We start from the raw sequence: 71,786 nt of genomic DNA, 5'->3' as shown, positions 1-71,786 counted from the left end.
CTTCGTGTCATTATGCCCCCAGGTCATGAGTCCCCTCAACAGTAACTGTGTCTGGTATATCATGTTTTTTTTTTTGTCAATATCTGCATAGTACTGGTGCACAGGTATTAATTTCTGTGGAATTGAATGAGATGTAGGAAATTGATAATGTGACAAAACAATGTCTGTAATACATTTTCTTTATTATTCTTTTAAAGAGTCTCAGGTCATCAGTCAGTGAAGGAATTCGGGCAGTAGATGAACGAATGTGTAAACAAGAGGACATAAGGAAGAAAAAGGTACCCTCCAGTAGATTTCTTATGCTGCATGCCAGTTGAAGCCCTCTCCTCTTGTCTTCGCAAACTTGTCAGCACTATTCAGCTTTTTTTCTTTTTTTTTTAATTTAGCTTTTTTTCAAAGCTCTCACGCATGTGCATTTTATGCATTATGTCACGTTATCTACCTGAAATAAGAAGACAGAATTTCAGAGGTACCCACACGATCTCAAGATCACCCACTTTTTCCAGAACAAGAAACAGTGATAACTGTTGTCAGTGCAGCGCTTGACAGTTAATGACTGTATAAATTGTCAGCGGCCCTGTAAAGAAAATAGGCCTATATTAGAGACTAGGGGAGAAGTGGGCTTTCCAAAGCAAACTCAGGATTCTGCCATAGGTTTGCTGTTATTTTCTGATCCTGTGTTCTTTATGTTCTGGTGTTCACTTTAATTTTTTCAATTCCCAGTAGTTAGCATGCGGTGTTGGCTTAGTTTCAGGTGTGTGAGACAGGCAATGGCTCTGTACATCTGAGGGCTCACCCCGGGAGTGTGCCCCTTAGTGCTATCTCCAGTTCCAAGTGTCCCCGATATCATTCATGAGCATAACGATGTAGGGGCACAGCGGGCATAGGGAGTCTGGGCTTCTGACTCTCGCCTGCTGCTCTGTACAATGTTTTCTATGTGTATTATTAGCATATTTGTTAAAATCTCAGTGGGGAGAAGCCTGTTTGAGGGACCTTCTGTTTAATTCACCTCTGGATCTCCTCACAGCTTTTGTCCAAAGAATGCTTGTCGTGCGCTTCCAGACAAAACAGTAAGCTTTGTGAGAGCAGGGTGTATTTCTTGCTTTATTTTCTCGTGCCCCCTCCCACCCCCCGTCGGAATGAATATCGAGCTCCCAGGGGTGTTCATTATTATTATTATTTATTGAATGGATGACTTTGTATTTTTTTGTTCTTTAAGGATGACAGTTTTCATAATGTCCCTCAACCTCTTTGATAATATTTGTAGTGTAAAAGGTCTTTAATGATTTGGTGCTTGGGCATATAGGTATATGCACATGTAAACTGAGAGGGCCAGTACAATCGGAAGCCAAAGTTAAAACATGAATAAAGGGCCATAAGAAAACAAATGGAGGGGCGCCTGGTGGCTCAGTTGGTTAAACGTCCGACTCTTGATTTTGGCTCAGGTCATGATCTCAGGATCATGAGATTGAGCCCCGCATTGAGCTCTGTGCTCAGCAGGATGTCTGCTCGAGATTCTCTCTCTCCCTCTGCCCCTCCCCTGCACGCGCACATGCAGTCTCTCTCTCTCTCAAATAAACAAATCTTTTTTAAGAAAATAGGAAAGAAATGCCCATAGAAAGATTCAGGATGGGGAAAAAAAGAAATAAGAGTATAGAATATGAGAAAGCAAAGTCTAGGGTTTTTTTTTTTTTCCTCTATAAACTTGCAATAGAATATGGAAGTATGCTTATTCTAGAACTAAGATTTGCATTCTTGAGAATTCTGTGTTTCATAGAAATATTCAAAATATAGCATGCCCTATATATTTGAAGTTAACTTTTGGTCTTATATTTTCCTGCATTTAGCATGGGAAATAAAGATGATTAAGAGTAAAGATGGTGACGTTTTTTGTTTGCTTAATTTTTATTTTTATAGATGTGTGTGTTGAGGCTTATACAAGTTATTTGATCAGTGGAAAAGATTGAAAAAATCTTAAATTCACAAAGTTCGAAAGAAACCTCTGCACTAGAAGCAAGCAGGTAAGCATTTTTTTTTTAACTAAGTAGCACATAAATTAATACTTCACATCCAATCTAATTAGGCGGGGACGGCTTAGTTAGAATTCATTTCTGAACAAGAAGAAAATCCAGGTTTGTGGCTAGAATGTAGCTCCAGGAGAGTGGAGAGCATGAAATGGTAAAATCTATAACACGTTCCTATAAACGCTTTGGTTATAGACCACAGTTCCAACACGTCATTATGCTTGCAGTGTAAAAGTATATTTGGAATCACCTTCCCTGAGGACTAGCAAAGTCCTGTTGATCTTTAAGGCATACCTACCATTCATCTTGGTTTTTCTCCATCTCATTTTTTTTCCTAGACATGCCCAGAGTATTACCATTGATGTATTTTGCACCAGCATTATATTATTATGAAACAGTATAGGACATATCCAGTTGAAATTTACAAACAGGAAAGGAAAAACTTATGAAATAGGAAAAAGATGATGGCTCTCTTTGTTGCACTGTGATTGTCTTGTTCCCTTCCTGGTGTGAATTTTCAATCATCCAGGGTAGATGAGTGACTCAGAAAATGAGTAGTTAGGTCCTGTCAGCACTGTGAGACGCACAGTGGTGCAGTGGGAGTAGCCGGGGCTGGTCCTACACATACCAGCTGGGCTGCCTGCGTCAAGGTCGCCTGGTGCCCTGAGTGCTCTGTTGTGTGACGCTAACAGTCCCTCCCCTTGCAGGCGGAGTTAGGTTTCTAAATTTTAGGAATTAAGGTTTTAGATTTGGAAGGAACTTGAGAGACCATATGCTCCGCATGTCTCATGATGGAGATTAAGAACGGACACATCCCAAAGGAAGCGATTCTCTGGTCCTAGGTCTCTGTCCCCTTTCACATCAAGGCATTCAACTAAGTGGTCAGCCTCCACTGTGCTTGTGTCTCTAGCCCGTTGCACTCGTGCTTCTGCCCCGTTCGTCCACACATGAGATACCAGACACTTTATTGTGAAATAGGCTTTGTGTTAGAGGATTTTGCCCAACTGTGCAATACTGTAAGTGTTCTCAAGACATTTAAGTTTGGCGAGGCTAAGCTCTGATGTTCAGTCGCTTAGGTGTTTTCCATGCATTTTCAACTAAAGAGATTTCCAGCTGAACAATGGGTTTATTAGAAGCCGAGGCCGTCATAAGCCGAGGAACATCTGTCTATACTGTGCGCCTCTGTGTTTTCCTTCATTGCTTCCTGTCTCTTATTCCTTTGTCTTTCTGTTGATCTGTCACTCCACATGAAGCTCCAGTCAAATACAACTTCTTTTTTTTTTTAGGTTATTCATTTATTTACTTATTAGAGAAAGCATAAGCAGAGGGGGAGGCAAAGAGTAAAGCAGGCTCCCCACTGAGCAGGGAGCCCGATGTGGGACTCAATCCCAGGACCCTGAGATCATGACCTGAGCCACCCAAGCGCCCCCAGGCTATGGTTATTTCAAGAAAAAGTCCTATTTGTGAATTCTTCATCTAGTGAAGATGAATTAAAATCAGAAAGTCAACTCTGCCACCTTTAAAAACCCAGGAACAGAAAAAAATTCCACGAGCAGGTATAACCCTATCCACAATAAATCACTTTCAATCCAGTCCTGAAAACTAATACAGAGTAGGAAGAAAGCATTACAGAAAATTTTTGTTTTCATTAATCAAGCTGGAAAATAACGGGCCTTACATGAATGCCCTTTAGGAAGACAGTTCTTATAGTTTTATGTTGATAGAAACTCACATTACATTCGAAATGCATGTTAAAACCATGACTGTAGATTAACTACCACTTTCAGTCGTCAGAAGATGAAAAATGGTCAAGAGTCACCCAAACTGAATCCTGGTTCCTCCTGGAAAATGTGTTCCTAAATATTTTCCCCCTGAACTACTGTGCTCTTTCTGTATCTTACACAGCAGACACTGCGATGCACAAACACATCCAGAAGGCCTTTGAGGGCTGACAGCCTGCTGGAACAATGAGGAATTCACCTGGGTTTCTGCCTTTCTGCCGGGCCCAGAAAGTTCTGGGTAACCCAGGTGACGTGTCATGAGAATACATGTGTAGCTCACACCATATGTATTATCTCCTCAGGGTAGACACCAAAATCCATGTTCATATATGAAAATCCGAGATGCGTACAGAAATCAAGAGTGATTCTGTCATATTGAAAGAAAAACACACTGTTGTGCTGTCACATGCCTCGTTTCTCCTTGAGTGACTGCAGGAAGTATCGATTGCAGTCAGAAATCTCAGAAAGAAAAATTAGAGTAAGGGCAACACCTGAAGTTTATTCCTGAAAATACTTGGAGAACGACTGTGACCAATAAACCAGGGCTTAGTTCATGAGACTGTCAATGAGCTTATAACATCCCATGTCCTGGTCAAACCCTCATGTCTGGGAGATGGAGGGACGTCTTCATCTTCCAGAGCTACTATTAGGGAAAAAGGTGGAGACAATGCTGACTGAGTCCCTACCTCAGCAGGAGAGCCAAAAACACCTTGCCCCTCCATAATCCCAAATGAAAATAAACATCTTGGGGCGCCTGGGTGGTTTAAGCTTCTGCCTTTGGCTGGGATCAAGCCCCACGTCGGGTTCTTTGCTCAGCGGGGAGCCCACTTCCCTCCTTCTCTCTCTGCCTGCCTCTCTGCCTACTTGTAATCTCTGCCTGTCAAATAAATAAAATAAATAAAATCTTTAAAAAAGAAAAGAAAAGAAACATCTCATTTTACTAGTGTGCAGCAGTGACTATGCAGGAGAAATTATTATTATTTTATTATTAGATGATATATTATTATTATTATTATTATTATTGTACTATATTGTTAACCTTTTGAATTCGGACACCTAAAATTTTTAATAAAATATGAAGGCCTTTTTTTTTTAAGATTTTATTTATTTGAAAGACAGAGATCACAAGTAGGCAGAGAGGCAGGCAGAGAGGGGGAAGCAGGCTCCCCACTGAACAGAGAATCCGATGCAGGACTTGATCCCAGGACCCTGGGATCATGACCTGGGCTGAAGGCAAGAGGCTTTAGCCCACTGAGCCACCCAGGCGCCCCATGAAGGCTTTTTTTTTTTTTTTTATAAGATTTTACCTATTTATTTGACAGAGAGATCACAAGTAGGCAGAGAGGCAGGCAGAGAGAGAGAGAGGAGGAAGCAGGCTCCCCGCTGAGCAGAGAGCCCGACATGGGACTTGATCCCAGGACCCTGAGATCATGACCTGAGCCGAAGGCAGCGGCTTAACCCACTGAGCCACCCAGGCGCCCCATGAAGGCTTTTTTTAAAGAACAAAAACTTCAGACTATATCTTTATCCTATCAGTTCCCACTACAACTGGCTTCTGTCTTGGCCAACATTTAGCCATTCAGATAAAGTCTGTATTTAGTGCTTCATGTGTATGCATGTGTAAAATAAGCGGACAGTCATAAATCTTTAAGATTGTGTATAATAACCGTGAAATAAGGATTCTTGATACACAAGGTCTCGTCTGGGGAAAACAGCTGGAGAACAGTATGCAGTTTTCAAATGACGAAGGGGAAATACGCATTCGGTTATGAGAAAGGGAAGGAGAACAAGACCAAATATTAATAAAAGGGAAAAAAGCTTTTTCTGCCATCTTTCCGTGCCGCAGTAACAGTGTGAACAAATGTCCCACAGATGCCCTCAAGAACATTAACACTGCTGAAAGGGGGGGCGAAGGTCAGGTTCTTAGGAGGCCCTGCACCAAAGTCATCGTCCCGTTTCCTCACTGTGATGACGAAGCATGAGTACATTGGCAAATTTGAAATTATTGATGACCACAGAGCTGGGAAAACTGCTGTGAACCTCACGGGCAAGTTAAACAAGTGTGGCATGACCAGCCCTAGACTTGTATAACTGAAAGATCTAGAAAAGTGGCAGAATATTTCCATCCCCTCAGTTTGGTTTCACTGCATGGAAAAATTCTTCTGGCATCATGCACCATGAAGAAGGAAGAATCCAGGCAGGAGGGAAAATCCTGGGATTCCTTTTTCCTAGAAATATAATATACATGGCACGTGAAATGCCTCAATGGGGAAAAAAAAGGAAAATAAATTACAGTCAACTAATGTTTGACAAGGGTGCCAAACAATTCAATGGGGGTAAGAACAGTATTTTACTCCCAAGCAGCCACATGCAAATAATGAAACAGGAGTCCTGCCTCACACAATACAGAGAAAATAACCCCAAATGCATCAAAGACATAAGTGTAAGCATTAAAATGATAAAGTTCGGGATGCCTGGGTAGCTCAGTTGGTTGGACGGCTGCCTTCTGCTCAGGTCATGATCCCGGAGATCCCGGATTGAGTCCTGCATTAGGCTCCAAGCTCCACAGAGCTTGCTTCTCCCTCTGACCTTCTCCTCGCTCATGCTCTCTCTCATTGTCTCTTTCTCAAATAAATAAAATCTTTTAAAAAATAAAAATAAAGTAAAATGATAAAGTTTTCAGAAGAAAACACAAAGGTAAATGTTAGTGGTCTTGAATCTAACAACGGCTCCTCAGCCAAACACCAAAGTACAAGCAACTTAAAAAAAATAATAAACAAATAAATGCGACTCAACCAAAATATCCCAGTTTTGTGCTTCCAAGGACCCCATTGACAAAGTCAAAAGACAAGCCACTAAATGGGAGAAAATATTTGCAGGTCATATATAAGGAACATGCATTCAGACTCTGTGAAGAATTCTTTTTTTTTTTTTTTAGATTTTTTTTTTATATTTATTTGACAGAGAGAAATCACAAGTAGATGGAGAGGCAGGCAGAGAGAGAGAGAGGGAAGCAGGCTCCCTGCTGAGCAGAGAGCCCGATGCGGGCCTCGATCCCAGGACCCTGAAATCATGACCCGAGCCGAAGGCAGCGGCTTAACCCACTGAGCCACCCAGGCACCCAAGAATTCTTACAACTTAAATAAAAAGACAACCAAGTTAAGAAATGAGCAAAGAGGGGCGCCTGGGTGGCTCAGCGGGTTAAGCTGCTGCCTTCCGCTCAGGTCTTGAACTCAGAGTCCTGGGATCGAGCCCTGTGCTTTCTGCTCAGCAGGGAGCCTGCTTCTTCCTCTCTCTCTGCCTGCCTCTCTGCCTGCTTGTGATCTCTCTCAATAAATCTCTCTCAAATAAATAAATAAAATCTCTTAAAAAATGAGCAAAGAACTTGAATATACATTTCTCTAATATTCAAATGTATACATTAATATATAAATGTATATATAAATATATTTTACATGATCATATATTTATATAAACATATTTATGTAAATATATTTACATTCTTAAATATGTATTTAAATATAAATAAAATATGAAATATATAATATATATTTAAAGATACATATAAGGTATATATAAAATATAGGGGTCAATAAGCACGTGTAAATATGCTCAACATCACTAATCATTCGGGAAATGCAAATCAAAACCATGGTGAGATACCACCTCCCACCCACGTGGATGGCTACTATCAAAAACCCCAAAAGCAGGTGTTGGAAGGATGTGAAGAGCTGGAACCTGTAAATTGCTGGTGGGCTTGGAAAATGGCACAGCCACATTAGAAATGGTTTAGTAGCTCCTCAAAATGCAGAACACAGAGTTGCCATATGACACACCAATATCACTCCTGTGTATAGAGCCAAGAAAAAAACTATGCCCACACAAAAACTTGTGCATGAAGGTTTAGGATTTATTCGTAATAGCGAAAAGGTGAGAACAACCCTGATGTTCATCAACTGATGAAGAGATAAATAAAATGTGATCCATCCAGCCTGGGGAATATTATTCAGCCTTGAAAAGGAATAGAATTTTGATATGTGCCACGACACAGAGGAGCCTTGAAAACATTCTGCTGATTGAGAGAAGTCAGTCACAGAAGACCACGTATTGCATAATTTGATTTATATGGAATTTCCAGAATAGCTAAATCTACAGAGACCGAAAGTAGATTAGCGGTTGCCTAAGACTGGTGGTGATGGCTAAAGTTTTCTTTTGAGGATGATGAAAATGTGTAGGTAGTTCAGTATAGTATAGTTAAATATAGTGAAAGCCATTAAATTGTCCACATTAGATGGTGAGTGGTATGGCCTGTGAATTATATCTCAATTAAGCTGTCATCGAAAAATGCAAAGAACTTCTCTATTTATCAAGTACAAAAAGAATGAACTTGATTAAAAACATCAAAAATGGGGAAAATAAAAACAAAATAAGATGGGAGGAATAAAATTATGACTGTTTATCATTAATTTAAATGTGTACAGAGTGACTTTTTCTATTAAAGCGCCTATCAGGAGGTTACAGATCCACGCTGTTCAAGAAACCTACTTAAAATGCAAAAGGGATTGAGAATGTATCAGGTGAGGAGATACCATGCAAAAGAGAAAGCCGGAATGGCAAAATTCATCGCAGACAAGTTGGGTCTAAAGTTATAGGTACTAAGATGAAGAGGGACATTTTTAAAGGCAGAGTTTGGAAAGAAGATGTAAAAGGTATAAGCAGGTATACATCTAACAACATAATACCCGAAGACTCTAAAAATGCAATAACAAGGTAAAATTTTAGCTTTTCAAATGGGAGTATCTACTAGAAGGAGGGAAAAACAAGGACACACAGAAAATAGACATCCTGGGGCGCCTGGGTGGCTCAGTGGGTTAAAGCCTCTGCCTTCGGCTCAGGTCATGATCCCAGGGTCCTAGGATCGAGCCCCACATCGGTCTCTCTGCTCCGCGGGGAGCCTGCTTCCTCCTCTCTCTCACTCTCTGCCTGCCTCTCTGCCTACTTGTGATCTCTGTCTGTCAAATAAATAAATAAAATCTTAAAAAAAAAAAAGAAAATAGACATCCTTATTTCCCTCGGAAAACATTTCTTTCTTACACCTAAGGAAAGCCATATTTGTAAAGATTAATTGCATACTAGGCAACAAAGGAAACCTTTACAAGCCTTCCAAATTAAAGATTTAAAGAACAGTTCTTTGATCACAATCCGGTAGAATCAGAATTAGATAACCTGGTAACAAAAAATTGAAACTACATACAAGTTAAGAAATACAGTCTTCAGTCAAAGAAGAAATCATAAGACGACTGAAGAAAATCTTGAAAGCAATGGAAAGGAGACTATTTCATACCAAAACTTACAGAAGACACCAGAAGTTATACTCTAAGGAGACTTTAGTGTCAAATGTCTTCAATTTCAAACATTTTTTTAAATAAAAGAAAGTACTCATTTAAACCCATCAGAAAAGGGCAGCTCAATCCAAAGAAAGAAAGTAGTTATAATAAAGATAAATTTTTAAACTAATAAAAAATATCAGGGGCAAATAAACTCAAAGTTGTTTCTATGAAAGACTAATGAAATAATAATAATAAAAAAAACTTCACATGCCCTATTAAGGATAAGAGAGGGGGAAGATGGGGTGTGGGAGGAGGTGGGGAGAGGGAAGGGGAATGGGGAAAGGGGGGTTTCAGGGAGGAGGGGACAGAGAGAGGGAGAGAGTTGCAAAACAGATAAGGATTGGGAACAGAGATATAAAAGCAAATGCATAATATAAAAGAATCACTAAACTGCAAGGCACTTTATACTAATCAATTTGATAACCTAGAAGAAACGATGATTTCCTAGGAAAACAAAATCATCCAAATGATTCAAGAATGGAAAATTAAGAAGATGAGTTCCAAGATCAGACAGGTTTGCAGCTGGATAACTGTCATTCTACTGTTAAATGGCAACAGGCAATTAAACAATAATAAGTCAATTCACTTGATGAAGCTGAGCACAATTTTAATACCCAAACCTGAGAGGGAGGAACGGGGAAGATATTAACAAATCTGGCTTAGGACAGATTAGTTAACAGAAACTGAACTAATGTTAGCAAATAACAGAAGTCAGGCATCTATCAAAGGACTATATCCTGAGACCAACTTGGATTCATTCCAGGAAAATAAAGGGAGCTCAAGACCAGAAAATCAATAAGATTTACCTCATCACTAAATTAACTGTGAAAAAACTCTTAAGACCATAGCAATAAATGCATTTGATAAAAAAATAAAGGCACCTGATAAAAGGTGAGCAACCATTCTTTATAAAAATGAAGATAAAAACAGAAGGACGTTATGCAGGAGGGATTATTAACTGGGAAGCACTAGATCAAGAGGTAGATAAAATGAGCCCATATTTGTTAAACAGTGACAGAGCCCCATGCGTGCGTGGATAGAGGCGAATGAGCTCATGGATGAGCACCAGGCTGTCAACAGGTATTATAGGGACAAAGGCAGCGGTGAGGAGAGGAGAGTCTTAACAACAGGGAAGAAGGTAAAAGGAGGATTGCAGTTAAAAATTGTGCATGATACAAACACATGCAAATAAGACCGGATATTTTCCGGTATATAGTTTTTTAAAACCCTGCACACATTACTGGAACTACCAACTCTTGCTTTCAGCTCCGCAGCCCTCGCGTGCTTTCCCAGTACCAGGATGCAGGGGTAGATCCTCCGTTGGTGACATCCTATGTCATTGTACTCCTAAAGGGACAGGTGAAACAGCGCAGGGGCTTGAGGTCGGAACTTAGGCATCGCTGCGCCCACCCCAGCTCCCTGCTCGCCCAGCCCCCACTCTGAAGCGGCGGGCACTTGGAGCTGTTAAGAAGCAGGGATCTGAGCAGTTCTCTGGTTTCCCCTGGAGCCATCTGCATCCATCATATTTCCCACAGCTCTCCCCGAGTGTTGGTGCTGGCTCCCCCCGAGTATTCCTTTAATTCCAGGCATACCCTTCTTATGACAGCACCTAGTACTCCCCGTCACAGTGCTCTGTCTGTCACATGCATCCATTGATCAACTTTGTGCTGGTTGAGGGCTGGAGCCCCCTCCTGTTAACTTCTCAAGTCCGTTTCTAATGCAGCAGCCCCTGGCACTTAAGCACCCTGTCAGAACCTGCCAAATGAATGAAATGTACTCAAAACATAGTATGAAGTCTGCGTTCTGAAACTCCTTTTTGGAGCTGTTTGCTATCATTTTCCCAGGCAATTAAAAAAATTTCCAGCCTTGCTGCCAACAACCTGAAGGGGTAAAGGAATGCCGGGATGCCCCATGGGACATGTCACTCTGGATGGTCCTTCAGCAGCAGAGACTTAGATAGCGCTCTTCCAAACCCAGCAGGATGGTGGAATGGGTACGTGGCTGAGTGCCTCCTGGGTCTGACCCTGTGTGACGCCACCCGGTGCCTGCAGCTGCCCTCTGGAAGGTGTTGCTTTTGCGGCAGAGCCAGAGGGCACCAAGCATGTGTCTGTCTCCAAAGTCCTGGGCACCACATCACAATGCCTTCCTGAGAAGCAGAATCAAGGACAGTTGCTGATCTTCATTCCTTCCCACCAAAGGTATCTCATACACCATCTTTGGAAGTTGGAGCCAGGGGGTGCCTGGGTGGCTCAGTCGGTTAAGTGTCTGCCTTCAGCTCAGGTCATGAACCCAGGGTCCTGGGATCGAGTCCCACACATTTGCCTCCCTGCTCAGCGGGGAGCCTGCTTCCCCTTCTCCCTCTGCCATTCCCCCCACTTGTGCTTTCTGGCTCTCTGTGTGTCAAATAAGTGAATAAAATTTTTTTAAAAAGTTTGGGCCATACTCTTTAGCCATTCTACTTTCCCTGGGGTAATTTGCCACCTCCCTGAATTTACCTGAATCTTTCCCAAAATCTACTTATCTTCCAGCCTTCTTGACCATAATGAGTCTATAAATTTTCAATAGACAGTGTGAACTTACACTTGCTAATATTTGCATAACATGCACCTCTTTCGATCTCAAAGAAAAGCTTTGCACCGCAATGGTCTCTAATCTCCAATTAGGTTCTGTTCCAGGATCCCACTGGAATTCTACGCGCCTGTCCCCTAAGATCCCATAAATTGTGGTCCAGTTTCCCAGCCAGCCAAGGAAAGCACATGGGAAATCTTGCTGAAGTATGAGTAAGAGCCAACGAAAGGGAACATATTTATCTGCCTCGAATGCTGGGACCTGAGGAAAGCAAGTTTTATTACAGACAAATCAGGAAGGAGGTGCAGATTGCTTTTTATGTCACTCTGGAGTGGAGGTCTGCCATTGATCATTAAGGCCATTTCCTGCAATGCACTCACCAAAGTGATACTCACTTCGGAGTGGACAAAACTTAGGAAATGGCCAAGGGGAGCTCTGCTTACACTTTACACTCTCAGCATTTATTTGTATTATTTTCTTTATAGGGCAGTATAGAGACTTGAGACCACATTGAAAAAGCAAAGCTTGTCATCCTGTGGCCTTGGGTCAAGAATAGAGATAGTGCTGCTCATGTCAGTTTCAACCTCCAGTGGCCAAGGGTTTGATCTGATGCTCTTTCAAGTTTTCACCATAGCCTTTCTCAAGCTCAATGGCCAATAATCCCACAGGAGGAGATTTTAGGGCCCTCTCAAACTTCTGTTTTGCTGTCTCTCCCCAGCCTGCTTCCTCTGCAAAAGTCACCACTTTGCCTGTGCATCTACCACCTCTTAGAGCCTTTGGAATCAGCCACGAATTGCAGTGCTGATTCCTTCCATGACCACATATTGTTTACAGGAAAACTCTTCTTCGTTATGCCTTGCCAGTCAGAGTGACGGTTTCATCCGCAACCTGGACCAGGTTCGGGAATGTTCTACACATAAATGTGAGCAAATGTCTTCTGTATTGAGAGACATGTACAATCTGTAAATGGAATCTATTGAAAAACCAATACATAGGGTACACTTATGTCCTGACCCAGCTGGAAGGAGGCAATTCATTTCTATCTTTCAGAAAATTGGTGTAACACATTGATTTTCATAACAAAGAAAGCAGTTTTGTGTCCTCTACCAAAAGACTGTCATAGTAAGCAATAAATTGCCTCTTTGGGGTGAACAAATTAATAAGATATTTTCTAAATTTCAAAATAACAAAGACAGAACGATGTCTGTAATGCTAAGTGCATCCCCTTAGTGGCAGGGCACTGTGTCATGGACCACCTGAGCAATGACACATGGCGGCCGGTAGTCTGATTTGTACATCAATTCACCTGGCAACCTGTTAAAAGAAAGTCTTGCACATGACAAGCTTTCAATAAGACACTGACAAGATGGCCAGGAAGCCCCCTTAGCTGGCTTTTTCAGGTGTCCAGACATCTAGTCAACCTACCTCACCAACTCATCACCATGCTTACTGGAGTAAACCCAATCTCTTCCTTCCCCCCTGGAGATGGGAGAAGAGCCACTCACACGTTTGTATGGAATTCTCATTCCCCCTCGCTCTGTCCCCACATGGCGCTGTCCGTGTAATAAATAAACAAATCTTTATGTCACCCGGAAGTTCCTGGGTCACAACTCGGACAATTTTGGGTCACTACAGCCTTTTGTTTTTCTCTCCACCTTAAGCCTTCTGGGTGACCAACAACTGTCTAAAACTCATGCTGCTGCCATATGCTGTTGTTCTGCTTCATCTTCCCAGTAAAGTTCAGTATTTTTCCCTAAAGTTTGGTTTATCAGTATCTCCAGCGTCTATCTCCAGCTAGGGTCATGATCCCAGGTCCTGGGATCAAGTCCCACTCTGGACTTCCTGCTCTGCGGGAAGCCTGCTTCTGTCTCTGCCTCCCATCTCTTATGAATAAATAAAGAAAATCTTTAAAAAAAATTAAAAAAACCATTTCTATCTTCCCACTTTTAAAGATTAATTCTAGGAATTATTGCTATAAATCCAGTGTCCTATCTCTTTCTTAAAAAGTCTTCTCCAGGGCACCTGGGTGTCTCAGTTGATTAAATGTCTGACTCAAAATTTTGGCTCAAGTCATGATCTCAGGATCATGGGATTGAGCCCTTAGTGAGGCCTCTGTGCTCAATGGGGAGTCTGCTTCTCTCCTTTTCCCTTTGCCCCACCCCCCCTACTCACATGTGCACACACGTGTTGTCTCTCTCTCTCTCAATAAATAAATAAACAAATCTTTAAAAAGTCTTCTCCAAAGGGAGTTTGACAAATAGTCCAGTAAGGGGCTGGAAGAAAATATTATAAGTTTTATTCATATTTCATGTCATCCATTTAACTGTTTAGCTTTTGCATGCCTTTTATAATAATTTAGTAGAGTAGTAGAGTTTATAATTTATCAAAAATTTGCTTAAATTTGTGCTATGTCCGCAAATATTTTTTGTATGTATGTATGTATGTATGTATGTATGTATTTATTTATTTTTGTGAAAGAGAGGTGCACAGTAATAAAAGGAGATCACTGCTCCAGGGACCCAGATATTTCCCCAAGTCCTGTTTCCTTCCATTCCCTCTGGGCTTCATTAGACCCCCTTAACACCAATCTTGTCCCTAAAACACGCCCTCTGCAGCACCAAGTTCAAATGCTTAACTCGGGCCATCACTGCAGGCTGTACCGGGATGACCTTAGGGAAAAGGGTGGTGGGTCTCACGGGTTAGCTGTGTCACCTCCATGAACAGTCCTTTGTTCTGAACAGCTAGTGCAGCCCACGTTTGCAATCACAGGCTCTGGCACCAGAGTGGGCGTAGATCCCAGCTGGCCCCTCAGTAGCAATATGGCTTTGGGAAAGTTGTGTCATTTCTGGCCCAGACTTAAGGCTCATCCATAACGTGGAGGAGAAGACAGTGTGACCCTCAGTGGGCTGTTGAAAGGATCACGAGATGGTTCGACTCAGGTGCTCCGAGGTACCCAGCACACAGTAGGCCCACAGTAGAACAAAAAGTTGTTCTATTGATCTTATAGTTACTATTACTCCTACTAACAAAACTAACTGATCATTTGAGATGATTTTCAAGCAAAGTGTCTTCGCCTGGATTTCTAAGATTAACCTACTTCAAAATGAATTCTGCTCTACTGTGAAAAACGAGCTAACCAGCAGGTTTCTTCTGCATCTTTTCTGAACTTTTTAGGATCCTCTCTAGAGAAAGGTTCTAAAGGAAGGCAAAGTGCAGAAATACTCTTGCTTCAAAGGATGTGTAGGAAATGATTAATTTTGCCAAAAAACAGTGCCTTGAACATAAAAGATGTTTGACGAAGCTCACTGTAGACAGTGTATCCCTCCAGGATTCATAAGTTGAAAACTCAATGTCCAAAGGGACATAACTAGGAGATGGGGTCCTTGGGAGATGTTTAGGTCATGAGGGTGGAGTCCTCATGGGCGAGATTAGTGTCTCCATAAGAGAGACCCCACAGAGATCCCTCGCCTCCTCCACCTTGGAGGTTATAGGGAGAAGATGGTCATCTGTGACCCAGGAAGTGGGCACTTGAACAGACACGGAATCTTCCAGGGTCTTGATCGTAGACTTCCCAGCTTCCAGAACTGAGAGAAATAAGTATGTCTTTAAAGCACCTAGTTTATGGTGCTCTTGTTACATCAGCCCAAACTAAGGTAAAGCTTGTCTCTTATACTGAAAAATAACACAAATGTTAACAACAATTTAAAAAAGGAACATTGTGGCCAATGACATGTAAGGAACATCATCTCTCCTCTACAGAGCCAAGAGCTTAATTAGTTTCGGGCAACTCAGTAGAGTATGATTAAACCAAAGAGCAGCAAGATGTCTAAATGCTCAAGTCCTCTGCCTCCTACTTTTCTGCCAAAACAAAAGAAAAGCCCTAGGCTGGTTTTGGTTACCACCAAGCATAAAACAGCCAAATTCCAAATTAAAAAGCTCTGGGGTTTAATTGTGGATGTATGGAATTACATAGAAGCTCTCTTTGATCATTCCAAAGGATGTTTCCCTCAAAGGTTACAAATACATCTCAGCCTACCAACCATCTCAGGCCTACCACAAAAATTATATATATACACTTTTAGCATTTTAAAATGTGTCTATATTTCAGTTTCGGATCCAGTTTTGACTATTGTTATGGGCTTAGTTGGATGCCCCCAGATTCCTACGTTGACGTCCTAACAACCAGCATCTCAGAATGTGGCAGTATTCAGAGACAGGATTTTTAAAGAGGTGATAAAGGGAAAACGAGCTCACTGGGGGTGGGCACCAAGCCAACAGGACTGGTGTGCTTACAGGAAGAAGAGATTAGGACACAGACAGTACAGACTGAAGGACAATCGTTTGAAGACAGAGTGGAGAACACAGCTATCTGCAAGCCAAGGAGAGACGTTTGAAGAATCAAACCCTACTGCCACCTTGATCTTGGACTTCCAGCGCCCAGAACCATGAGAAAATAAATTGTATGTTGCCTAAGCCACCCGGCTGTTATTTTGTTTACGACAGCCCATGACTCAGAAATTTGAGGACCTCCCCACCAGACTTTATCCTGAAGTTCTGTTTCAGCTTCAGGGGCTTGTGTAATACTACTGTATCAAGGAGGGAGGCTCCTGCCATTCCCTGCACTGGGTCATTGTGACACTGCACAGCTGTCCCCAGGGCTGGCTACATAATTTACAAGCCCCATGCAAAATGAAGATATAGGGCCCTTTGGGCAAAAACAGGGAGGAAGTGTTTGTTAAAGGTACTAAAATAGAAAGCTCATTTCCTCCACCATCTGTCTTCTGAAGGGGCATGGCTGCTGTTTTCTATTTGCATTTAATGTCATTCCAAGCAAATAAAAATTTTATAATGTGATTATGGGCATGATTTATGCCATTCATCTTCGCAGGGTGCAATGTCAGTGTTAAATAATTCACGCAGGGAATTCCACAGCTGGGGCACACCCACGTGCCCTCTTCTTATCAGAACCGTAGAAATCCTGCACAAGACCAGCTCTGCCATCTTTACCTCACCTGGGGACTCACACCTGTTCCACCAACCCTGCTGCCCTCGGCTTCCTGATGAGTACGGAACTTGACAGGATCAGGAGCCAGGGGCTGCCTTTCTTTCCCTTCCCTCCTAAGTCACCACTTCCAAGGCTTGGCTAACACAGGGAGGTGACATGAGTGAGAAAGGACAAGACAGGGTTCTGGGCTGCTCACAAGAGGCCACCGCCTCCTGCCGGTGCTCAGAGCAAGCTCTGGTCTGTAGGGAAGGCGAGCTCCGGTTGACTCGGTCATAGACATCACGTGGTCAGTGAGTCTCGTTGACCACCACTCACGAAGTGTCCATTTCCATGCTGTGCTCACCGGGCAGGGCGAGCAGTACATGCAAATGAGCAGTACAGGCAAGGAATGGTGGATACCCACAGTGGGCTGTCCCCTCCACTATGTACGTGCTCCACTATCCCACCTGTTATGCCCCAATAATGGGTCCATGATTAAAAGAGCGAGACTGATACAAAGCGAAGGTCAAACAAAGCTTTATTTTGCACCAAGCATCAAGAATCAAACTGACCAGCCAGGGCCGCTTTTCTTACAGAGAAGTCAACCCCTCTCTCCTTTACAGACTAGCTTTTAAGGACATAGGCCATGCGGTTGGGCCTGGTCATGCACAGGTGGCCAATGAAATTGTAACACACAGAGAAAGCTGCACAGTGATGCTAGGTGACCAATTGAATTACAACTTACCTTTTAGTAGATATTTGACCTAGCCTATCACCTTGGTTAGGATTTTCGCCCAAAAGACTCACAAAGGGCGGGACCCATACTCCTTGGTAGCTAGGGAGACAGTATGCAGCCCTCCACTGATCAGATGTCTTACCTGGCCTGACCCACCCTTGTATTTGGGCTTTGTTACCTGAGGTTGATTTCCGGGACTTGTTTTTAAGTAAGTCCCCTGGGAGAAGGGGAGCAGGGACAGCTTAAGGGTTAAACAACAAGGTTATTGTGTAACCTCAATGGAAGCCTCTGGCTAAAATATAAAAATATAAAGTAGGTCCTTACACCACCCACTTCGCTCAAAAAACACAAAGTCAAAAATAAAACTGAGTAATTCCTAGACATTGAGAGAGAAGCACACTGACTTCACCTTAGAACCCTTCTGAGGGCGGTGCTTGGCAGGGTAGGGGGGTGTGAGGGGGTTGGGGGTGGATAATGGGACCTCTGAGGGTGTGGCCAAAGGTCAGGGCCATTTGGGAAGGGGCTTTCTGGGGGAGGGGCCCTTCTGGGAGCAAAGCCCTGGGTGGGGGCATTCCCTCTGGGGGCAGGGCTGGGAGCAACCCCAGAAACCTGGCCCACAGAGAAGCTGGTCCTTTCTCTCCCTCTGCCCCCTTTCCCCAGGGACCCCTAGGCTTTGGAGACTAAAGTCAAAATTAAAGCCATATGTCTAAATGGTTCATACTGTGGTTGGGTAGTGTTTTTAACATATTAATTGACTGGTTTTTCTCAGTATTTGTCAAACCTTAACCAACTCAAGGCTTTCTCTTAAGCAGCAGCGCAAGGCAGGCCGTTCAGTTGGGTCAAGCTGTTTGGTGATTCTTTGTAAAAACCCACCCTCTTGCGCTGCTCAGGAGGGCAGTGTTGCGTCCTAGGATAAACATAAATATATATCAAATGTGTTTACAAGTTATATTTATATGTATACATTCAATTCTCTGTTTACATATATATGTATAAAATAAAAATAAAAATATTGTTTAAAAGGCTGTTTTCCGGGGTGCCTGGTGGCTCGGTGGGTTAAAGCCTCTGCCTTCAGCTCAGGTCATGATCCCAGGGTCCTGGGATGGAGCCCCTCATTGGGCTCTCTGCTCAGCGGGGAGCCTGCTTCTCCCTCTCTCTCTGCCTGCTTCTCTGCCTACTTGTGATCTCTGTCGGTCAAATTAATAAATAAAATCTTTTAAAAAAATGCTGTTTTGCAGGGAACCTGGGTGCCTCAGTCCTTAAAGCGTCGTTTTTCCACTCAGATCATAATCTTAGGGTCTTGGGATGGAGGCCCACATTGGGCTCCCTGCTCAACAGGAAGACTTCTTCTCCCTCTCCCACTCCCCTGCTTGTATTCCTGCTCTGTCTCTCTGTCAAATAAATAATTTTTTAAAAAGAAATACTTTATTAAAAAAAATATATGTAAAATGCTATTTTGCCCTCTATCCTGGTAAGATTGAACACATTCCTAACAAGAGATCTTTCTTGACTCCGTGATAAAAATTTAACATTGTCTTAATGAATCCTCACAACATCCGCCTCCCCAACCCTTCTCAGATGTTACAATTAAGGTTCAGTGAAGTCCAAACACTGGGCCTGAGGTAATATATCCAGTATGTGGCCTCTTGGCATAGTCTAGCAGCCAAAATTGGGGGCGAGGGTGTTTGAGTGTCGTTAACCAGGATGAAAAAGCTGAAAGATGAAAAGAAGGGTAGTCTTGATTTTTGTCCCAAAAAAAGAAGAATTAGAAAGAAAGAGACCTGTCGCCCAAAGGAGGAGGCTCCCCACTGATCCCGGCTGGGCAGGAGTCAGAGCAGAAGGAAAACTCCCATCACCAAGGAGAATGGGCTTCTCCTTCATACAAAAGCATAGGATCCCTCTCACCTGATATGTTTCTGTCCCATAGTCATCCCCCTGTGCCTGCCCCATAATAGCATTCACAGGAAATGGCTGAGAGATACATTCAACTTGCAGAATTATAGCAAATAAAGTAATCTTTGACCCATCCTGGGAGCTTCTGATTACTGGGAGGGGCCAAGCCATCCTAGGGCAAGTGCACTCATTTCAAGAACCAGTAAAATGACTCCAAGAGTATCATAAGGGCTAGTGATCATGACTGGTCCAGAAATATTTCTGGGAGTCCCTTTTAACATCCCTCCCATCATTTCTTCTCATCTTCAAGGGAATGGTACTTAGGTATTCTGAAAGAAATATGCATGACTAGTAAACTGTGTGTGACCCCTGCTGCCTAATTCATCCCTCACCAGCCATTAACACTGATGGTTTGAAGGATGGCTACTCCCCTGGCAGGGCAAGAGCTAAAGCAGAACGTATGGGGCGAGGCGGCTCTTCCCCCTGGATATAAATAATTAAACCCAGTAGCCACCCTTCCTGCCTGGCCACTGTCATTTAGGTATGGCTGATTATCCCTAAATGGGAATGAGATGGGGGCGGGGGTGGGGGAGGGAAGCAGGTGACGGTCAAAAAAACTACAGTAGCTGCCACTGAGGGTCCAACCTGGCATTAGACTGAGCTCAAGTCCTGATTCCATCATATACGAGCTGTATGAACTAGGAAAACTGAGTTCAACTCTCGAAGCATCTGCTTTGCCCCCCCCCCTTGGAGTGAGAATAGTCAGTAGTATTGACTTCAAAGGGCTTGTTAGGAGGATTAAATTAGATACTGTTCATTTAGCACAGTTCCTGGCCTATAGAAGGCACACACAAAAGTTGATTATCGTTTTATGGACCTCCAACTTTAAGCCTTCTATAAAGAACCAAATGATATCTCTGAAAAATACCAACTGCCTACAAGGTTGTAGGGAAAGTGGTATCTATGTTGACCAGATTAGAAAAAAGTGGAAAATCTCTCTTGTTTAAGCCTTGTTGAAAATTTTCTAAACTCTGTCCACTCTTCTGCTTTAGTAATTAGAACAAACGTTGGAGACTCGTGATTTTCTGATAATTGAGTTGCTCGTTGTAACGCAGGGCAATTCGACATTAGTGTTTATTTAAAAAATTACCGCAAATGAAGATAAATGGTGAGACGTGCACTAAATTTGATGAAAATCCTGACGTGAGTGTTTCTTCTTGGGATTCTCTCTCTCTCTTTTTTCTCCTATGATCTGAGAGTGGATTACATTCTACTTGGGTGATGGCTCAGGTCAAATGTGTGGTTTTGCAGGTGCCTAGCCTTTCACAGACAATCTTGGAAGAACCATCATTGTCTCTGTAAGAAAACGGAGGGAAAGATGTGATTTTAACACTCAGCCTACAACAGTTCAACAATCTACCAATGTGAATTTAGAAACGCTGAGCAAGTCCCCCTTCTAGTAACGAATATCTCTCCCGTTTTCTTATAATAGCTGAGTTTCTACAACTGAGCAAGCTACTCTTTTGTGTAAAACAGCTTCCCAGGATTGTTTCTCCTTTAAACGCAAGTGAACTTTGGGGATGGCACTCAGATCCCTTTCTTTTACTGGACAACTGTGGAGCAGGGGTTGGGTGTGCTTCAAGAGGGAAAATATCCACAAGGGGACAGAAAAAGGACATAAATGTACAAAATCCCATTTTCCAAGAATGTAAAAAGCTAACTTCCAGGGGAGCCTGGGTAGCTCAATTGTTAAGCATCTGCTCTTTGGCTCAGGTCATGATCCCAGGGGCCTGAGAATCCAGCCCCGCATCGGGCTCCCTTCTCAGAGGAAAAACCTGCTTCTCCCTCTCCCAATGCTTGTATTCCCTATCTCATTGTGTCTCTGTCAAATAAATAAATAAAATCTTAAAAAAAATGCGAACTTCCAATATTTATTTTTTTTCCTTTGCTCTAAATATCTCAATGTTCACTTGTTGAAAGCAATTGATTGAAGCCCTGGGAAGAAGTGGTAGATTGAAACACTCATCAGAGTTGTTTGTGCTGCTTTGCAGGGGTCTGGCTGCACTAAATTATTTCAAGAAGTATTAATTATCTAAGTCACTCAGAAGAATCCATTTACCTATTTCATTTTCTTTTTTTGAAGAGAATCTTTTTTTTTTAAGATTTTATTTCTTTGTCAGAGAGAGAGAGGGAGCAAGAGCGAGCCCAGGCAGACAGAGTGGCAGGCAGAGACTGAGGGAGAAGCAGGCTCCCTGCCGAGCAAGGAGCCTGATGTGGGACTTGATCCCAGGACGCTGGGATCATGGCCTGAGCGGAAGGCAGCTGCTTAACCAACTGAGCCATCCATGCGTCCCCCTATTTCATTTTCTGTGGTTCTTGATCCTTACCCCAAATTCTCACAGGCCTCCGCAGCTGGCACAGAGTCCACTCCCATAACTATAATCCCTGTCCCATACTCTCACCTCCATCATACATCATACATACCTGATAAAACCCCACCCTGGTAAAAACCCAAACTTCTGTCCACCCTATGTCTGCCCCTGGCAGCTGAAGGTGGTTGGTGAGAAAAGCAACAATGCTGGAAGCTTTTACATTAAATTTTTTTTTAATTTTATTTATTTATTTGACAGAGAGAGATCACAGTAGGAGAGAGGAAGGGAAGAGATCACAAAAAGAGGAAGGGAAGCAGGCCCCCTGCTGAGCAGAGAGCCCAATGTGGGACTCGATCCCAGGACCCTGAGATCATGACCTGAGCCGAAGGCAGCGGCTTAACCCACTGAGCCTACCAGGCGCCCCTTTCACATTAAATTCTCAGCCACAAATCCAAGTATGTTTCTCTGACCGACAGAATCTCCATTCTTCTCGTGAAATATTTTGACTATTTCACATCTTCTTTCCTCCAACCTTAAGCCAGGGCTTCTCAACACTGGCCACACTTTTGAATCACCTGGAAGACTTTAAAACACAGGAGTGCCCACCTCCAAAGGACCTGATCTAATTGGTGTAGAACCAATTAGATTAATATCCAATTAGGGTCTGGATATAAGTGTGCTTTTAAAATTCTCCCAGTGATTCTAATGTACAGCCATTTTGTTCAGAGTGAGAATTGAACACCTTCCATCAGATACAGCTGATGACCGACCATTCTGATGACTTCACTGAGAAAAGTAAATTGAGGGCACCTGGGTGGCTTCAGCTCAGATCCTGGTCTCAGGGTCTCGGGCTCTTGCATCAGGCTCTCTGCTCAGCAGGAAACCTGCTTCTCCCTCTCCCTCTGCCTGCCTCTCTGCCTACTTGTGATCTCTCTCTCTCTCTCTTTCTCTCTGTGTCAAATAAATAAATGAATAAATTATTTTAAAAAAAGAATGAAAAACAAACTGGGTGGGTGTCTAGGTGGCTAAGTGGTTAAGCGTGTGAATCTTGGCTCAGGTCATGAGCTCAGGGTTATGGAGTCAAGCCCCACGTCAGGCTCCATGCTCAGCGGGGAATCTGATTGAGATTCTCTCCCTCTCCTTCTGTCTCTTCCCCCTGCATGTGTGTGCTCCTGCTCTCTCTCTCTCTCAAATAAATCCTGAAAAGAAAAATCGGTAAGGAAAGAAGACCCACAGAATCCCACTAAGTTTACCTGGGTGGAACCCTTACTCCAATCCCTTCTGAGTGAGGACAAGCCCCTCCACTTGGGGTTTCTTCTCATTTCCCTGATCTCTGAGTATGAATGTGCTCCAGGACCCAACCTCAGACTTCTCCTCTGTCTACACTGAGTCCTTGGTGACTGTCCCTCTTCTACCATCTTTCTCCTGATGACTCCACATCTCCACCTCCAGTCCAGACCTGGATTTTGAGCTTTCTTCCACTGCCTGCTTTCCAGATCTACCTAGATGAGTTAAACCCAACATGTTCAAAACCAAGCTCTTATTCTTCTCGAGCTCTGCTGGTCTTGCAATAGCTCAAACAGGAAACTGTAGAGTCATTCTTGATTCATCTCTTTCTTTCACTGCCCATGTTTAATTCTTTGGTAGAAGCTGTGGATTCTATCTTCAAAATATATTCTAAATCTGACCAGTTCTCCACATTTCAGTTACTCCCACTGTGGTCCAAAACACCGTCTTCTATGAGTTATTGTAATAGTCTCCTATCTGGTCTTCTGGATTCCATCTTTGCTCTGTTCTAGTTTATTTTCCACTCAGCAGTTAAAGCAATCCGTTTAAGACAAAAGTCAGACCTTGTTATTTCTCTGCTCTAAGATCTCCAATGGCTCCCCAATTCACTCAATACAAAATTCAGTCTTACAAAATTTAACACTCAACTTCCTTCTCAATTCATCTCCTACCTCTTCACTCAGCTGTCTCTGCCTCCGCTCACCAGCCTCCTTAGTGTTTAACAGAGTACAGCAAGTGCGTGCCTTTCTTGGGGCGTTGCACTTGTTTCCTCTTCTTAAATGTACCCGTCTTGTTCTCTGAATCCACTCAAGGATCTGCCAATGTCTTCTTATCAGAGTAATCTCCCCTAACTGCACACACAGCCAGCACCAGCACCATCACAATCAACATAGTTTCTGTCCCTCTCTACTTTTGACTTCTTATCAACAGCTGACATATTATATATTTATTTATTTACTGTCTGTTCTCTCTCTTCTATTTGAATGCATGTGCTATAAAAATGGTATTTGTGGGTTTTTTTCCTTATTTATTCTGTGTTCAGAAGAGGATTTGATACATAATACTCAGTACATAATTGTTGAACGAATGAATGAATGAATGAATGAATGAATCAATGGAAATATCAGGTTATCTCAATCATAAGAGAGATTTCTCTCAAGCATTTTCTATAGTATTGCCCTATTTCATTCTCTGCATCTCTGGGTTGATTAGTAGATAAAATCATCATGTAAAATCAGTTTGAGCAAGGTTGGATCCTTAAGCTTCTATGTCACCTAGGACTCCAAATGTCACGGTGTACCATGCACATTTGCCTCCAGCCTTCTCCCCCATATTTTGGTCATGGTTCAGCAGCTGTGGCATCGTTCAGCTTTCTTTTCCCCTCCCCTGTCTCAGTTCCAGGAGGTCCTCCTTGGCTTTGGGCCCCCTTCCTGTGGGTGATGAAGGCAATGTAGGGAGAAGCAGCAGCTTCCCTGACTCACCCCTGCTTTCTCCATTCATACTGATCCAGTAACGCATAGCCTGTGCAGTACAGGGCTGACCAGGTCAGTCTCTGCCACCTTAGGACCTCATTTTTGTTCCCTGCGGCAGCTTGGCCATTTGCAAAATCAGAAATTGTAAAAGTACAAACAGGAGACAATATGCCATATTTTATGGATTTTAAGATGCCCCTCCCCTCCCATTTTCTTTCACATCTCCAATGTCAGGAATTGTCTTATAGTTGGGGCTGAGCAGGTGGAAGTCCCTATAAAGTGACCACAGCTTGACCCTGTGCCATGTGGTTACTGCTCCTAGGGCACAACTGATCATCTACATCCCTTGGCATGCCAAGCCACAGGCCTTTTGAGGACCATTTAAAGAAAGAAAATAAACTGGTTATTATATGAAAATCTCAGATAAGGAAAAAAAAAAGAAAAAAGAAAAAGAGAAACCCTACCAGCATCAAACCAAGCAGAATGGATGACCTCAGAATACTTTTATAAGAAGTGTAGCATGCAAAACAATCTTGAGAAAGGAGAACAAAGCTGGAGGTATCAGTTTCTTGGATTTCAAGATATACTACAAAGTTATAGTAATCAAAACAGTAGGGTACTGGGAGAAAATATACGCATAAATCAACGGAAACAGGATAGAGAGCCCAGAAATAAATCCACAATTATATGGTCAATTAATCTTTGACAAAGGAGGCAAGTATATGTAACAGAAGAAAGTCTCCTCAAAAACGGTGTTGGGAAAACTGGAGAGCCATTTGCAAAAGAATGAAACTAGACCACATTCTTTTACCATACACGTAAAGAAACTCAAAATGGATCAAAGATCTAAATGTGAAGTGTGAGGTGTGCCTGTCTTGCTCAGCCTTTACAGCATGTGACTCTTATTCTTGAGGCTGTGAGTTTAGGTCCCACATTCAGTGTAAAGCTTACTTAAAAAAAAAATTAAATGAATAAATGAGAGCCCTGAAACCATAAAACTCCTAAAAGACAATAAGCAGTAATCACTTGGAGATTGGTTTTAGCAACATTATTTGTGGGTATGTCTGCTTAGGCAAGGGAAACAAGAACAAAAATAAATTATTAAGACTACAACAAAATAAAAAGCTTTTGCACAGTAAGGGAAACCCGCAACAAAACCAAAAGGGAACCTACAGAATGGGAGAAGACAGTGGTGAATGATAAATAAAATAAAGAATTAATAACCAAAATATGTAAAGAACACACACACACACACACACACACACACACCAAACCCCCAAAAAACCCAAACCCCAACATATAATCCAATTGAAAAATGGGCAGAGGACTTAATAGACATTTTTCCAAAAAATACATACAGACACCCAATAGACATGTGAAAAGATGCTCAATATCACTCATCATCAGGAAAATAAAATCAAAACCACAGGGAGATCTATCACCTTATACTTGTCAGAATGGCTAGTATTAAAAAGACAAGAAAGAACAAGTGTTGGCCAGGATGTGGAGAAAAAGGAACCTCTGTACATTTTTAGTGGGAATGTAAATTGGTGCAACAACTGTGGAAAACAGTATGGAGGTTCCTCAAAAAATTAAAAATAGATTTACCATATGCTTTAGTAATTCTAGTACTTGATATTTACCCAAAGGAAATAAAAACACTTGATTCAAAAAGATATATGCCCTCCTAGGTTTTCTGCAGCACTATTTATAATAGCCAGTATATGGAAGCAGTTCAGGTGTTTATCAGTAGATGAATGGGTAAAGATATGGTGTATATAGATATATAATGGAATATTATCCAGCTATAAAAAAGAATGAGATCTTGCTATTTGTGACAATATGGCTGGATCTAGAAGGTATTAGGTTAAGAGAAATAAGTCAGACCGAGAAAGGCAAATACCATATGATTTCACTTCCTTTTTTTTTTTCTTTTTAAGATTTTATTTATTTATTTGAAAGAGAGAGAGATCACAAGTAGGCAGAGAGACAGGCAGAGAGGCAGGTGAAGCAGGGTCCCCACCGAGCAGAGAGCCCGACTCGGGGCTCGATTTCAGGAACATGGTATCATGACCTGAGCCAAAGGCAGAGGCTTTAACCCACTAAGCCACCCAGGGGCCCCTGTAATTTCACGTCTATATGGAATATAAAAAAAGAAACAAGTGAACAGACAAAAAAAAAAACAAAACAAAAATAGACTCTTAAATACAAAGAACAAACTGGTGGTTATGGGAGGGAAGGTGGATGGGGGATGAGTGAAATAGGTGAAGGGGATTAAGAGGTACAAATTTCCTGTTATAAAATAAATAAAATAATTTCCTGTTCTCATCTGGAGATGAAAAGTACAGCATTGGGAATACAGCCAATGATATTATAATAAGTTTATATGGTGACGTGATGATATACTTACTGTGGTGATCACTGAGTAATGTATAGAATTGTCAAATTACTATGTTGTACACCTGAAACTAATTTAACATTGAATGTCAGGTATATGTCTAATAATAATTTTTTAAGTGCAGCATGACAAAAGCTCTGGGTGGCTCAGAGGAACATATTGTGAGAAAAATCTGGGCACTGAAATCTCTCAGTTAGAAAGTAAATAAAAGTAGTGAGATTCTTAATGTGAGGTTTGGAAAAACGTTAACCCAAAATTTTAACTTTTATTTTATGTATGCATTAAGGCCATATGTAATAAAAATCTGTCTAAATACTTACCAAAGAGCTTTTTGAATACATTTAAATTAAAATATTAATGAAAAGAAAACATTGTATCATAGTTTGAATGGTAGCATTTTTTGTTTCTTATTAAACTATACCAGGAAAGGAGGCCAAGACTCAATGAAATATGGCTATTATCCCCAGTTTCACAAGAGCATGAACCTCTCTGGCTTAACAAAGCCTAAGGAATCTACTACAGAAATGGGTTGTTCTTACTACCCTGGAGCCTTTTGTGCAGACTATGAACCAAAAGCTCAATATTAATTATAATTAATCTTAAAATTAATTATATTACAAAGTTGTATTATTTGGAAGATGTGTTTAAATGACTCAAAGTTAAAAGATCTCAGTATAATGCTGGTTCTATAATTATCCTGTCAGAAAACATTACTTGTAAAACTTAATGATGTAGAACCATAATCATAGCATCGAGTAGGAGGTTGCCAAGCAGATGGGAAAGCTTTTTGGTTTTTGTTTTCCAGTTGTTTTCTTCTCTTTCCTCCCCTCCTTTCACAAGGAGAATCAGCCACCTGTTTTTAAAGGCTGAAGTATTTTTACTGTTCTTGGTAGGAAACATTTGTTTAAACAAAGTAGCACTTGGTTGCTAAACCCTTGATTCTAAATGGACATAGCCATCTCATTTTTGTTGGGCCAGGGTTTGGATAACAATTTGATTTCCCAGTCTGTTTCTTTTATGACCATATAATCCTCTTCCAGTGTTGCATGCTCTGTGAGCTACAAGCACTTGAGAGCTCATAAGCACAAAGACTCTAAGGTTTCTTTGGGATTAGTACCATACAAATGCAGATTTGGCACAATGGAAGACTGATTCCATCCTTGTAACTGTTACTGCTCTACTTCCTGCTTCCTCTGGGTAGCAAAGCTAGCCACTGTTTTTAAAATACTTACTTTAGCTGCTGACTTTTTCATTGGCTGCCTGGAGAAGAGAAGGAGTTCTTGCCTATGTATTTCAGTGTTTTGATCCCTTTCAATCATTTTTTAAAATATATGTCATTAAATTTTACAGGAGTATTACAGAATTCCTAATTGCAGAATTTGAACTTGAGCTACGCAATCTTACTTTTCGTCTTTAATCTATGTGTCAATGACCTTTTTAAGTCTGATTACCTGTATGAACTCTCTTCAGAATCTTTCCCTGGTTAACACAGTATAGAGAAGTGCTGGAAACCAGTTCTTTTCTGTGACACAATTCTTCCAACGGAGTTGAAATGCTTTGCAAACAATTTCACGTATATCAGCCAATTCATATACAAAGCAATTTCATGTGAATCCTTTCCTTTTTATATATCATCTTTCAGTGATGATCAGGAATTCATGCTGGTATAGAGACTCTGGTTTGGGAGGAGGAAACAGGGGCTTGCGAGGGGAGGGCGAGAGCAGAAGCAGCTCACCTGCTGTTAGAACGACCTTAGCTGGTGGTACCAACATCTTCACCCTTTATGCATCTGCATCCTTTATGCATGAAATAGCAATATGCCTTTCCCTGTCGTGTAATCCTTATTTAGTTAATACCCAGTAGGATTTGCAAGCCCTTCACATCTCTGTGGATTTATTTTATTTCAGAGTGCAAGTGACTTTATGGCCCAATTACCATCATTGTGACTTATTGCATTATTGTGGGAGGGAGAGAGGAGCAAGAAACGCCTGATCACGTGTATCGTCATCAATGGAATGAGTGCCACGCACTCCTGGCCAAGGCAGAGGGATGAATGAAACCTTTCTGATCTATTGTTTATCAGAACACTGAAGCCTGGGTGATTGTGCCGTACTTTAACAGACAAGTGTGTCAAATGTATGGGTGAAGATGTTGCAGTGGTGGTGTTAGAGTAATTAATATTTGGAAGGTAATGAATATTTTGATTTTAAAGATGTCAAAGGTCAAAGACGGAAGGAATGACTAAGATCGGATGTTGACCCCCTCAAATTACAGGGGTATTGAAGCGAGACTGAGTCACCACCTGACCCCAGGAATGAACCAGCGAGGAGGGCTCCTTATTAGAGCAAGGCTCCCGGAAGCCAGATAGCCCTTGTGCTTGCAAGAGCTCAAGGTACAGCCGGCTGTGGAGCACCGAAGCAGCAGCAGCCACAGCAGCCACGGGAATCGTGACCCTCAGGCCCGGCGCCTACCTGGAATTTCCGCAGCGCCTGGTTCAGAATCACCGGGGCGGACAGCTCCCCGCCGCCGCCGGCGCCGACTGCGGAAGGGGACCGAGAGCGCGGGCTTTACGCTCCGTGAGCCGGCTGGGGCGGCGGGAAGACCGGCTGCGTCCCCCCCAACCCCCGACACCCACTCGGTTCCTCCCTTCCCCCTGCGGGGCCGCGCGGGGCCTGCGGGTGGCCGTCCCGGGCCACACATCCCGCAGGCGAGGAAGCCACCGGCCGCCCTCCCCCCTACCGCCACCGCCGCCGCAGCTGCTCTCCTTGCCCCGCTCGGCCAAGGGGTGTGGGGCGTGCCCCGCGCGGGCCCCGCCCCGGCCTGCTCCCCATTGGCCGGCGGGCGGGCCGGATGTGCGAGGAGGCGGGGCCGTCTCTGGCGGCTCGCGCCCGGGAAGGTAGGCCAGGGAGCGCGGGGTGCAGACGGAGGGCGCGCGGGGACGCAGCGGGCGCGGAGGAGACGCAGCGGCGGCGGTAGCGGCGGCACCTGGGCCCGGCCGCAGCCCCTGCCTCCCGCCCTCGCGCCCTGCGTCCCTCGCGGCCTGCAGCCTGCGGCGCCCGAGCTCCGAGGGCGCTTCCGAGGGCGCTGGGCACGAGGCGGCCAAGATGGCGGGCCGGCCGGGCGTGGGGCGGCAGGCGCTGTGCTGCGGGCTGCGCTGGTGGGGGGCGGCGGGCCGCGCTGGTGGGGGGCGGCGGGCCGCGGCGCGGGCCCGGTGCCCGGCGCGTGCGGCTGGGAGGCGCTCTGGGGGGCGGGAGCGCGGGCGGCGGCCGGGGCCAGGGCCCAGGTCGGCGGGAGCGCGCGGAGGAGGGCGCCGGCGCTGCTCGAGGCGGCCCTCGCGCGCCACGAGAGCCTGCACATCTGGGACGAAGTGTTCGGCGAGTCCGGCCCGGACAGCGGCGGGAACGCCTTCTACAGCACGTCCGCCGCCTCGCGCTCCACGTCCGCCGCCTCGCGCTCCTCCTCCGCCGCCTCCTCGGACGCCAAACACAAGGGCCCCGGCCCCCTGCTGCCTCCCGACGCCCCCGAAGGGCAGGAGTCCGACGAGGACGAGGCCAGCGCGGGTTGGAGTGCTACGCTGCGGGACCGCCCGCCCCCGCGCTTCGTGGACACTGGCGGTAAGGCGCGGCCCGCGGGTGCGGGGGCTGCCTGGGGAGGCGTGAGCGCGGGGCTGGGAGAACTCCGGATGCTCCGCGGGCCGGCTGCTTGAGGGCGGCTTTTCGGTCAGCACACAGATGGGGCCCTGGCAGCGGGGATTTGAAGTGCGAGAATCTGGTTGCGTGGTGGTGGTTGGTGGGGGCCGCTCCGACTTCTTCGCGGATGGAGAGGATGAGGCGGAGGCCCAGGTGGCACCCTGCCGCTGGCAAGGACCCAAGGGGAGGGCCTTTCCTCCCTTGCTGGGAGTGTCCAACCCAGTCACACCTGTGGGGTTGTTGTTAGGGGTGCGTTTCAGTTAGGTTCCTAAAGCCCGATGCAGCTTGTGTGTGTGTGTGTGTGTGTGTGTGTGTGTGTGTCTGTTTGTTGCGGGTGGGGGGGTACGTAAATCGTTTTGTGTGGATGGCCCCAGAGCAGCGTTACCCAGGTGCCAGGGGTGGGGCAGCCAGCCTTTGGAGGGAGGCCTAGTGCGAGCCGGGACGTCTTCACTGGCTCGTGTTTTCTCCAGTGAATCTGACCAACTTTGTCCATCCCTTTCAGGATCACTTGGTGAGAGCAGAGAAGAGTGAGAGGACCAGTTATCAGCGTTAAGCTGTCTTCTCTCGCTCCAGAAGGCACTTGTGTGTTCTGCTTACCGACACGGTCATGGTCAAGCCCCTGATATCTGGAGGTCGCAGGCCTGCTGGTGGTTGTGGCTGCTTGAAATCCTCCTTTACTGCCTACTTTTTGGGAAGGTAATTCTGACACGTCTCTGCTTAGCCTGCAGAAGCTCTGCGGCCTCTGCCCTCTGGGAGAGGTGGAGACCAGCCAGCAGTCCCACCTGTCCCCTGATGCTTTCTGTTCCTTGCTCGACAGCCTACTGTGGCAGGCCCTTGTTTCTGCACACCATTTTCTTGTGTTGAAGAGTGTGCAACCAGTGTTGTGGAGGACCAGGGAGTGGCCATACTGGACCCAATGCCGCTCTCCCTGTGGCTCTCCATGATTGTTGTTCAACCATAAGAGAGCAGGCCAAAGGGAACCCTGGCTGGTGCCTGGGCTAGGATCTGGACCTTGTGCCACAGCCTGCTGGTAGGCTGATTGGGTTGGCTGGACTCTCTCAGCAGGGAGTGGTCTGCAGACCTCCCACAGACAGGCTGCAGTGTGGACACCCTGAGCTACAGCTGGGCTCTAGGGTCCGAGTCAACTGTGCTGTGTTTTGGAATGGGTGAATTTAACATATTCTCATTTAGGCTTCAGTTCAGAGTTTGGGAATTTTGAAAGTCACATCACCCTGCATAATCCTTTTAAAGCCCATACATTTCCCAGAATGTCATAAGGGTTTCCAGCCCCAGATGGCTGTTTTCCATTCAATTAGCTCTTTAAGAATTGTACGTACCCAGAGCTCTGGTTTGACAGACTTGATGCTGTGAGTGCTGTGATCCAGTTTTTGATCTTGGAACATGAGAGACATGTCCTCTTGTTTCCCTCCCTCTCTGGGGAAAATAGGGGAATCGTGTTAGCTTAAGCCTGGTTATGACTAAGAGCCCAGGAGTGTTGGTCTGAGAAGGATGAGCGCACCTAAATACATTTTCAAGCAATATTCTGTTTCTCAGTATCCTATACTTGGGAGAAATTCTGCATCAGAGCAATTTAGTCTAGCCACTGTGGCACTTAAATGGTCATGAAGTTCAGGATCATTTGTCATTTAGCATCAGGTTCAAATTCTGCTTCCTTTGGATGTGCACTGAGCTCACATCTGGACCTGAGAATCACAGGCAGGCAGGTGCTTTAACCAAAGACATTTAGTGGTTATTGGATGGTATTTATACCCAATTTTGTTTTCTGGTTTTTTGTGGAAGCTTGCTTTTAAAATCCAGCCCTAATGAAGAATTTCCTTTTCTTCTTGAAACAGTCTTTCCCTGTGGGAAATTCGGGGTGGTGGCGGAAGGGTGAGGTGGATGGTTTATTAAGCATGAGTTCAGATGGCCTGGAACAATGGGATATGATTTATGGGGCCTGGAAATAGATGCCGGGCAGAGAAAACCCTTGTGCCCCGCGGTGGGGGGAGGAGAGATGGACGGGTTTGGTAAGAGTGAGAGCTGCACCCTGGCCAGTCTGAGAGCAGAGAGGCTCAGGCTCTGAGGTTTATTAAAGTGTCAAATATAACCCCACTTTAGGAAGGCAGCTTGGGCCTGTCTTCCATCTTTGTTCCCTGGTTCACTGACAGACGTCAGCGGGCCGGTGGGGTAGGAAAGGGTGGCAAACAGGATGGTGGCATTTGGATCTGTGATCAACCCTCGAATAGGAAAATCCGTAGCAGAAATGGCTGTTGCTGCTAGAAGCAGATGAGGAAAGCAAAGGACTTAGGGAACAGGTTTCATGCCTGCCTTCTGCTGCAAAAGCGTGTGTGTGTGTGTGTGTGTGTGTGTGTGTGTGTAGATAAGTGAATGTGTATGTGTGCATAGGTGTCTTACACATAAATATGTATTGCTTGTGCGGGATTGGGCTGGTTGGGGATTTTGGTTTTGGTTTTAAATTAGAGATCACAGGTGCTGTCTAGGAGTCCCGCTGATGCCCTAGAGTCCCTGCGCTGGAGAGAGGCATCGGCACTGGGCACCCCTGAGCTTGGATCTGCATCTGGAGTGCAGTAGGGAGGCACCTGGTGCCCAGCCGAGGGGAGGAGGGCAGGGAGGCAGAGGTGTTTCTGTGGTTCAGGTTGAGACTAGTCCACGAACAGCTCTTCTAGTCTTCCAGTCTTCCCAGATTCTTCCTTCTGTTCTGTCCACACATTTAGCTTCCTGGATCAGGCGCTCCAGAAGTGCAGCCAGCAGATAGGAGTGGAGGTACCCTCTCCCTCTCCCCCTTCCCTCTCCTCCCTGGCTTCTGGTTGTGCCTGGAGATATGGGCCCCCTTGAGGTGATTTAAATACAAAGACCATGCTTGCCCTGCTGCCTCTTAAACCCTGTCTGAAGGGAGGGTCAGCTTGGAAGCTGGAGATGCGTGCTGGGACCCCAGGGTCCAGAACCTTCTCCTCATCAGTCTTACAGCTCTCCCTCTAAAATAACCCCTTCAAGCTGTCAGCCTCACCTGCCCACTGTGTAAATAACTGACACAGCAGCACAGCAGGCGGGCTCACTCCTTGGAAGCAGCACGAAATTCAGGACGCGCTGGTTTCTGGGCTTCTGCCCTTCTCATTTCCCATTCTGAGCAGTCTTGTGACTCGTTTCCTCTGAGGAGGCAAAGGAACAGGCAGATTCCCAGATGCTCAGGGGCTCCTCTGTGTTTGGCTTTGTCGGTGGTTCCTTTGCCGTGGCTGGCTGCATTCTGAGCTGTTTGCTTTTTCTCTTAGAGGCTGGACATCCTAAGAGTTTTTTTTTTTTTTTTCTGTGTACCCTGTCAGCAACCCTCGGTAATCATTCAGCAGGGAGGTGTGACCTTGAGAAGCTGAAGACGACCGTAGGCCTTAGGAAATTAACACGGTTAGGGTTTGTTGTTGGTTTACTCGGCTTAAAGTCTTTTTTGACTGAGAAGTAAGAGGAGAAACATCTTAAAGCTAGAGTTAAATGTATATGCTTGTAATGGGTTTGTGAGCTGAGGTACCTGAGCCCTCATCATTGGTGTCCACGGTGAGCCACTGCTCCCAGCTTTAGCTCTGTATGGCATTCGGTGGCTCCGGGAGGAGCTGGGCGTCTGGGCAAGCGACAGGGTACGCCTTATGCAGTGCTCCCTAATAGTCAGCCACGTGCCCCTACCACACAGAATTCAGAGAAGGGAGCTTCCTGGAGGGAGGTGGTGTTCAGGCTGTGGGCATGACGGTGACCACAACCAGCGGGCCCCGGTCATAGTGTTTCATTTCATAATCACGCCAAACCTTTGCGAGTACTCCGAGAGAGCTGCGATCACCTCCACTTCACAGAGAAACATGGTTTCGTCTGAGGCGATGAGATTACCTGGGGAAGTGGTAGCCTTCTCTCGAGGGAGACTTGATTAATCAGGGAAGGTTGTGCCTTTTTAGTTTTTTTTTTCGTTACAGCAATCTGAAAACTTTTGCTGTCAGAAATACTTTTGTATTTTTACAGGGAATTGCTTTACAGGGTCTTTTTCTCAGGGTGTACGCAGTTCAGTGAGATCTAATGCATGTATGGATTTGGATTTGTGTAACCAATCTGCACAGTCGGATAAGAGACAGGAAATCTGCAATGTTATCTCTTTATTTAATCTGTCTCAGCCACTGTGATGAGCGTCGATAGAGCGCTTCTGCAGGCAGCAGGGCTCTGAATCCATGAGGAATCTGGGAATTGTGTGGGGTCTGGTACTCAGTTTTATTTTATTTATTTAAAGATTTTATTTATTTTATTTGACAGATAGAGATCACAAGTAGGCAGAGAGGCAGGCAGAGAGAGGGACGAGGAAGCAGACTCCCTGCTGAGCAGAGAGCCCGATGCGGGGCTGGATCCCAGGACCCTGAGATCATGACCTGAGCCGAAGGCAGAGGCTTTAACCCACTGAACCACCCAGGCGCCCCTGGTACTCAGTTTTAGAGTTGAAAACTCACCTTTATTTTTAAGAAGTGTGATTGTGTATTTTTTCTTATTAATAAGTAATATATGTACATTTTAGGGGAAAATGATAAAATTTTAAGAAATCCCATAACCCCTCATGACCTTAGCTAATCATAGTTAATCATATTGAGTATATTCTTCATATATCTTAGGTGTCAGCTTGTTGGGTGACCTGCTCTTTAATTGTAATTAATATATTGTAGTCGTTTTCCATTTACATTTTTAAATGTCGATTTTAATGAGTCCGTGGTATCACACAGTTTCCTCTGGGTCCGTGTTGTTGCTGCCTCCCTCTATGTTTGTTGAATAAAGGAACTAACAGAAGACCAGATGAACCAGATGAACACACAGCTAGATTGTTAAAAATGAGGATGGAATGAGCACCAATGGAGAAATGTCTAAACGTTTTCTACATCCCAAATAGTGGAAGAGAGGTTGGATCACTCTTGAGGGAACGGATTCCCTACTAGGAAGGCAGCGAAGCAAGTCTGGGATGTGTTTTACAGGTTTTCTGTCCTGCATAGAAAACTGAACTTGGCCTCGGAGGAACTCTACAATCTTGGGCTTCTGAGGCCTCCCCACTTCCTAAGAGCTAGAGACCCCCAGACAGGAGCCTATTAGAAATCTGAAGGGAAGCCAGCCTCTTGTACCCTTTTATCTGTTTAACAAGTGCTTGTGTGTCCTGTACTATGTGCATATCGTGTTCTAAGAACTTCGGTTTTTTTTAAAGATTTTATTTATATATTTGAGAGAGAGAGAAAGAGGGCAGGAAGTGAAGAGGGAGGGAGAGGGACATGCAGACTCCTCGCTGAGCAAGGAGCCTGACACGGCCCTCTCCCAGGACCATGAGATCATGACCTAAGCTGAAGTCAGATGCTTACCCACTGAGCCACCCAGGTGCCTCTAAACACTTTGTAACGTGTGTGCTCCTCAAAACAATCTTGTGATGTATTGTTATCCTCATTTTTAGTATAAGGAAACTGAGTCACCGATTGGTCAAGTGATCTCAGGTGAAAGAGTTCCTTTGATTAGGGCTCGAGGAAACCCCATCCTTACGGCGTGAATGTGGAACACAGTATATCTGTTCAGATCTGCTACTTAATGGTATTTCCCTTGTGAGGGGCCCTTGAAGGCCAGTGTCATTCTCCAGATCTGTCTGACCTGCTGCCTCTCTTCCTGGTGGCGGCACCTCATTGCTCAGCACCCTTTGTCGTGAGACGGGGCCGCTGCCTGGATTCAGCGCGGTGGAAAATGAGCCCAAGGGTGGGCTCCACTCTCAGGCCTGGCCGCGGGGAGGCCCTTGGGAGCCACACGTCAGGGATGTTGGGGGCCGGCAGGTAAAACGACCTCGTATCGAAATCACCATTTGGAGAAAAGCTGCTCCTGCATCAGCCACAGCTCTCAGGGATTAAAGGCTTTTCGGCCAGAAATGAACTTCTTCCCCTGTTGGTTCTTGGTACGTTTGGTGGGGGGTGTTAGAGGAGCCGGGTTTGCAGACACAGACGCTGAAGAAAAGCGGATTCCTCTAGGGAAGTGGATTCAGAGCAGTAGGGCCCACACGGCATTGCTGCGTGGGGACTCCTGAGGGGCTACGAGGGAAGACAACCCAGAGGATAAAAATCGATTCCCTGTCTCCTTGCTGCGACATTTCCACGGTGATTTTGGGAGCGGCCACGGAAGGGTGCCGGGAAGCCACGTGCATCCTGCGCTCTGGAGATGGGTGCTGAACCGCACGTCAGTGGTTTGAGGCTGTAGATGGTTTGGAAGGGGCTAGGGGGTCAGTTTATGGCTGGAGAGGACCTGGGGCAGGTGGCCTGGGCTGTGCGTGGGCTCCCCCTGTGACTTTGCACCAAGGGGCTCCTTCCCAGGGTTCTGAAGGTCAGGAAAGATGTGCGGGGAAGCCCAGAGCTGCTGGCTCATTCTGGGGAGCTTTATCTTTCTTCCTTTAAACTCCCTCTGTCCTGTGTGGCCAAAATGCACATGATGACTTTTGTGCTACTTAGGAGATTTTCAGACCTTTGCAGCAACCAGGAACCTTAAAGAGGGCAAACCCAGGGTACCTATATGAGGCAGGGGAAAGCAGGCGCTGTCTTTGAAGTTGGGAGTGGGAGGGCCCCAGAGCCCCCCACCCCAGGGTGCTTCCACACCCCATCCCGCTCAGTTCCTCATACTCTAATGTGAAGGACCTTTGGCTGGGACCTGGGTCAGGAGGGGAGAGAGGCCTCTGAGAGGCACCCAGTCCTTTTCTGAGATGGTGAAGAGGACACTGATAAGTCCATGAGATTCTGGTGTTTCAAAGCCACCCAAAAGTGTCTATGGCAAAGTGATTAAAAATTGAATTATTTGGGGGCTTCCTAGGTGCCTCAGTTGGTTAAGCATCTGCCTTCGGTTCAGGTCATGGTCTCAGGGTCCTGGGATCGAGCCCCAAATCGGGCTTCCTGCTCAGTGGGAGAGTCTGCTTGTCCCTCTGCATATGTGCTCTGTCTCAACAAATCACAATTTTTTTTTTAAATTTTAAAGATTTTTATTTTATTATTTTGGATGGAACTGGAATGGGAGGACATCTGTTTCCTTCTTTAGGAAACTGTTACAAAAAGAAGATCATGGATTGGGAGAGAGGATGATTTTCTAGGAAGAAAAAAGGTAAATAAGTGTAATTGCCTAAAAGTGGTGACAGTCTTGCTTGTAGATGTTCCTCCTGCATTTTGGGAAGTTGGAGAATCCGTAATACTTTCAATTAAAGTTTTCCTGAGAATCCCCAGCTGACTTTGGGGGTGGGGGACATTGTCCTTTGTGAAGATTTTGAGTTTCTGTGAGTGAGCAGACCTCCACTCCAGAGTGACATAAAAAGCAATCTGCACCTCCTTCCTGATTTGTCTGTAATGAAACTTGCTTTCCTCAGGTCCCAGCATTCGAGGCAGATAAATATGTTCCCTTTCGTTAGCTCTTACTCATACTTCAGCAAGATTTCCCATGTGCTTTCCTTGGCTGGCTGGGAAACTGGACCACAATTTATGGGATCTTAGGGGACAGGCGCATAGAATTCCAGTGGGATCCCAGAACAGAAACTAATTGGAGATTAGAGACCATTGTGGTGTGAAGCTTTTCTTTGAGATTGAAAGAGGTGCATGTTATGCAAATATTAGCAATGTGAGTTCACACTGTCTATTGAAAATTTATAGACTCATTATGGTCACAAAGGCAGGAAGATAAGTAGATTTTGGAAAAGATGCAGGTAAATTCAGGGAGGTGGCAAATTTGACAGAGAAAAATCACAAGTAGATGGAGACGCAGTCAGAGAGAGAGGGAAGCAGGCTCCCTGCCGAGCAGAGAGCCCGATGCGGGACTCGATCCCAGGACCGTGAGATCAAGACCTGAGCTGAAGGCAGCGGCTTAACCCACTGAGCCACCCAGGCACCCCCTGGCCCAAACTTTTTAAAAAGATTTTATTCACTTATTTGACACACAGAGAGCCAGAAAGCACAAGTTGGGGGAATGGCAGAGGGAGAAGGAGAAGCAGGCTCAGGGGAGCTGAGCAGGGAGGCAAATGTGTGGGCCTCCATTCCAGGAGCCTGGGATCATGACCTGAGCTGAAGAAAGACACTTAACCAACTGAGCCACCCATGCGCCCCCTGGCTCCAACTTCCAAAGATGGTGTATGAGATACCTTTGGTAGGAAGGAATGAAGATCAGCAACTGTCCTTGATTCTGCTTCTCAGGAAGGCATTGTGATGTGGTACCCAGGACTTTGGAGACACACACACGCTTGGTGCCCTCCGGCTCTGCCACTAAAGCAACACCTTCCAGAGGGCAGCTGCAGGCACCGGGTGGCGTCACACAGGGTCAGACCCGGGAGGCACTCAGCCATGTACCCCTTCCACCATCCTGCTGGGGTTAAAAAAATTACCTATATATATATATATAAAAGAACCAGAATAGTGGGAATGAATGAAAGATAAAAGTGTCCTATGTAGTAGTGGTAGTTCTCTTGTAGTACTTTTTCTCTCTCTCTCTCTCTCTTTTTTTTTTTTTTTTTTTTTCTTTCTTGGTTTGTTTTCTGGGGAAGGGGCCTGCCATGTGGGTTTTCAGTCAATGATGTTCCCTGACTTAAGTCCTACCGCCCCCCTCAAGGGGGTGGGCTCTGAGGAAACTTTTTTTTTTTTCAGGCTTTTGTTCTCTGGCGGTTTTTTGTTTGTTCACGTTTTTTTTCTCACTTTGACCGCTTTTGATGGATTTTGTAGTTTTAGAGGAAAACAAACCGCACCCTGATCTCCCTCTCAGAGAGAAGCCTCAGTCTGGCTGCAGAGCCCAAATAAGTTCCCCCTTGGCTGCTGGCAGAGCAGGTTCGAAGTCGCTGTCCCTGGGGATGGAGGATCTTTTGCTTGTACCCAAAAGCACGGCAGCAGCTTTTGGGCACCTCTAGACTGCTAGAGAGGTTCCAAGCAGCAATCACACACTGAGATTTTCCCGCTGGCCCGGGCTGCGAGTGCCCGGTCTTTCTGGGTCTAAGAGCGCCCACCTTACATGCACCAATTTCAGGGAAGGCAGAGGTTCGCGCGCGGGTCTCAGGCTCTGAGAATGGGGCACAGGTCCCAGAGCACCAGGCTGGGCCTTCGTGCACCTCTCTGGGGCGAAAGTTTGGTGCAGGCTCTGAAACAAGGGCGTTTATCAAAGGGCACCTGCTGGGCCTTTATACCTCTCTCAGGGGAGTATCTCAGGCTCTATAGCAGGACTCTTGCATTCTGCTGCCTGGTGTGGCTCCCATTCCCTCACAGGAAGCGGACCCCATGCATTCTCCTTGCACTGGCAGCTTAGGGACCAAGAGCTGGTTTCTCTGCCGCACTCTCTCTGACTCAGTGCCAAGGGAGGCTGTCCTGGGACCAGGGACTTAAGCCCTTGTCCCTAGCCGCCCCGATTCCCACAATTTCCCCAGAGATGCTTTGCTCTTTTGGAGTGCTTTCAACCAGTCTCCGAGTTAATGCTGGTCCCCAGACGCAGGGCACTCTCGCTTGTATTGGGGTATTACTTTCCAACTGTTTGCCTCTGGTAGCTCCCTCCCCCTTTTGTTTATCTTCTGATATCAGTTCACAGTTCCCACTCCGCTTTACCTGCCCACTGGCTTCTTCTCCCCCTGTAGAGATCCACATGTGTATAATTCTGATATCAGGCTGATTTCATGGGTGATTGGAGTTCATGGGTGATTGGTAGGTAATCAGCTCATTTTGGGGTACAAGTTGAAAAGACGCCTTCTAATTCCGCGCCATTTTGTCCCCCCACTTAACTTTTTTTTTTTTTAATTTTATTTGACAGCACAAGTAGAGGGAGAGGATGAAAGAGAAGCAGGATCTGCACTGAGCAGGGAGCCAGATGCAGGGCTGGATCCCAGGACCCTGGACAGATGCTGCACTGAGGGAGCCACCCAGACACCCTTTTAGACCTAGGATGCAGGTAAGAGAAGCAAGCCAGGGGTTTCTTGGCCCAACACTAATGACCATGGCTCAGACAAATCCATCTTCCACTTCAGGCTTCCAGATACTCTGCGAAGGAGACATTCCCCTTCCTGTCCCTGAATGCTCTGCCAGATCATGGCAGATCCATGTTTCTGAGGGTTCCTCTTTGGTCATTCTGTCAGGGACAGCCAAGAGGGCTCCAAGCCTGTGTGGACCCCAGGCCTGGGGATCCCAGCCCTGAACTCTTTGCTCTGCCCTTGATGACCCCAGAATAGATTAATTCAGCAACTGTCAATCCATGCCAGGCCAGGGAACAAACACAGCAGTACACAAGATCAACTCGCCTTGGTCCCAGGAGCCTGGATTCCCCAAGGAGGGCTTCACCTGGTCTCTGAAGGGGATTCCAGGGGTTCCAAGATGGCCATGGGTGGAGCCCACCAGGTAGAGAGGCCCCTGGAGAGTGTCCACTGGCACTGAGCAGACGGAAGATCCCCTCAGGCCTTCCCTCGTGGCTCCACTGTGCCCTGGGGAGAGAAAAGGGCCAGCCACACCGCACCAGGGCCGCAGCTTGGCCACCCAGGAGCAGCAGCGGGCCTAGCCTGGAGCTCAAGCAGCGGCAGGGAGCGGCAGGGAAGCCAGGACTAGGCAGGGCCTGGGGTCCTGGAGTCAGCAGAAGAGCAGCGGGAAACAGCAGGGGGCGCAGCCAGCCCCCTCACCGGACAGGACAGAACAGGAGGCTGGGCGAGGGCGCGCGGGCCTGCAGAGAGGCCTGCACTGCTGTTTGCCGCCCCCCACCCGCCACAGCTCGCCCGCACCTGCCTGCCCCGCCCACCGCCTTCTGTGGGCCCAGCAAACTCACTGCGCAAGTAGCGCCTCCCGGGAAGGCAGGGGTTCTGGGCTGGCTGGGCAAGGCGCAGGGGAGTGCATCGGTGCCCCGCTGACTCAGGTACTGAGGGGCTGGGGAGGGGTAGGGGCGCTAGGCAGAGAGGGAGACTGGGGCCCTGCTGCCCGCTGCCACCTGCTGCTTCGTCCAAGGGAGCGGGAGGGGGGCCTGGCGGACAGGCTCCTGGCGGCCTGGTGCTCCTACGCCCCATAGCCCTTGCCCCACAGCCCTCGCTCCACTTCTCGGTATCCAGGGAACCCGCGGGGCCCTACTGACATCAAGGGGCCCAGCACCACTGGGCTCGTCTGGACCCCGGAGAGACGCCTGTGCTGACAGGCTTCTTTTCTAGAACTTGATGGAAAATTTTGTCCCTCAGAATCGCCGGGCTCCCCAGCCTGAGAGGCGCTGGCTCAGCCCGCGCAGCCTGGGCCCCACTGGGCCCCCTCCACCTCAAGTGCCTTTTACCCAGGAGCCCCAGGATACCATTTTTTTCTGGCCCATGGACCCCTTTCCCCCACCCCCACCCCCACACCTCTACTTTGGGCCTGCAACCACCCTGGGATCACTTCCATTTCCGGCCCCCTACCCCTTGTTGGTGGTCCTTGTCCACCTCCAGGCATGACCCCTGGCCCCTCTCACCTCTGGAGTTACTGAAACCCTTCCACTTGGGGGCCACTGGCATCTATGATCCCAGACTCCCGGGACTCCCCTCCACCTTGGAGCTCCCTACCCTGTTTCCTCTAGGAACTGCTGTGCCTAGAGCACCGAAACCCCACATTCTCAAGCCAGCTGTCTTTGGGCCAAGGACTCAGGTATCCTCAGGGACCCTCCTTTCCAGGGCACATACTCCTCTCTGTGCAGGAGAGACCAGAGAGAGCAGGCTTGGGGATCCTTCACTCCAGCTGGATGGAGGGGCAGAAGCTGGGGTGTGTGTGAGGGGGTGCTGACAGGTGGCCTCCCTGGGTAAGGAGCTTCCAGGAGGAAACTTCAGAGTGAGGCTATGATGTGGAAGCCTCAGGAAGCACTGGCTGCACAGACTCCAGGCTCCTGGCTTGGGCAGTGGGCATTTAGTGGCCAGAGCCCTACAGGACCAACCCTGTCCAAACCCACCCCACCATGGCTGGCTTTTTTTGTCTTTAATTTGCACAGCAACCTTTTCTCCAGTATGAAATTGAAAGCTTTGCTTTGGAAAGTTTTGTGTCCAGGAGGCTCCTGGGCATCCACTTACTTTATTTCCGGAGGCTAGTTGAGGAGGGTGGAGTCTTTGGGACCTTAACAGCAGGTCTCCTGATCCTTCCTGACTTCCTTTTTTTTTTTTTTTGATTTATTTATTTGAGAGAGAGAGATAAAGAGCACACTACAGAACACATGCAGGCACAGGTGAATGGGCCAGGTGAATGGACCTGTGCCAAAACAAAGAGTCAGATGCTCAACCAGCTGCAACCACCACCCCCCGTCCACCTTTTACAGATGGGTTACATCTACACACTGTTAGGCGCTTTGCCTGGACCCGGCTAGTCTTACAGAAGTCCTAGGACACTGTCTCTTGCCCAGTGTCTCTGGTCAGTACCAACCCATGCCTCAAGTGTGGGAATGACTTCTTCCTGACTCCTTTTTTTTTTTTTAAGATTTTTTATTTTATTTTATTTATTTGACAGAGAGAGATCACAAGTAGGCAGAGAGGCAGGCGGAGAGAGAGAGAGGAGGAAGCAGGCTCGCTGCTGAGCAGAGAGCCTGATGCGGGACTCGATCCCAGGACCCTGAGATCATGACCTGAGCCGAAGGCAGCGGCTTAACCCACTGAGCCACCCAGGCGCCCTTCCTGACTCCTTCTTAACTCCCTGTCCAGCCTGGGTTGCCCACCCCCCTCCAGGCTGTCCTAGTTGTATATATTGGATCTCTGTAGATAGTGGGCACCATCAGATCCTCACCTGTCGTGGCCGGCGCAACAAATCAACCAGGAACATGAGGGTAAGAGGATGAAGAAAAGAACTCGAGAAGCAGAGAGATGGGGGACAGGAGGAGCACTGAGGAGGATGTCCAACAGTGCTAAGTTTATTCAAAGCCTTAAGGCCATATATATAGTGACATTACATCTGTGTTTAGATAAGCAACTATGGTTCCTCATGACGCCAAATGGCTGATGCCAGTACAAATACAGCAAACCTGAAAGTAAATTATGGGTTGTACTAAGGCAGCAAGGACCAGCAACGAACTTTTTAGCCCAACCGAATTGTTCTCATTTGTTTAGTAAGCGTGTGGGAAGTCACGTAGGCGAGCGCACAACACATAGCACAGACTCTTTTTTTTTTTTTTTTTTTTTAAAGATTTTATTTATTCATTTGACACAGAGAGATCACAAGTAGGCAGAGAGGCAGGCAGAGAGAGAGAGAGAGAGGAGGAAGCAGGCTCCCCGCGGAGCAGAGAACCCGATGCGGAACTCGATCCCAGGACCCCTGAGATCATGACCTGAGCCGAAGGCAGCTGCTTAACCCACTGCGCCACCCAGGCGCCCCATAGCACAGACTCTTGCCCAGTGCTACTGAACTTTTCCCGTCCTAAACCTTTTGTTAGGTTATTTGGACTTTAAAGGAGGCACAAGTCAGGGTCTGGTTTGGTTATCGTCTCAAGCCTTATTGCGGCCTCCCACACTCACCGAAATGAGAACATGGCTCAGGGTTATGGAGTGAATATACCCTTTAGGAAACATTAAAGGACATAGCATAACTGGTCCGGGGTCACCCAGCCTGTGAGAGGCATGGGTGAGATTCAGACTGCACTGGGTGCCACAGCCATTTTCAGCTCACCTTAGTGTCCAACCTGGTCCCAGAAGGTTCCTGCTCAGGACTTTGCTTTGTGCTGAGCTGGGCTTGCTTCCTGCCTTTGAAGCCATTTTCACAGTGTATCCCCAGCCCACCCTCTCACATTGAGTATCAGTGCTGCCTTGGCTGGCCTCTGTTGATCGTGCCATTCCTCTCAATCCCTCTGTCACTCCTCCGGCCCACTGTCCTACTGCCCTCTGTCCGGTGGGCCAAGTTCTGAGTTTCTTACCTGCACTTCCTCTTAACTGTGCTCTGTTGAAATCCTCTCTAACAGGGAAGACCTGCTTATCAGAGCAGCTTGATTTGGAATCCATCTCCCCTGGAGGTCAGAGCTTCTGACCATCATGTCCCCAGCCTCAGCACTGGGGATGCCTGCCCAGCCTATTCTGGGTGCTCGTGGAGCTCTGGGATCTTGGAGAAGATTTGCCATGAAAATAAGCATTTATACATAACACGGAAGAGAAGATTTGAGGAAATTGAGTGAGTGTCATCTGGTAATGTTTGTGTTAGGATGGTTCTGAAATTTCTGGGCCCTGAGTTACCAAGAACCCTAGGTTGCCAAGCTGGAAGGACCTCAGATAGATCAGCTGGGCTCCTCACCTCATTTGACAGATGGGAAGTTGAGGCCCAGAGCTTAGTGCCACAGAGCAGGAGTGAGGAGAGATGTTAGTGACAGGAAGAAATCATAGGGTAAGCACAAAGTGGCTGAGCCTGGGCTTTGTTTATGCAAATGAGTTGCTAAAACAGTGGGCCTGAGGCTGCTGACTCTATCTAGTGGCCAGCAAGAAGTAACACCAGCCCACACCTTCTGAGGTTTAACTCCTGCCAGGAATGATTCTCAATGTTTTATTTGTGGGCACCTGGGTGGCTCAGTTGTTCAGCTGAGGTTATGCTCCCAGGGTGCAGGGATCTAATCCTCACCAGGCTTCCTGCTCAGTGGGAAGCCTGCTTCTCCCTTTCACACTCCCCCTGTGTGTGTTCCCTCTCACCCTGTCTCTCTCTCTCTGTCAAATAAATAATAAAATCTTAAAACAAGAACAACAATACCAAAATGCTTTATTTGCCTTAGGAGATAGGGTCTGTTATGGCTCCCATTTTAATGCATGGAAATATGGGCACAGGGGAGCTAAAGGAGTCCATGGTCACACAGCTTTCAAGTGGAGGAGCCAAGATTTGAACCCTGGGCAGCCTGCCTCCAGAAACTGTATTATTTTTTCCCCTTGTGTATGTCATTTTTAAAAACCTTTCCCTGAATTCTAACAGAGATGTGTAAACATTGTTAAGCATGCAGTTTATTGATCATCACAAAGCTTAGGTTCTGAAGCATTGCAGCAAGCTGGGGTAGGCTATGATGTCAGAACCGGTTGGAATCCAGTTTCTGGTGCTGCATGATCTTAGGTGACTTACTCAGCCTCAGTTTCTGCACTGAGTTTGGCAGCCTTGTGATGAGTAGAGCGTGTGACAGTGCCTAGCGGGTTTGGTGCCTGGCGAGTGTTTAATAAATGGTTTTCTCTTCTTAATAATGAAAATTCTAAGTTGTGTTGGTTTTGTTAAGCAGTCCGAATACCTTCCTCATCGGTCAGTTGCCTGTCAGTCGCCTTGTAGGTACTTGTGATGAGTCACTTTGGTAAGTCACTATATATAGCTGAAACATTTGGGGGTAGTTGGGGGACACCCCCCCCCCGCCCCCACTGCCCCTGCATTGAAAATCTGTAATTTAAAATGTTCCACCTGTGCCTTTTTTTTTTTTTTTTAAACATAACCACTTTGGGACAGTGAAAGTTATATGTCTTCTCCTTAGGGTTGTGACGGAGCCTTTGGGGACCTGCAACAGCTTACTTCCAGTTTCTGTCTGGCATACTGATGGGCCAGAACTTATTTTAACAACATTCCATCACATTCCAGGCACCTGGAAGGAGGAATATGTTGAACTTCTCGGAAATTATTTTTTGGAACTGTTTTTATCCTGAGGAATAACCCATTTAAAAATTGAATGACCTTTATGGTTGACTTTTCCACTCTACATAATGCAAACTGAAAAACTCATTGTTTTCAGCTGCTTCTGCAGCAGTGGGAAGAGCAAGCCTGTGGGAGTCCTCCCCCGGTTGGCCCCAGCACAGAGCTGCATCATTCTACACACCCCTCATGCCTTGTCTCCTTGTCTGTGAGGTGGTAATGATGGTGCAGGGAGCTCCAGGGGTTGTCGTGAAGGTTACAGAGATGGGGGGTGTAAACTTTGAACAGTGTGCCCCACATAAAATGCAGATCTGGTGAGCAGAGGCAGCTGCTCACATTAATTGTTGATGCCAAGGCACTGCAGTTCCACAACAGCCTATGCCTTTCTTTCCTGGGTCCTTTTTGTCTCAGCCACCATCTTAGAGAAAGTGATTCAGCAAGGCTGGTGCTTGTGGAGCCCTCTACAAATCCAGCTAATTCACACGGGCGATGCCCTGGAGATAAGGGGCTTTTCCTGGGTGGTAGGACCCCATTTCAGAGGCTTAACTAGCCGCTTTCTCCTAACTGGTCCTGTCCTCCAGGGTCAAGTTGAAGGCCTGCCAGGAGACTGGTGGTCTCACCAGAGTTTTCCACTGGAAGCATGAAGGACCCCATGGGGCCTCGTGCAGAATGACATGGGTGTTGGGGGGAGAACAGAGGAGACATCGCCTGTACCATCATGGGCAGGTCACTATATCTGGCTCACGCCGGCTTTCTTCCCATCTGGGAAATGGCAGAAGACCATGCTTTTTCACAGGAGGGATGAGGGTTTAGGGAGGTATTTGATGACTGTGTTGGGGCTGCATGAGTAACAGAGTTGACGGAGGGGCCTTGGAGTCACAGACTTGGGTTCAGGCCCCTGCTGCTGCCACATAAAAGTAGATCGCTTGGGTAAGCCATGGACCTCAGTGTCCTCCTCTGCACTGTGGATAATACCTAGCATGTAGGTCTGTGAGGGGTACAAAATAGAAGGCCATATTAGGAGCTTAGAGCAGAGCCTGGTACTCACTAGATTGTAGTTTTATGGAGATACTCTGGCATCACTGGTGTTGCAGACCTGGTCCTACCCTCTGGAAACTTTGGCTGTGTGACAGATGGCTTATGAGGCCGTGGCTGACAGAAAGAAGCGGTGTCTGTCTTTTCTTAAGATTAAGGGTACAGAGGGGTGCCTGGTGGCTCCGTCGTTGAGGCATCCAACTCTTGGTTTCAGCTAAGGTCATGATCTCAGGGTGGTGGGATTGAGCCCTGAGGTGTGCTCTGCTCTCAGTGTAGAATCTGCTGGATGTTCTATCTCCCTGTATTTGTGTGTGTGTGCTCTCTCTGTATCTCTCTCTCTCTGTCTATCTCTCCCTAAAATAAATGAAGCTGTAAAAATAAATAAATACATACATGCATAAGTTAATTAATTATGGGTACAGAAATCAGTGATGGAGCTGGGCTGATGGGACGCTTGGCAGCAAAGATAGGTGCACCCTGCTTGAAGGCTCGGGGGTAGCTGAGGTGTCACCAGTGGTGATGGGGTTGTGAGGAAGTTGCCTCGTGCAGCATCCAGAGAGGAACTTAGATGGGGGGGGGGGGTTCCAGGGAGTAAATGCCCATGGGTAGGAAGCATCTTCAGATGAATGTCAGAGGGTGTCCTCATGGATGGGGAGGCACCCTTTCTCCCTGAAGCTGCCCACGAGTGGAGGTGTGCCTGCTGGGGACATAACTAAATCATTGGGGTTTAGCCTCCTAAGCTGTTAATTTATGAAGATGTGGCCAAGACCTTGTCTCACTGCTTTTTAAAGAGAAGTAAATTAAACTGTTGTTTGGGATGGTGTTGTCTTCCAAAGGCTCATTCAGAGTCAGTGGCAGAGCTGCTGTGGGCTTTCCAACTTGTCTTGAAAGCCTGGTCCAGGCAAGGGTGAGGGATATTCCCATCTCTTGGGGTCTCTTGCCCTCTCTGTTTATGGCAGAACGTGGTTTTGTGACTGGTAAATAAACAGGCATCCTGTGCAGATCCTTCAGCTCTTCGTGTGGCTGCAGTAGAGGAAATTCCCATTCACTGGGCGCAGACTGTGGCTGGACGGGCGGTGTGGCGGGGCTCTCACTGAGCATTCTCCTTTCACGTAATCCCCGACCAGATATGAATTTTGTGGTGTTGCCACTTTCCTGCTGGCCAGGAGGGAAGTTGAGGCCCAGGAAAGTTACACTTTCTCGCTGTGGTAAGCGGCAGAGCCATGTCAGCCGGTCCAGGCCCTGGCTTTCAGGTCTGTTTGCTGTGAGCATTTCCTCTTGTGTTTCCAGCTTTTGGCCTGTTTGACCTATCAAACTACTGATGGTGTATTGATAATTCTAATACTCTCGACATTGTGAAAGATTAGCTCTTCACTTTGTGCTAGAAATGTTTCTTGCTGTATTTCTCTTTTAATTAAAAAAAAAAGTCAAAGTCCCACGTTTCTGCCCATTTGAATCTCCCTGAGTCTCCCTGTTGTGAAGTGGTTGGGTTTGGGGATTTCTAGGGCAGGGGCCTAGTTGGTGGTGGCTTTGTCTGGAGGAGCCCATGGCTCAGGACTTAGAGTGAGGACTGGAGCAGTGTGAACTGTGGCCTGAAAATGTGTTCATGTGTGCTGAGGTGGTGCCCAGATTCTTTTGGAGGATGAACTGAGGTTTTGATCAGTAGGTTAGAGAAACACTTGATGGAATAACACTGATAATTTTGTTTTTGTATTCAATCCTAATTTTGTGTTTTCGTTTTCGTGTAGTGCAGTGTGCTCTATGTTCTAAGAAAAAATTGGCAATCAATTCATACAGTATCATGATTTAATAATCCTTCCTCACTCACCGGGTCATATTTCAGGTTTTTATATGTAGTTTTTATATCTGTAGTTCTGTTTCTGAATTCTGCATTTTGATTCATTCCTTCATTTTTAAATTTCTTATTTTAAAGATTTTATTTATTTGAGAGAGAGAGAGAATGAGCTAGGAGCGGGGGCAGAGGGAGAAGGAAAGGGAGACTCCTCACTGAGCATGGAGCCTGATGTGGGTCTCAGATCCCAGGTCTCTGAGATCAGGACCTGACCCAAAGGCAGATGCTTAACAGACTGAGCTACCCAGGTGCAGCCACATTCCTTCATATTTTTATTTTTACTCCAGTGCTGCACTGTTTGGCTGGTTGCTTCAGTTTCTGGGAGGGAGGGAGATGACCCCCTCCCCTGTTCTTCTAACAGGTTTGCTTTTGCTGCGTTGACTGGAGAAGGGCCAGGCTTCCTGAAGATGAGTAGGATGATTCAGTGACACCCAAAAGGCAGTGGCTATCATTGTTCCCACTGTGCTTCAACAACTTCACCCACTGACTCTTTGATGATGGCAGCCACCAGCAAATCTTCTGCAGAGGACTGCTGCCTTGGGATGCTTTTCTTGTGGTGCTGGACTTCATTCCCCCTGGCAGCCAGTACAGCTAGGATTAGAACCTAGGAAAAGTCCCATTAGAACCCAAGAAAGTGGGGTGCCTGGGTGGCTTAATCGATTGTCTGCCTTTGGCTCAGTTCATGGTCTTAGGGTCCTGAGATCAAACCCTGCACTAGTGTCCGTGCTGGCTGTGGAACCTACTTAAAATCAAACAAACAGAAATCAGCCCAAGAAAGTACCATCCTTTGTGTTGTTCTATACTGTGGATCAGATTTTATTTTTCTTTTCTTTTTTTTTCTTTCTTCTTTCTTTTTAAAGATTATTTATTTGTCAGTGAGAGAGCACAAGCAGGGGGAGCAACAGGCAGAGGGAGAGGCAGGCTTCTGGTTGGGTAAGGGGTCTGATGTCGGACTTGATCCCAGGACCCTGTGATCATGACCTGAGTCATGTTAGGCTGCTGCCTAACAGACTGAGCCAACCAGGCATCCCCCAGGATCAGACTTCAATAACCCTACCAGATTTCTTTAGCTTTGACATTTTAAAGGACAATGAAAGCTAGCTAATCCTACACCAGGATTCTGCATCTGCTGGGGCTGTGCTGTCTGGGCCTATGTGCCTCCTGTTCTTCTAACCCCATCAATTCCACCCATGTTTTAGCCAGAGAACTGTAGGCAGGTGTGGGTGTGTCACTGAAAGCTTTGACTCATCATTCATATCTTTATTGTAAGCTTATAATCTTTATTTTTTTCTTTTTTGGGGCTAAGATTTTATTGATTTGTTTATGAGAATGAATGGGGAGCAGAGGCAGAGGGAGAAGCAGACTCCCTGCTGAGCAGGAAGTCTGACATAGGGCAAGATCCCAGGATTATTTATGACCTGAGCCCAATGCAGATGCTTAACCGACTGAGCCACCCAGGCGCCTCTTTATTTTTCCTTTATTGATTATCTGCCTTTCTGAGGCAGCGTTCTACCTGGGTTTTCATAACTCCACACTAAGGTATTCTTCCACTAGTGTGGCCTGTTTTGAGGTAATTCCTATACATTCTGGCTATGCTGCTAAATGATGCTATGATCTTGGACTCTTTTTTTTTTTTAACCTCTCTGAGCCTTGGTTTCCTCTGTGCTAATGTGGATAATATACCCTCTCTTGCAGATGTGTGGAGGGCCATGGCTGACTTGGATGCAGTTGGAGTCATCTCACGGCACATGGAATACACAATTTATCTTGCTTCCTGTCTCGCTAACGACATCTTGGTTTTCATGCTGTCTTAGAACAAGTAGAACTTGACTTACATGTAAGTTGTGAATTCACGTACTTTTGACAGAGGTGTTATTTTAGTTTAGTTTAGTTTAGTTTAAAGCAGGCTCCACACCCAGTGCAGAGCCCAGTGTGGAACTCAAACTCACCACCGTGAGATCAAGATCCGAGCTGAGATCAAGAGTTGGCCGCTCAACCAGCCTAGTCACCCAGGAATCCCTTCTGTTTATCATTTTTCAAAAAATGTGACAAGTAACACTTTCTCTGCTTGGACCTGTCCTCACACCTGCTATGCTGGTCTGGGGGTCAGACGTGTAGCTGGTGTGGTGCTGGTGATGTTGAGCAAGACAGTTGTTAAGTCTTTTTACCCTAATTGCTGTTGTCCTATTATTTCCTTTTTTTTTTTAAAGATTTTATTTTATATCGTGGTGATATATGCTAAAACTGTTGCTTCTGGTCCTGCCTTAAAACTTGAATATGTAGGGCATTTTTTAAGGATTCATCCCTGGAGATACAGTATTTGTTTTTCTCTGTCTGACTTATTTTGCTTAGGACAATACCCTCTAGGTACATCCATACTGTTGTAAATATCAGGATCTCATCCTTTTTGATGGCTGAGTAATATACCATTGTGTGTATGTACCACTTTGTCTTCTGTTGCTGGACACTTGGGCTGCTTCCATATCTCGGCTATGGAAAAAAAAATGCTGCAGTAGGCTTAGGGGTGCCTCTGTGCTTTCAGAATGTTGAGTCTGATGTGTCAACTGCCACAACAGTCATGGCAACTCAGGAAGGGAGCCAGGTGCAGGAGGTAAGAGGAGGAGTGCAGCTTTAGGCAATCTGAGTTGAGGTGTCTGTTGGACGTGCAGGTGTAGGTTCTGGTTGGACAGTCAAAATGTAGGAATGGGTGCTTGGGGGAAGAGAGATGCAATCATGCTGTTGCCAAGGGATATATTCCTTGTAGAGAGAGTGACAGTTAAGGATTTAGGGTAATTCCTTCTTTTCTTGGGCAGATAAAGGGGAAGAATAAAGGAGTAGTGGATGGAAGGGGAGGGACATGGCTTTGATGCCAGGAAGGCATTTTTGCACAGATGTCTAGAGAAGAGAGATTTCAAGGAATGAAATGTCAGCAATGTTCGATGATGTGAAAAGTTGCAAAGCAGCTTGATTAGGGGGTGGGGGTAGATCGAGGAGGTTGTCACTGAGTACTGAAAGAAAATGGGAGGTGAGTAGTGGAGTCCTAAGCCAGACATAGAGATAGAGTGCCTGGGCGTGAGACCATGGAGGTCACACACAAGAATAGCCTTTTAGAAAGTTTGATGGTAAAGACACAGACGATCATAACTCCAGACATAGCTTGGACAAGGGTGGGTTTTACAGGCTGTGTTTACCTATTTGCAGGTTGACTGAAGGGAGATGACAGATGGTGCATGCTGCTGGATGTTGTGGGTTGAGATGGGATCAGGTATACAGAAAAGCACACAGAGAGGAGTGTATGGATGCCCTGACTGCTTCTGTAGAACACAAGGCCAACATTAGGCATGGAGGGAATGGAACGTGGCTCAAGGAGATGTGCAGTCTCAGATACAGACCACATGGCTCAGAGTCTTACAGGGCTCTCCTTGCCTCCGCGTGGCCCTTCTCACAGGGTTTAAGTTTTGAAGAGTCCTTTTGTTTCTCTGGGTTTGGGGTGTGACTGGAGAGACATAGCAGAGAGCAAGGGCTGAGGAAAGACCAAGAGGGCAGGAACTCACAGAGGGGAGTCTACTACCCTCTCTGCCTTTTCTGGTATGGGCTCTCTCCTGATCTGGATGGACGGATGACCTGCCATTACTTCTTTTAAAAATGCATTTGGCTTTACCCTGCCAGAAAGCAACACATGTTTATTGAAGAATAGTGGGAAACCCCAGAGAAACTGAAGGAAGAAAATAAGCACTCAGCTGAAGACAACCATTCAAAAGTTCTGGCACCTTTTCCTCCCAACTTTCACTGAAGTTGAACAGATAAATGTATATATATGAAGTGATTTCTGGGAAAGACCAAAAAAAAAAAAAAAAAAGATACCAACAACAAGAAAACAAAAAAAGAGAACAAAGCAGAAGAAAACGGTGTTCATTTTCTTCCTGAGGCTGCCCTTCCTCGATACTGCTACTTGGTTTTACTACCTGCTTTTCTCCCTGGGCTTTCTTGACAAAACATGGTTCCACTACTTTTACCTTCTTCAAAGTGTTTGACAGAGTCGTTTGCTTTCAACATGGAGTTTGAGCAAAATGGACTATTGTTTTAAAATATTCTATCATGTGTGCTGTAATATCTCATCCTGGACATGATACAAATGCTATGATAAAAAGAAGAGATGCTTTTAAAGTGATCACCAGAGTTGTGAAATTCATTGGCATGATCCTTCTTTTTTTTTAAAAAAGATTTTATTTATTTATTTGACAGACAGAGATCACAAGTAGGCAGAGAGGCAGGCAGAGAGAGGAGAAAGCAGGCTCCCTGCAGAGCAGAAAGCCCGATGCGGGGCTCGATCGCAGGACCCTGGGATCATGACCTGAGCTGAGGGCAGAGGCTTAACCCACTGAACCACCCAAGCGCCCCGACATGATCCTTCTTTTGAAGGTCATAATTTGTTTAATTTTTTTCTGCTCCAGCTTAACCTTCGCAGTCTTCAGTTGTTATGTGCATTAGACACAGTATTAGCAGTAGTGGCAGTAAAAATACTCCTGTCACCCTTTACAGGTACCATTTTACTAGAATCTCCTTACCACTGTAGCAGCTTTAAACCCTGTTTCCACCCTGTTCATTCCTTTAAATGCCTTTTCCTTAAAACCTTTTCTTAGTTTTTGGTGTTCTATAGCTTTACCACAAAATGTTTAATTGAAGATTTCTCATCTTGCTTGGTATCTGTGCATTTCCTGTATTTCTGGATTTATCATTTCTGTAATATCCTCAGCTGTTTTCTTCTGAAATTTTGACTCTGTCCTTCTGCTGTACTTCCCAGGATTCTTATTTAAACCTCCCGTCTGTTGTTCGTATCTCTCAAGCTGGCATTCATCCTCTTCTCCTGCCTCCTTGTGTTGCATTCTGGGGAATGTCTTCACTTCTTGGTGCAGTGTTGTGAAGTCCTTCATTCGGGGCTCATCTACTGCCCCACCATTCTGGTGTGTTTTCTGTTGTGTTTTACGTCTCAGTGATTTTTGGTCCCTGTTTAACTTCTTTCAGTTCCATGTTCACACTTGGCCTGTTGCTTTTGATAGGCTCTTGATCCTTCTTTATTTTTAAACCTCTTTTGTGTTCTTAAACAATTAACATGTAATATTTTCTATTCTGTATCTGATCATTCCAGTGTCTAAAGTCTTCATTTTCCCTCAGTCTTCTGTCTCTCACAGTGGCCTCATTTCTTGCATGCTCTGTGAAGGGATTTTGAGACCAGATTTATTGGAACATAGATGTAATCTCTTTTAATTCTGTTTTTTGGTGTTTTTTTTTGTTTGTTTGTTTGTTTGTTTGTCTGTCTGTTTTTTCCTGGAGGGTTTGTCTTTCCTTTGCCAGGAGGCTGGGAGTGTTCTTGGTTGGGATCACTTTGGTTCCATTTGAGGGTCCTGGTTTATTAAGGAAATCTCAGGTTCAGTTCCCCCAACTTACCGTGTGGTGGGAACGGGGTCTGGAGGGCACAGGCCTGTAGAGATCCTGCAGTGAAAATGGAATTTGTTCTCTGGCACCCTGATTTGTTTCTCTTGAGCTTGTTGCTTACAGATCAGGTTTTGGCTCACTTGTTTCTGCCACCTCCCTCTTCCTGCTTCCTTTCCTACCATTTTCTAAGTCCTTTGCTAGTTTTCCGATGTCTTCTAAAGCCCAGAAATGTTTTGTGAATTCCATTTGCCATCACTAATTGCAAGTCTCATCCTGCAGCAGGAAGGCCAGAGCCAGACACTGTAATGCTCTGCCTCCCACAGAGGAGATTTTAATACCCTCTCCTCGTGTTCAGAAATTCTAGATTGGAGATGGAGTTATGGATACATTACCATCTACAGAGGATTAGTTGCCTATATAATAGAACAAGTATGCATTATTCTAATCTTTCTAAAACTTCCATTTTGCATAATAAATATGAATGAATAAGGAACCCGCATTACTTTAGTTTATGCAGATGTTCGCTTTCTGTCTCTGGCTTTAGATGGTAGGTTGTCATTTGTATGGTTCATTCTGAAAATTGGGTAACTTTATTCTTATTTTCTACATGTTGGTGCCATATAAAGTGATGATTTATGGAGATTCAGAGGTAAATATTTATCAACATCTAAATAATTGGGGAAGGCTTCCTTTACAAAAGGTAGAATTATTAAGACCTGTTTAATCACAGAAGGGATATCCTGTAAAGCTAGCCCATAAATAAAAAGTGGATCAGAAGAAAGCAGAGAGAGGAGAGAATTTGGAAGGAGCACGTGGAGGGACACCTACTGCCTATCCCTGTAAGTCAGGGGCAATCTGGAAGGGAAACCTTGTTAAAGGAGTCAGTAGTGTTTAGATGTAATGAGCTACTGGAAACCTCACAGTGTTCTGGTGAAGCAAGTGGTGTGCAATCAAGTCCACAGCCCAGTTGAAGTTGTGGCTTCAGGCAGCAAGCGAGCAGGCCTTTCTGTCTGCCTTTATCTCCAGTGGGAGCGACTTGTCCTCCTTGAAGTCAGCCTCCAGACATCTTTTCCTGTCGCTACACATCTGTGCATCACTGAGAATTTCTGCGGTTGCTGCTTCATGGAGATGTTTGTCAGTTTTGGGTTTTGTTTGTTTTGTTTTGTTTTTTACCGAGGTTCACTTGCTAACTTTTCTCTTCTCTTAAAAAAAAAAATATTTAATCTAGGGGTGCCTGGGTGGCTCAGTGGGTTAAAGCCTCTGCCTTCGGCTCGGCTTGAAGGCATGATCCCAGGGTCCTGGGATTGAGCCCCACATCAGGCTCTCTGTTCAGCAGGGAGCCTGCTTCCCTTCCTCTCTCTCTGCCTGCCTCTCTGCCTGTTTGTGATCTCTGTCTGCCAAATAAATAAATAAAATCTTTAAAAAATATATGTGTTTAATCTAGGGGCACCTGAATGGCTAAGTGGGTGGGTTAAGCCTGTTTCTTCAGCTCAGGTTATGATCTCAGGGTCCTGGGATTGAGTCCTGCATCAGCAGGGAGCCCTCTTCCTCCTCCTCTCTCTCTCTGCCTCTCTGCCTACTTTTGATCTCTCTCTGTCAAATAAATAAGTAAGTAAATAAATCTTTTAAAAATATATATATATATAATCTCTTCCAGGAAGAGATTATGCTGAGTGAAAAAAGTCAAGCAGAGAGAGTCAATTATCATATGGTTTCACTTATTTGTGGAGCATTACAAATAGCATGGTGGACAAGGGAAGATGGAGAGAAGGGAGTTGAGGGAAACTGGAAGGGGAGGTGAACCATGACAGACTATGGACTCTGAAAAATAATCTGAGGGTTTTGAAGGGGTAGGGGGTGGGAGGTTGGGGGAACCAGGTGGTGGGTATTAGAGAGGGCACGGATTGCATGGAGCACTGGGTGTGGTGCAAAAACAACGAATACTGTTACACTGAAAAAAATATATATATATATTTCATCTCTTATTACCATGTATTTCAAATGGTAGTGAGGGATGATGGTGTGGGACCCCATGAAGTGAATTCACACTGCCATCTTGACCACAATATAAGTGTCGTACACAGCCGTCCTGTGTCCCCTTTCGTTCTGAAATGGATTCTCTCTTCCCAGCTGTTATCAATAGAAGACAGGGGTCTTTGTTCTTGTAGGTGACTTGTCCAAGATCGCACAACTTTCGAGGTTTAACCTTTGGTCTGATTGTAGGACCCATTTTCTTTAACTCAGTGCCATGCAACCTGCCATGTAGGACTCTCAATACTCTCCCTCTTTTGAAGCTGAACTCCACAGGCCACATCTACCAGTGCATATCTATTTTTGTCTAGTTCACTCATTTATTGCACACATTTACTGGATGCCAGCTATGTGTTTCAGGCACCTTTCTAGGTGCTGGAGATATGGCAGTGGGCAAGTCAAACACAACCCCCTGCCCTCATTGAGCATGTTCCATTTCCTACTACTGGAAGCATCCACCAGGAACAATGGACTTATGCCAGAAGTCCAGCAATGATATGAGTTCCAGAAATTTCTGAATGGTTCTTTGTGGAAGTGATGATTTGGTGGCAGCCCTCAAGGTAGCTACCTGCACAGGCAAAAAAAAAAAAAAAAAAAAAAGGAGGGCTGGTGTAGAAATGCCTAATATATGGGCTTCAAGGTCAAATAACTGAGCCAGGTCTTTAAGGTCTTATTAAGCTCGGAGATTTTTCAAGAACTTTCCATGATACATAAGCATATTATAGAAAAAACACTATTCAAAGCACACTGTAAATTTGGAGGATGTCTTTGCATTATTTTTGTGATTAAATGACAGTTGATGATACAGGCACTGTTGTAAGTCACTTATCCCTGTGCAAACACTTTGTGGTAAATTCTTTTATCATCCTTATTTTTCAGAGGTAGAGACTGATGCAAAGGGAGAAGTTTGGTGGTTCTCCACTGGCCACAGCTAAGCAAGCAAAAAGCAGAGCCTGCATTGGAACCAGGCACTGTGGCTCCAGACCCCAACTCTTCACCCTTGGGCTTCTTGCAGCACGCCTGATTTCTTGTCACTAAGAACTTGGTGCAGGAGTTTAACGGTACCTTTAACTTCTAGTTTTTCTTTCTCAGAACTGAATCTGCATTGCAGTGCATCTCTGCATAAACATGTGTTTAATTTTGTCACCTTTAATTTTGTTTTTAGGTAAGATCTGAAGGAGTCAATCTGTTTCTTCTGTGGCTTCAAGCACTTCAGACAAACTTTGCAGAAGAGCAGGTGCTGATTTTTGCTTGCCTCGTGCCTGGTTTCCCAGCGATCATGTCATCCAGAGGGACCTGCATGGTGGAGACACTCATCAGTCCTAGCCCTGGTGTGGCGGATGGTGAGGAACATTTTAGCCAGCCTTACAGGTTGAAATGACTCTGGAAGTTCTCTTGAGGGATTCCTCAGCTTGTCAGGATCCTGAATAGAACCCTTTATTTCGTAGATGGGTTTGGAGGAGGAATTATCCCCTGCTCTTGTTCACAGTAATGTCTTACAGACATTAGAATAGAAAGAATCAGAGCCTTTTTTATATGCAATGAGGATGGGAGACATTTACTGAAGTGGTGGAAACAGGAATGGAAGGGAGGACTCAGATGTTGGGAACAACAGGAAGTGGAGACACATCATGTATCTGGAGTGTTTTCTTGGCTGTGAATGAAATTTAAATCTGCCATCCAAAACTACTGTTTATTGTCCTCAGCATGATTGTTTCACGAGTGGACATTCATCTGCTCACCCAGCCCTGTATTTTCATGCCGCATTCATGGAAAGACAGTAGCTGCTTCCTGGGAAAGTCATGGCAACCATCTGTGTCCCATGAGTTTTTAAGGAACTTGCCAGTTAGGGCCAATGATTGATTAATGCACATCACTTTATTGCCCAAAGACAGGTATTTGATCCTTAGGCTGACCGAAGCAGAATTTGGCAGAGAGAAGAATAGTTTAGAGGGAGATGTGGCTTCATGGGAGTTTGTACCGTATTTCCAACCCCTTGATGCTCGCTGGCCTGGAGTGTAGCGTGAGCAGGTTCCAAAGGAGGGGCAGATGTATTTTAATGAAGGCCATTTTTTAAAAACCCTTTGAACGTTGGTGAAAGAACTCCTTTTTTTCCCCCACTCTGGAGCAAAGATATATCCACAAGAATCACTCCACTCTTGCCGGCCATATCAGGGGAAAGGATCGCTGAGGACCAAACATGCTTTTTCCTTCAAGTCCTATTGAACTGTATGGTTATTCAGGTAAAAGCAAAATCTTGGATAATTCAGGAATGGTCTTTCTCTTGATAGGAAAGAGGAAACATTGCTTATTTTCTCCCAGCTCATCCATATTTTGTATGTTTGCTTGTTTGTTTGTTTGTTTGTTTGTTTGTTTTTTGAGTTGACTCTTTATGATATTTCACTAGAACTTGAATATGTGCTATATCACATCAGCAAAGACCTGGCATACATAATATTTTGTGTGACAGTGTATGTCAAGCAAACATTTCAGTTCTCCCATCTGCTTTTATATTACCATATTCACACAGAACACTTTACTTCTAACACTGTGGCTGAGGCTGTGGATTTTTCCCTCACCAGGCAACTCTGCAACACCAGCTGGGTGTCCTGTAGTTTTACTCAGCTTTGACACTGTCTGCCTTGATATGGCATCTGATCCCACAGGTTAAGGGCTCAGTCCCGTGAGACTGTTCCATCACATTCAGGTGCCAGTCATAAGTAGGAGGAGCCCAGGTTACCCACAACTTCTCTACAACTTGGCTACAAATCAGAGGTTCCTTCAACTCCTCCTCTGGTTCAACTGAGTGGCTCGCAGAACTCTGGGAAACATTTGTTTTCATTTGCAATTTATGAAAGATATGATAAAGGATACAGATGAACAGTCAGATGCAGAGACACAAAGGGCACAGCCTGGGAGGGTCCCAAGCACAGGAATGTCTATTCCTGTGGAGCTGGGTTTTATCCCCCTCCTGGTACCTGGATATGTTGACTTACCTGGAAGTTTCCTGAAACCCCTGCTATGAGGATTTTTTTTAAAAGATTTTATTTATTTATCAAAGAGAGAGAGGGGGAGAGAGCGAGCACAGGCAGACAGAATGGCAGGCAGAGGCAGAGGGAGAAGCAGGCTCCCTGCTGAGCAAGGAGCCCGATGTGGGACTCGATCCCAGGACGCTGGGATCATGACCTGAGCCGAAGGCAGCTGCTTAACCAACTGAGCCACCCAGGCGTCCCTGCTATGAGGATATTTATGGAGGATTCCTTACATAGATGTGCTCTGCTTTTAGCCCCCTCCCCTCTCTGGGGGAATGTAGGGGTTGGGGTGGGGGTGCCGAAGATTCTAAATTCTAATCATGGTGTGGTCTTCCTGGTGATGTGTCCCCACTGAGGAGCCATCTCGGAGCCCACCCAGAGTTGTGTTATTAGAACAAAATATTAAACTCAAAATGGATGGAAGACCTCAATGTAAGATAGGAATTCTTGCCAGTTTTCTTAAGGTGATTCTTTCTCTCTGCTATCCCTCAAGATTCTATCCTTGCCTCCCTTCCTGACTGCACTGTCCTATTGGGCAATCTTGCCTATTGGGCAGGTGGAATGGACCAGTAGGGTCAAAATGCACAGCTTCTAGAAGGCAAAGGGATACTCCAGTCTGCTCTCAGGACGTTGGAGTCTTTGTGTTTTTGGTGCTGGTGAAAGGAAATGAGAGAGGAGAGCAGACAAGAAAGAATGCTAAGTCATTAGAGAGAACTGGTAAGATAAAATACAGGCATGATGAGTAGAATGAGTTTAAAAACATGATACCATTGGGTGATTTTTTTAATACTCAGTAAGAATATTTTTAACAAAGTGAACCATTTAGTTTTGAAATATTCATTCTTAGCATAATTTGAGTTTTAAGATAGGATTACATTACATGATTGTCAACATTATTTGTCACCATGACTTTTTTTTAAATTTCGGATAGGAATTTTAATAAGATAGCATTTTATTTCAGTAGACATTTAAGTTAAAATTTAAATGTATATATGTTCTTTCCCACATATTATCCAAAGGCTACAAATTCAGAGTGGAAGAATAAGGAGAATCAAGATACTTGTTTTAAAGTTCTTTTTACACTGTTTTGAAAATATTGTCTTCCTCATTTATTTCCATCATTTACCATGTTAGCAAAATCTACAAACTTGTACTTGGTAAGTACTGATTGGGCTGGGTATAGAGGATGTCCACAGGGAAGCTGCCATTCTCTTTCAAAGTGACCTTTGTTTATTTTTAAACAAAATAGTCACTTTATTCTTATATTTAATGGTAACTTTATTGTAAGAGGTTTAAAGTTTCCTAATAAATGATTTTACCTATTTGTACAAACTATTTATTTGTACCTCAGGAAGACTGTGGCTCCTAAAATAATTCAACATGTGTCATGATTCTTCTTGGTATAATTATATTTAAAATTAAGTTTTAAAATTTTAATTTTTAATTGAAACTGTTTATTGAAGGCAGTGTTTATTTTCTCATGCAAAGATGTTGAAATAAACATTCTCGTTGAAGTCTTCTCTTAACGGTGTTGAGGTACGGTGACCCCAGGCCCCAGACCTTGCCCAGTGGTGAGGCAGACCATCCCAGGCCATGCAACTGCCCAGAGTAGCCCTTCCTTATATCCTGGATCTTTCATCCACTACGTGCTACTTACAGCTTCTTATGGAGGGGCCAATATTTGGGCAACTGTGCAACCTAAGGGCAGTAAGCTCCAGAAAGGAAGGAAACATGAGGGAATTTCTAGTTTCACTGCTCAGGGTTTTTTGGGTTTTTGTTTGTTTGTTTGTTTGTTTTCCCCTATGAAAAATGAAGGCTCACAGGACATAAGTATCCCTTTGATTGGTGCTGGGGTGGGGAAGCAAATTTTCTTCTCCCTATTATTGGAAAGCAGGCAAAATTAGTTAAAGTGAATAATCAGAAACAATTTGGGAGGGAAAGAGATCACAACAGGCATTAATCCATGTGGTGAATGTGGACTACTAATTCAGTTGTCTTTGGGTGTTTACTTACATACACACAAATGTGCATGCTTGGATCAGGGGAAAGCAGCAAAAACTTGATGCCTTTTGAAATATGTAGAAGTACTAACCTTTAGAGGTACCGGGCTGTGTATTTGTTAGCTATCTGTATATGGGTATTTTTTTCAGAACTTGATTCTGATTTGATAAATAGTCTATATTCACTGTGGAAAACATAGTATACTTTAATATATTGAATTAAAGTTCTTTATTGAGAACTTGTCTGCCTCATGCAAGTGCCTCCAGGTATATAAAAGGTGGGAGGTCGGGGTACCAGGTGGTGGGTAATATAGAGGGCATGGATTGCATGGAGCACTGGGTGTGGTACAAAAACAATGAATACTGTTATGCTGAAAATAAAAAAAAAAAGAAAGTAAGAGAGCTGGACATACAGCAAGTAGTAGCTCAAGTCCAATACCATGTAACTTTTTGTATTGATTATGAAATTTAAAGGAGAAAGGGACTTTTTTTTTATTATTCTATTTCTTTTCAGTGTTCCAGAATTCATTGTTTATGCACCACACCCAGTGCTTCATGCAATATGTGCCCTCCATAATACCCATCACCAGGCTCACCCAACCCCCTACCTGCCTCCCTTCTAAAGCCCTCAGTTTGCTTCTCAGAGTCCACAGTCTCTCATGGTTTGTCTCCCCCACCAATTTCCCTCAACTCACTTCTCCCCTCCATCTCCCAATGTCGTCTGTGTTATTCCTTATGCTCCAGAAGTAAGAAACCATATGATAATTGACTCTGCTTGACTTATTTCACTCAGCATAATCTCTTCCAGACCAGTTCATGTTGATACAAAAGTTGGGTATTCATTCTTTCTGATGGAGGCATAATAATCCATATTGTATATGGACCACATCTTTATCCATTCATCCATTGAAGGGCATCTTGGTTATTTCCACACTTTAGTGACTTTGGCCATTGCTGCTATGAACATTGGTGTACAGATGGCCCTTCTTTTCACTACATCTGTATCTTCTTGGTATATACCGAGTGCAGTTGCAGGGTCATAGGGCAGCTCCATTTTAATTTTTTTGAGGAATTTCCACACTGTTTCCCAATGTGGCTGCACCAAGAAAGGGACTTGTTATTAATTCTGTGGAGCTGGTCAAGTCAAAATTCAAAGATGAATTTTTTCAGACATAAAGTAGTTTATACTGATTCTATTCTTCAGATTCATCGACAAGGAAAAGGCTATAAAACTAAAGTCCCATGGATTGGATTAGGGTAGTATTGGATGTTAAAGTACCTGAAATGATGAAGAATGTCTGTACATTCTTCTAGATTTGTTTCAGTCCTAAAATATTAAATTAGTTATAATGTATGTGAAAATATCCTTACTATTAGAATTGCTTATCCTTTCTCAAATTTTCTAGTGGCTTAGTACTTAGTACTTCCACCGCTGTATGCCATAGCTATAATAAGCAAGCAGTAACAGGAGTCACCATCCCACCTTTGTCAGGTCACAAGGCAGAATCAGAAACAAGTCTACCAAAAAATGTCATCCCTAATAATTTCTGGTACTTTAATTTTAAAGTTTTAGTTGATATTCATCCAATCAAATATAGAGCTGAGGTATATGTTTGTGAGAAATTGAACTGTTTAGGGTGGTGGCTTACACTCACTCCCCTAATCATGTATTCTGTTTCCTTCCAGACATCCCCCATTTGAGACCAGCGCCAGTGTATGTACATTACTACAACTCAAGACAATGAAAACATTTATAGTATAAAAATTCCATACATGGCAATTCACATTGTTTTTATTAAATGGATTATAAATTTCTTTTTGGAAAAAAGTATCTAGCTATAATCCAAAACACTCAAAATCGAGTTGCTGTACTGCCCCAAATCATACAGGTATGTCATTCCTCTTTTTCTTATATTTTACATAGGTAAAAATACACTAACACATACCAAAGTAATTGACTCATAGGGGTTTGGGTTCCTAAAGGATGCTGGTTCTAGGGATTATGTTTATGGGTGGGCTCTCTCTCTGTTGCTGAGGCGTCAGAGGGACTTCTGAGATAGCACTTGCCATGCCCTGCTGACATTGCCATGACAAGGTGATCTTGGGGGCCAGGGAGATGTTCTGAAAACATGATGTTGTGTGCAGTCTCCTGGACCCTCTCATTTTCCTTCCTTTGCTCAAGAGCCAGTGACATCAGAGCATAAGACCAGGGGCCTGTGTTGCCTTCACCCATCCCCAGCACCAGGCAGGCCCTCAATAATCATGTAGGTGGGCTGTGGGAAGGACCTATTTGACTGCCAAGTGCCTCTTGGCATCTCAGAGGGAGCAGTGGAAGAGATCTCAGGATTTTGAGGTGCCATGATAGAATGCCTGGAAGAAAAGGCAGACTCTCTTTAGAAGGCTTTCAGTGAAGACCTCTTTCTGTGTGGGGCCCATGGTATACCTTCCCTCTCTTGTGGTCCTTGGTCATAGAGAAATGGGCTTTCCCAGCAGGTTGAGTTTCTTAGAGACTTTGTGCTGTGTAAGGAAGGACAACTTGGGGAGGTTTGAGAGGGGCTGCTTCATGGCAGGGGCCTGCTTTTATGCACAAAGCATGGTCCCCTTAGAGTAGCTTCGCTGATGCCCCAGAGTTCCCAAAAGTGTGACTAGGCCTGAGCTGCAAGAGTTCACACACCTGAGTGGCAGGTAGCATCTTGGTGGAGGAGCACCAAACTGAGGTCCAGAGCCCGTGTCCTCATTGATTAAGAACTGACTACAGAGCTAGACAAACTTATTGTCAAGAAGTCTGAGGGGGATACAGTTACAGTAAAGAGCAGCAAAATACTTACTGAAGATTTTGAAAGGGAGCTTTGGGGTGCGTGGATGGCTCAGTTGGTTAAATGTCTGCCAGAGATCAAACCCTGTGGTGGGGGGTGGGGAGTCCCTGCTAAGTGAGGAGTCTGCTTCTCCCTCTCCCTTTCCCTCTGCCACTCTCCCTGTCTGTGCTCACTTTCTCTCTGTCTCTCTGTGTCAAATAAATTTTATAAATCTTTTAAAACATAAAAATACAAGAAAGATTTGAAACTTAAATTCACTAGTTGTAACATGTAATAGGAACCCTGTAAACAGTAATGATCACTGCTGAGAACAAAATTGATTTTTTTAAAGATTTTATTTATTTGGCATAGAGAGATCCCAAGTAGGCAGAAAGGCAAGCAGAGAGAGAGGAGGAAGCAGGCTTCCCACCGAGCAGTTAGCCCAATGCAGGACTCGATCCCAGGACCCTGAGATCATGACCTGAGCTGAAGGCAGTGGCTTAACCCACTGAGCCACCCAGGTGCCCCACAAAATTGATTTTCCAAAGGAATATCCCAGAACACTGAGGAAAATTTCAAAGAGATGGAAATGAGAAACGAATAAGTAAGATCTGAGGTCAGGTCCAAATCTACCTTGCAAGTACCCTGAGGACAAAAGGAGAAAATAACAGAAGTTATAACTGAACTAATGCAGCATTTACTTGAGCTGAAAAACAGTCATGCCTTCAGTTCATAAAGCCTTCAAGTCCCAGGGAGAATTAGCTGAACAGACTCAAACCAAAACAGACGTAAACCTATTTGACTTTAAAGGACTAAGAAAAAATTGTCAGAGTTCCAAACAGAAACCACCAGTTCCTTCTAGAAAATGAGACAGATTATCATTGAATATTGACTTTAAGCTCTATCCCTCAGAGCTGAAAGAACTCTCTTTCTTAGAACTCTTGCTTCCTATCACATATGTAAGGAGATTTCAGGTTGATTAACCTTGTAAATTGGTTTAAGTTCTAACTCTACAAACAAAATGATAAAGAATTTGGAGACAATCTAGGGGCATGTAAAAATTTGGGAAGTGGTAGACTACCTTAGGTAGAGATAAGACCCACAGACCATAGAAGAAATGACATGCCTCTTTATTTTAAAAATTTGAAAAAGATTTGTATATCAAAAAAGAGTAAAGCTGCATGTGGGCAACAGGCTGTGAAAAGCATCTGTAACATCAGCTGTTCAAGGAGTTCATGTCTCTGACGTGCCTACAAATTGAGAAGAAGACAAACAGTCCTATTGAAAAACAGACCAAATGAGAGGAAGGAGAAGTTCATGGAAAAGGAAACAGAAATGACCCTGGATTTCATAGTGAGCCAGGGAACACCATTAGTTCTGGACCATGCTGAGACACCTTTATTCACTCACCCTGTAGACAAAAACTAAAAATCATCAGGTAGACAAAAATTTGCATGAAATCATATATAAGAAACTCAGCCCCACTCTTTGATAAATTTTACAGTCTATTTTGTGTGATTGTTAAGTCAATTCAAAACAATCTGTTTAGAGACTCTGACTGTTCCCTACTTGGTTACAAATTTTCAGGGAACCATCACTGTATTTATTGAGAATAATTTCCTCATTCTTGAAAAATACATTTGAGTGATGAAAAATAGCAAGAATAATGGAATAGCCACAAATTCAAGGTTCTAGTTTTCCCCCCGCCCTTAGTGGGAAAGGAAACTTTTCACACATGTGAGTCATCTACTTTTATTATCTGGATTTCTTAGTTTCCGTAAAGTCTGACCTCCTTAATCAGTTTGGATGGTTGTCTCATCCTAACTCAAACTGTCTTAAAGATTAAAAAAAAAAAAAAAAAAACCTTCAATCTCATGAAGAAGCAGCTCATGGCAGTGCTTGCAGAGAATGTGTTTTATTCACACTGTCTCCATGATTTTCTCCATTTTTCCCTACTGTGCCCTTTCCCTCTGACCAGTTTGTCTTCCACCCCCTGCTGACTGTGTGATGGCTGCCCGCAGTGGGGGCACTGCTTTTCTTGTTCACATTCAGAGACAACCCAGATATTTCTGTAAAGCCCTTCCCGTTTGTGTGTGTGGGACAACCTAGGTTACTGTCTCTCATAGAACAGTAACAAGGCACTGACTGTCGTGCAGCTGGCTGTGTGAATGGCCCAGGAGGAACATGACTGGCTTCCATGACAGACCCCTTCCCTGTAGTGTGGATGGGGCCAGCTTCCTGTGAGTCACCTGGGCTGCAGTGGAGGAGGCACACAGTGCACTGGGGTTCAGGGAGGGGGAGGGAGGAAGGATGCTGGCAGTCAACTCTCCAGATCCAGTACTACCACACCCTGAAGATAGTCCTACCTAGAAATGGTCCCTGCCATTGTACAGACTCAATATGTCTCAGTGAGTTCTTCTAGTAGTTTTTAGTGCCACTGTAGCAAATGACAAATTCTCAGTGGCTTGAAACAACACAAATTGATTATCTTGCAGTTCTGGAGGTCAGAAGTTCAAAAATCAGTGTCAGTGTGGTAAAATCGGGGTGTTAGCAGCCTGTGTTCCTTCTGGAGTCTCTAGAGGAGAATCCACTTTCTTGCCTTGTCCTGCTTCTAAAGCTGCCTGCATTCCCTGACTTGTGGCCCTTCATTGCACCACCTTTTATCCCTCTGTTTCCAACTTCACATTGCCTTCTGATTCTGATCCTCCTGTCTCCTTATGGATCCTCATGATTACATTGGGACCACCGAGGTAATCCAGGATAATCTCTCCCCGTTCACACCTTAATTTAATCATGCTTGCTAAATCCCATTTGCCAGGTAAGGTAAAGTACTCAGAGCTTCTTGGGCTCAGGATATGGTCATCTTTGGGGCAGTCGCTATACAGCTGGTCAGTTGCCTCCTGTGCTCCCTTTTATGCCTCACACCTCATCTCACATGTATCTGCTGTGTTCCTCTCTTCATCTGCATTGCAAATGACAAATGCAGCAATTTAAACCATTGAATATTAGATTTTGGAGATAGTTGCAGGAATAAAAGCACATATAATTTTATTTGTGTCCTAAAAGTTTTTGTTTGGAATTTTAAATTTTATCTAATTGTCCCTAGGTAAATTAAATATGATTCAATCAGTTGATCTGAAAAATCTTTTCAAAGAGTATACCGCTGTTGTAAAGGCCCTTCAAAACAGTATTTTGAGTGCTGTTTCCAAATGAAGTTTACACTTTCACCCTTATCACTGTATTAAAGGTCATGTTGGAGGGTTTTGTGTGTGTGTGCTTTTTTCCAAAGTGAACTTGCTTCTCTATCTAAAACTAATACCTCTAACAGTATTTTTCACCAGGGAGGAGAGGAATTAGTGTATCTTCTAGACTAAGTTTTCTTTCCACGTGAAGAATCTGTTAGGACTAATATTCATGGGAGAAGGAAAAGACAGTAGCTCTTACACCCCATATACTATGTTGACAACAACAGTATAAGCCTGACCAAAGCTGTACATCTTGGTGCATCATTTCAGCTGAAACGTGTTCAGTGAAGTATGATTTATTCCTTAGTAATTCATTTTTGTGTGAGATAAAAGTACATCAACAGAAATTAGGGAAAGCAGAGTGGTAATTTTAAAATTTCATCATTGACTGTTTTTTTTTTACCAGTTCTATAAGCACATTAATTGATATTAAAACCCATAAAAGCTCATTTGGGAATGAAAAAGAAAGTTTGAGGTGGTATTGATTTTTTAATGATATTTGTATTTATTTGTATGATTACGCTTAGTTACACTTTGATTGAGTCCGAATGTGCCCTTCAACAATAATCCATGGGCTCTGGGTTTCCTGAAGTTGTATGTCATGGGGTGAACAGTTAGAAAAAGTGAATCCCACCAATTGACAACCCTATGGGGGTTTATATATTACACAAACACATTTGTTTGTTGACTGCCACTCCAGTACTTTCTGTGTCCTCGAGCTCCACCCACGTGGTGCAGGCTGCCCCCATCTGTGCTGGAGAATCATGACGGGGCATTCAGTGGCCTTAGGCATCCCCAGAGAGCTGCAGTTGCATCCTCTCATTTCCCACCTAGTTTGTGGGCATCCCCCTTTAGCTTGACCCTGACAGTGGACAGGTCTCAGTATGAGCTGTCTGTGGGAAGAAACAAGATGTTGGGGGGGCAGCGGTAGTTGTTGATGGGAAGTTTTAAGTGTCAGGTTGTATCTTGCAATTTTCTGAACCCTGGCAGTGCAGGCCTGGGCCAACCTGGTATGTCTGTTTCACCAACCAAATCTTCCTCATGTGCCCAAGAAGTGAAACCATATTTGCATTTGCCACCAGAATCAACTAATACTAAATAATAGTTGAGAATTCCAGCTTGATTATAGTGAGTGGAAAATGGACCTCTCTCGGGTTAATTCTTACACTATGATTTTACTGTTCATCTTCATAAAAGGGATAAGAAATGAGGAAACGTGGATTATCAGTTTGTTTTCACTCTCATCACTCACTGCAGTTATAATTTTCAAAATACCAAGATGTTTTTCAAAAGTAGTTGTTTTTTTGTTTTTTGTTTTTTTGTTTTGTTTTGTTTTGTTTTTGTGGAGGGAGTAGGGACTAAGACTAAGGAAAGCATTGTTCTATCAAGAGAAGTCGTTTTCAATTTATGGTATGATGGGAAATCCATCTCGTATGTCCTATTTGGATAACAGAGCTCACTCTTAATTTTTTTAAACTTCCTTTGATTTTTTAATTGAATTATAGCTGACCCACAATGTTGCATTCGTTTCAGATATAAAACAACAAGATTTGACAAGTCTGTATGTTATGCTGTGCTCGCCGTACTGTACCACCAACCATATTCCCTATGCTGTGCCTTTCGTCCTGCAACTTATTAATTTTGTAACTGGAAGCCTGTTATCTCCCACTGTATTTCACGCATTTTGCCTGTCCACCCGCTGCCTCCTCTTTGGAAACGATCAATTTGTTCTCTGTAGTTATGGGTCTTTTTCTGTTTTTCTGTGTGTTCAGAGAACTTTTTAAGATAACTTGGTGCCTTTAAACATATTCCTTGATGTCCATTAGTTTGGATACGTATTTGCCATGTTACCCAATTAGTTATGTAATGACTTCAAAATTTGGGGGCTTAAAACAACCCTTTTGTCATATTACATATGTTTTGGGGGTCAGAAATTGGGGCAGGATCTCATGGGGCAATTTTTATGCTTAATACGGCATTAACTGAGGTCAGTGGGTGGTGGCCTTCAGCAGGCGGCTGCTTGGTCTAGAGGATTCAGGATGACTTTATGCACATGCCTGTCACTTTGATGGGTACAGTTGTGAGACGAGGCTCAGATGGCCCTCCACTTCCGTGCAGTCTTTGTAACAAGGTTGTTGGACTTATTTCCTGTCCACTCAGAGCTCCAATAGCAAATGTTCCAAGAGAGGGGTTCCTTTTGGACTTGGGCCTGAAACTGACACATTTATTTCACTGTTTAACACAGTCACATAGCCCATGTGAATCAAAGGGAATGGGGAGTCATAGGATTTGTGATCATTTTTTAACGTGCTACATATGTTCATATGTGCATTTTTTCCCATTTCTCTGACCTGTGGGAAAATGGAAGTTATTGATCAAAGAGTCACAGGTTATCAAGCGGTATGAGAGACTTCAGACTTAATCCAACCTCCATACTTTATAGATTAAAGAATATATATGTAGGTGCACATGTACATCTCCATATCAGTTATTATATATACACTTGTATATCACTAAAAATGGTATCTGTGGATTAGCCAATTCTTCTATCTTCATAGGAATGAAAAGGACTCGTCATTCCCCGGCAAATCTGAAGAAAGAAGCCAGAGCAAGAGTAAGGGAGAAAGAGAGTGAGAGGAGCATCTGATGGGATAGGATTTCTTACAGAAGGACTCCTGAAGTGACCAGAGAAAACAGACCAACAGAAAAGGGCAGACTTTGACCAAGCGGTGCTCAACGACGTGAATATCCACATGGAACAGAAGAGGTTTTAACGCTATTCCCTACTGATGTAGCCTACATACTGAAGAGGACATCAGAAGTTTTCTGGAAGATACCATAGAAAACCATTTTGAGGACCTGGGGGCGGTGGCAGAGATGAGTGGAACAGAACACCAAAAACAGGAAGCCCAAGAAAGCTTGGGTGCCGCTTCCAGATGGCGACGAGAGAAGAATTAGGCACGAACCAGTCAGCTGGAAAAGACTGGGAGCAGGGGACAACAGTCGAAAAGGACGTCTGCCAAGAGCAACTCGACAGTCTCACTTTTATTGGATAGAAAACAATAGCCAAAGAAGGATTGAGGAAGGTCAAATGTTAATCCCATCTTGCTGACAAGCAAGAAGGAGGATAAAGTTTATAGTTAAACAAGCACATTGAAAGAACTCTTCTAACTAGCAACAGGCACTTCTGGGAAGAGAAAGGCTCTATGGCGGATAAGGGAGGCAGGCGGTTTTCATTCCACCCTGAGCTAACCTCCCGGGTGCTCTGCTTTCCTGAAGCAGGCGGCATTCCGCCCTGGGCTGGCCGGGCTTCCAGCCAGCGAAGCTTCTGTGAAGGGGCTGCATTCCGCCATGAGCAAGCGAGGCATCCCCAACTATAAGTGCTACCATTTTACTTAAAACTGTGAAATTGGGTCAGATTTAAATTTCAATTTATGTTAAAACATTCTGTAAACTGTGTTAAACTTTGACATTTGTTCCCTCTGTTCAGTGAATAACACTATATCATATTCTGAAAAATACGCTAATTTTCATTTTGAAAAATATCCCTTTTTCCTCTTATGGTAATTATTAATATGAATTAATAGTAGAATTTGATATGGTTCCATATGCCCATAAATACTTTATTGTATATTATCAAATTTAATAATGAATATAATGTACTTCTTTGGACAATTTTTAAAGACCAGTCTACTCTTAAAACAAAAAAATGGAGATGCACTTCTTTAGTTCACACAAATTTCATTTTATTATATATAACCTCAGATAAATTTCAACAAATCATAATTTATTAAAATTATGTCTACTTAAAAATCTCATAGAAGAGTAAAACCATCAAAAATAATAATAAACACACACAACACACACACATCACCCATGTATTGGCAAATGACAATTGCTGTAACAATACATTAGGCATTCCACTGTTAAGGGCTATCAAAATTTCCATCAGTGGCAAAAAGATTTGTATCCAAATTTTAGTAGAATTTGATTTTCCAGAATCCAAGAAAAAGTCTCCTAGGGTTTATTTAAAGATAAATATTTGAACAAATACTTCTTAAATTTAGGAAATTCAGAACATACGATTAAAGAATATTTGCAGTGCAGACTATATTCAATCCTTCCTTTAAAATATGCCTTTGAGTACATAAT

The 71,786-nt window shown here is 44.6% G+C and overlaps 1 protein-coding gene across 1 annotated transcript; it reads left to right on the top strand.

Annotated features, from left to right (window-relative positions):
* Positions 1-30,451: 30,451 nt before the first annotated feature.
* LOC309857029 (ral GTPase-activating protein subunit alpha-2-like) lies at positions 30,452-63,360 on the top strand. The gene is made up of 4 exons (XM_082749926.1): positions 30,452-30,519; positions 40,408-40,545; positions 57,728-57,905; positions 63,281-63,360. The coding sequence occupies exons 2-4, from the start codon at positions 40,465-40,467 to the stop codon at positions 63,337-63,339; spliced, it is 318 nt and encodes a 105-aa protein (XP_082606052.1). The 5' UTR covers positions 30,452-30,519; positions 40,408-40,464; the 3' UTR covers positions 63,340-63,360.
* The last annotated feature ends 8,426 nt before the right edge of the window (positions 63,361-71,786 follow it).

Source organism: Mustela nivalis, assembly GCF_964662115.1.
Source record: "Mustela nivalis genome assembly, contig: HAP1_SCAFFOLD_236, whole genome shotgun sequence".
NCBI lineage: Eukaryota > Metazoa > Chordata > Mammalia > Carnivora > Mustelidae > Mustela > Mustela nivalis.
This window is presented reverse-complemented; position numbering and strand designations above follow the sequence as displayed.

Bases quoted from the DNA above. Each gene is read 5' to 3' on its own strand.
- LOC309857029 (XM_082749926.1), top strand. From the start codon at position 40,465: ATGCAGGGCTGGATCCCAGGACCCTGGACAGATGCTGCACTGAGGGAG. The intron at 40,546-57,727 runs GTAAGAGAAGCA...TTTTGTTTTTAG, and splicing joins CTTTTAGACCTAGGATGCAG to GTAAGATCTGAAGGAGTCAA. The intron at 57,906-63,280 runs GTGAGGAACATT...GTTTCCTTCCAG, and splicing joins TAGCCCTGGTGTGGCGGATG to ACATCCCCCATTTGAGACCA.